Source organism: Myotis daubentonii, chromosome 2, assembly GCF_963259705.1.
Source record: "Myotis daubentonii chromosome 2, mMyoDau2.1, whole genome shotgun sequence".
In the NCBI taxonomy this organism is placed as follows: Eukaryota; Metazoa; Chordata; class Mammalia; order Chiroptera; family Vespertilionidae; genus Myotis; species Myotis daubentonii.
In genome coordinates, this window is record NC_081841.1 from 198,988,868 (window position 1) to 199,059,203 (window position 70,336).

Sequence of the window (70,336 nt, forward strand, 5' to 3'; positions counted from 1 at the left end):
AGAAGACCCCTGCCTCTTTAGCGCCACACTGGGATAAATGTGGGTGATAGCTTTAAAATAGCTCAGTGGGGTGGCAGGCCTGATATCCACCCCCCAAGTCTCTGAATGTTAAGCTAGAGCGTCCTTCAGGGCTCCCTGCCGGGTGCTGACTGCAGTGGCTCCGGTTAAGTCAGTCCACATTTAAGGGGCACCTACTAAGTGTCAGGCATTGTTCAGGGTTTTCGATGGATTATTTTTTTTACACCCACATGACCCCTATATATCCATTTTACAGTTGAGGAAATTGAGTCCCAGAGAGGCTGCTCAACTCGCCAAGGTGACAAAAGAAAAAATGCATAATGTGGACAGACCAGTGCTTACCTAGCCTCAGGGGCATACGGGAAAGGCAGGGAAGCAGAGAGCTAAGGAGGGCTCTGGTTATCCTGTATTTTTGATCAAGGCTAGAGAAAGTCTCACTGAGATCCTCCAAACGGCTTTAGAGTTTAAATAAAAGGCCACCTGAAGCAGAAACAGGAGAAGGAGGGCAGGAAGGGGGCATGACTGCTCACCAGTCGCAGCACAAAGCGCCTCCAGCCAGGGCCAGGGCAGCACAACCTATGGCTGGACCAAGTCGGGTGTGCAGTCATTGTCCCAATGTGTTCCCAGCTGTTCCCGACCTGCCAGCAACATTCTGTGTTTTGTTGTTGTTGTTGTTGTTGTGGGGTGTGTTTTTTTTGTGTGTTTTTTGCAGCCACCAACACACGGTAATCTAATCTGGAAGGTAAAAAGGGGAGTGGAGTAATCTGTAGAAATAAACATCATCAAATGCCTGGCTCCCTTCCCCAAGTTTCAATAAAAACCCAGGAAGGCAGAAGCCACGGAGTTGAGCCCGATCAGCAAGTCTTACCTGAGTCTCCATTTAGTCATGAAGAGAGGACTTTGTAGCCCCAGTGCCGATGGCCAGGGTGCTGCTGCGGAGGGTGGCCCCCCCGGGGGAGGGACAGGCCTGGTGACAGGCAGGGACACGAAGTATGAGTTGGGTTCTTGTCTTCCTGGGTTGTCTTCCTTCACCCCCATATTCAACTTTTTGCCATTACAAACTTTCTGCTTGTTTAAGTAGTGTTCACTGCCTTTGAAAACTTGGTTTGGAGTCACAGCATTAAGCACAGCTCCAATTAGGGCAACTAGTGAACCGAAATATACTCTTGGGAAGGGGCAGGCAGGGGCAGGGGCCTGCTTCCGGGATCTTTTATGGAGGCGAGGAAACACTCCAATCACACAGGAGTTTCTGGTGAAGTGAAGCTGGCCGTGACGTGAAACACCAAACCATGGCTCTAATCAGAATATTGCCTCTTGCTTCTCTCCTCGAAGCTTTGAAAGACAGAAGGAGATGGAATTATAAGCAGGCGAGGGTATGGGGCATGGAAAAAGATTAAAATGAAAAATAAACTTGAAACATACCTAGCAGAAAGCACATTTATTTGAAAGATTCTTTCCATCTCAAGTCTCTGTGGGCCTATTCATAACAGAGATATGGTTACTTAAAATACAGTTTGTGCACAGACTGGTTGAGTCTCCTTAAAAAATGCCTTCCATATTTTCACTAGCCCCTGCTTTGGCATTAACTCATAATTCCCGAACAACACCTCCAACAGGGCCAGTTGAACTTGAGCAGACAGAGTGATTCTAAAACTTACTGACACCCCTTAAGTGACACTGAGACTTGGGTCCACAGGTATCATATTTCAGCTCTTTTTTCCCTACAACCCCACTCCTTATCCCCAGCACACACAGACACACACACACACACACACACAGTCACAAGATCCCACAAGGCAGAACTATTTTAGAAAAATGGCACTGGTGTTGATTCAAGCAGATTAGTAACAAGTTCTCTTTCAAACACACACTCAAACTGTTACAATTCTGTTTGGTGTGGTTTAAACTTTTTTTTTTTAATGGTTGAATTTGTAAAGAAGGAGTGGTTTTAATTTCCCTTCTGTAGACACTGTTAATCAAGCAGCCTCTTTCCGAAGGTGGAAGAGCTGGCTCAAAAGCTCTGGAGTCAGACCGTCTGGACATATAGCCTTGCCTCCTTACCTAACCACTTGTGGGTCTATTGAGCCTCTCTAAGCCTCAGTCTTCTCACCTGTGAAATGGGAGCTAAAATAGTATAGGCATCCCTTATTTTATTGCACTTCACTGTATTGTGCTTCCTAGATGTTGTGGGGGTTTTTGTGTGTGTTTGGGTGTTTGTTTTTACAAATGGAACCAGCAAAGAGATTTTGACTCACTTTATTGCAATGCTTGCTTTGCTACAGTGGTCTGGAAGTGAACCTGCAATATCTCTAAGTTGTGCCTGTATCTATCTCATTGTTGATGTTTAAATGAGATGACCTGTATAAAAGGGTTGAGCAAGGTGCCTGCTCATGGTAAGCATTCATTAAATTATCAGCTAGTGTGGCCTCAAAACAAAACATTTTAAAAAAATGTTATTATTTTTTTTAATCCTTACCCGAGGATATTTTTCCATTGATTTTTTAAGAGAACATGGGAGAGAGAGGGAAAGACAGAGAGAAATAGCGAAACACATCAACTGGTTGCCCTCTGCATGAGCCCTGACCAGGGCCCGGGCCAGGGAGGAGCCCGCAACCGAGGTATGTGCCCTTGACCGGAATCGAACCCAGGACCCTTCAGTACATAGGCCAACACTCTATCCACTGAGCCAAACCAGCCAGGACACAAGACATTTTTTTAAAGCCTCAAGCAGAGAGATCAAATCTAACACTATTCGTATTTTCTGTACACTTCTTAGAAAATAAGCTCACATGATTGGAAACCTATCAGAGTGACACAAGTGGCTTTCGGAACACAGCAGTGAATTCTTAACCTCTATCTTGCCTTAGTAAGAAACTTCCTGGAAGACTTAAGAGGACCCAACACCCACCCAGATTGCTTTCTAGATAAGCCGCAGAAATCCACCCCCCTGACTCAGCAAAAGCCATGCCTGGAGAACCCACCCCATCAGCTGATGACCAAAGTCACGTATGAACAGCAGGCCTCTGACTCAGGCAGGCTCCACAGAGGGGCCTCGTGAGGGCTCTCCACTGGCTGGCGTGGAGGAAAGCCGGCTTCAGAGGCGTCTCCAGCCCTTGCTGAAGCCAAAGTACTGTCCAGTTAACTGAGATCCCAGATCAGCTTTCACATTCTCTTCTCTCTCTCTCTCTCTTTCTCTCTCATGAAGGGCCATTTTGCAGGGTGGTCGGGGTTGTGACACTATGAACGAGGGCTCAGAAGTGTCCTGTGAAGGCTTGAAAGGGGCCACTTCACTGTTGCCCAAACGCACTAGCATGTGGCAGGGTCTTTCTTCGTGATCTCTCTTCTTGCCGAAAGATAAAATCACACCACTCTGTATGCTTGCTTTTTGTAAATATGCAATTATTACTGTTTCACTAATCATAAAAGTAGTGCATGGTGGGGGCCAGGGTGACTCTGAGCAAGTCGAAAGAAGGTGTCACTTCCTCTGGGCAGGTGTAGCTCTGCAGGGGCACACAGAACTCCAGCCCCTGCCACACTCCTACACAACCCGCTAACCATCAGATGACCCTGTCAACATACTCCTTGCAAAAAACTCAAATGGTATAAAGGTATGTAAAAAAGAAAGTGTAAGACTGGTATGATCACATCCCAAAGAAAATCACTTTGGGCAGTTAGTTAAGAGACGTTTGTTTCATTTAAAGCAGAATAATGAAATTCAACTGTTTGGCAGGGGCAGGGGGGGAGGCAGAATATAGATAGCCACATGATGAAATTTTTAAATAGTGCCAGAGGGCATTGTCTAAAAGTCCCCTTTACATCCCTGAACTGCTGGTTGCTCAATTCACCAGCTGTGTATGTGTGAGTTTCCTTCCAGGAAATAAACATACATGTATATAGATATCTGTAAGTGTGTGTGTGTGTGTGTGTGTGTGCGTGCCCCTGTCTTTTTTACACAAGTGATCTCATATACAAGTACACAGCACAAAGTTTCTTGCTCTTTCCCCTTCATATTAGGACATACAGATCCATCTTATTCCTTGTAACAGATGGGCAATTTTGCATTTACAGATGAGCCATGATTTATTTCACCAAGTCCCCTGTGGACCAGTCAGATATTGGACATGTATACTGTTTTCTGTGTTTTTCAGCTACACACAATGCTGTCATGATTATCATTGTATGTATATTATATACATAGTGTTCCTATACATATGCAAGAACATCTATATATTAAATTCCTAGAAGAAGAATTACTGGGTCAGACAGTATGTAAAGTAGGTACTTATGAAATGTTGATCAACATTTATCAAAAAGGCTATCCGGTCACTATCCAAACATTATCAAAGAGGCACTCCTACCAACAATGGCTTTGAGCTTTCCCGTAATCTCACTAACACTTTTATCTTCCAGCCTTTTAAAATGCATATCTGTCCTTTTTAACTTATCTGGGAGAACACTGTCTATTTTTAAATTGTCTTCCTCTTCAACCCCACCCATTCCCATATCACCAAAAGTTCTTAACAACCCAGAAGATGTCATCTGCAACTTGTCATCTGCATATCCTTGGAAAGAATCCACTTCAAAGTTGAATCCTCAAGTACCCCAGTCTGACCCGAAACTTTGATCTTTGTCCCTAGGCTGGGCAGAAGCCTAAGGGACTAGGTCCTCTGCTCCTGGGGAGTCCTCAGAAATGCAAATTGTCCACTGTTCTGCTACTGCCACCTCTGTCACCTCTTCAGTCCCCAGCACAGTGCTTTGGATGAGTGGCTTTTACTGGGAAAGGGTTACAAGTGGGGGTCAGAAAGAGGGGAGAGTTTGGGGAGCTCTGAAGAAAAGCAGAAGACAGAGGCTAGCTTTGCAGCGAGCATTCTGAAGGGAGTCTGAAACCTAGACCAGGAACCATGGTTGCAAAGACCTGGCTGAGGTTTTATAAGCCTTGTTAGTTTCTCCATATGTAGTGTTGTTGTTTTCTTGATTCACAGTAAGACCTTTAACAAAAGTGGCTGCTTATCTTGAGGGGTCAGCAAGGAAAGGGAAGATTAGTGGAAAAAAAATATATCCTTTTCTGTAGCAAGTCTTGGGGGACGGAGAACCTAGAGGTGGTGGCAGTGAATAGATAGTAACACTGCGAAGATACCTGGAAAATAGGTTCCGAGAGAGGTGTCTTGGGCCAAGAAAAGTTCCTGAGCTAAATTGTAGCAACAGCAGCTACTAGTTATTGAGCATTTACTATGTGCCAGGCACTGAGTCCATCCCTTCAGAACAAGAGAACACAGAAGCTTCAACACCGCACAGTGATCCAGATGAGGTTGTGGATTCTCACATGCTCTTTGTCATCTTTCAAGACTCTGGGCATCAGTTCCCCTGACTCAACTCCTTTCCTGATCTCTCCTCCCCCCCCGCCCCGCCCCCAAATATTCTGCAGGTGCCCCTGATGTGGCATGATTTGCAATGCTTGGTTTCCCCCACCAGGCTGTGAGCTCCCCAAGACTGCAACCTTGTTTTTTCCATCTTTGGATTCACTGTGCCTAGCCCAGTGCCTGGCACACGAGAAGTGCGCTCCCCCCTCCCAATGTTCAGTAAATAAATGTTGTATTAGGGCCAGACAAACAGAGTTGTCACTACTATGAGCTCCCAGCTCCCTTTCCCACTCCCAGCTGGTAGGAGAGGGTGAAATGTTATTTACAAAAACACCAAGCCAATCAAGTCCCTCCCTTTCCTGATACGCTGAAGCTGTGCTGAAAACAGCCAGGGGTCACCAAATGGCAGCCAGATGGTAATTGACTGCTGCTCCCTAACTCCAGGGGCCTGGGGCAAAAGGCTTGGTCGCCCACCTGCTCCCAGGGACCTGTGAACATCCACTTTGTAGGGACAAACCCAGACAGGTCCCTCCTCCTGAATCCCTTCTGCAACTGCTCTCAAGCAGCTGTGCCTCTGTTGGTTCCCACCAGTCTGAGGGCCTCTCAGAGCTGGCTGGGGCAGCTCTGTGGCCCAGTCTCGCCCCAGCACAGGGATTGCTAGCCTCCCCCGACTTTTTCCGTAACAGGGAGCTGTTAGCTGTGTAGTACCAACCCAGTGTAGGGGGCTGGGAACAGCTCGGCAGTGAAATCAGTGAAATCGTTCAACGCAGAAGGAGCAGAGGAGCGCCCGAAGAGAGGAGGAACTCTGAGGACACCAGAGGCTGGAGGAAGAGGGAAGGGATTTTCTGCAGTGTTCCCAAACAAAGAGAACTGATCCGGCTTTGGGGAGAGCTCGGTTTCCCTCTGCTTCATTCAGCACAGGTCCCCTCCTCCCACAGACCCAGGAGGCAACAGGCCCCCAACTGGTTATCAGGTCCTCCAGCGTGAGGGCTTTTGTCTCCCCCTCAGACATCTAGCTGGCAGGGCAAGGGGCCTACAAATCCTCCCTGACCCTCCCAGCTCTTTGTTATCTCAGAGGGAAGATTACATTTCTGTGTGGGGAGGCAAGGTGCCAGGAGGCCTCAGAGCAGGACCGAGGCAGGCAGAGCGATCCTCTGACCCCCTCTGCCTGGAGCTGGTCAGGACCCTCCACTGGCCTGGGGCTGATCCCCAAGTGGAGGGTCTGCATTTCAGAAAGAGGAGGGGGAGAAGCAGCACACAAGGGGAGTGAGGCTAGAAGGATAAAAGCAGGCAGCTCTCAATTATTCAGGAGCCATGCCTGTGGTCTGTGGATGGCCCATGCATTCTCTGGGTTTCTCACCTTCTCCATTCTCCTGTCTTTGGCTGTTTTCCTGAGAACTGGGGGAGGGAGAGCTATCAAGTTGGCCACTCGCTTTCATTTCAGTTTCTTGCTAAATCTATAGGGAAATTTGTTCAGTATCAGGTCTAGGCCCCTTAACTTCAAACTGACAAACATTTAGAGCATTCTCTTTCTGTTTAAATCAAGGGTATATTCATCAACCTCCTCTTTTGGGTTCAAGATACTCCTAAGATGCTTGCAAATCAAAAGGAAAAAGAGCTGGTTTGAAAACCCCTGGTTTTAAAAGAATCATAGAGAGGAAGAGTCATATATTCTCTTTTAGTAATAAAGTGGGGAAATAGTAGTTAGGTGTTAATATTAAATGCTGCATTTTCCATGGCTTATCTTTCCAATCATATTCCCTCAACTTGTATTTTCTCCTCTGGTTGCCCTCATCAAACTCACCAACAACAAATATATATGATACACCTCCTGAGTAGTCCTGAGCTAGGTCAGATACAGAGATGGGATCCTTGCTCTAGTACAGTTTAGGAGAAAGAGTTAAAAAGACAACTAACCAAGTTATGTTTGGTATCAAATCAGTGAGACATACCAGATGGTCAGTAGGGGTTGGGTGGACTGAGATTGGCAGGGAAGGCCTCTCCAAAAGAGAGGGGCATTAGTTTGCCCTTCTTACAGACCTCGAAAGAGCTATTTTATTATTTAAAATAAAGGAGGCCTAATGGTTGGGCAGCTTAAATGGGAGGATATAAACAGGCTGATCAAGAGCCGAATGGTTGAAGGATGGAGAGAGAGGCCAGGCCTACGAGGGAGAATAACTCTAGAAACTCCAGCCGTTCATTTATTCCACAAATATGTGTGTTCCTGCTTTTTATTTAGTTTTAAACTTACTCATTTATTCAATAGGTATCTATTGAATATTTACTCTTCGGTCAGTCAATAAATATTTCTCGAGCTCCTACTATGTGAATGATGCTGTGTTGGTCGCTATTCTTTCACCTGCTGGTCAAATAGAGAAATAACTTAGAGACGCTGCTTAATTGTAGGGAGAAGGGAGTTGTTACCTTGTTCAGCATCCGAGATTCCACAACCTTATGAGTTTAGGCGGGTGAGGATGAGCTAACAGGCCCTCCATTCACGTACACAGTGACTTCTATTTGTGGGACATTTTTGGTGTGCTGGCATCTGTTATTTTATTTAATTTGATTCTCATGACAACCTTGTGAAGGAGTCCCAACCAACTGGGGGTAATATGTAAATAAAGTCTTGATTTTTTTTTTTTTTCAGATGCATGACTCGAACAAAATTAAAGAGTTCATAAGCAGGGGGCCAGAATGGAGGTGTCTTTCATACCTACTGTGACATACCTCTTACCCTACCAGTCGTCCCCAACCTGGCACCACGGAAGCTGTAGAAAAGATACCGACTCTTTGCTCCTTCCTGGGACAGTCCGCTTCCTCGATCTGAGCAGGTCCAAGAATTTCGTGTTTTTCGGAAGTTCCCCAAAGGACTCATGTCCATTAGAAAACCAGCAGATTACACATCACTCTGTGGAAGGATCCGGGGCAAAGGACGCGTTAGTCACTTTCCCTTCGGTTCCATAGAGTACTGGAGTGTGTTCTGGGTGGGCTCTGATTAACTTCCAAACCAACACCGCCCAACTCCCCCACTCACTCTTCGCTCCCGAATCATGAGCCGCAGGCTGGAGGCCATGAATGGCGCTGAGAATTTACAGGACCCCGCTTCCCAGGGAACACAAAACCCAGCCACTGTGGCTGGGGAACATGAGATGGGAGGGAAGGGTCGACCTTCGCCTGAATAAAAAATTTGCATTTATTCGCTGTATGCCAGGCCCTCAATCCTCAACTCTACATGGAAAGTACTGTTATCCTCCTTTTACAAATGAGAAACAGAGATGTAGAGCAAGGAAATTATATCCCCCCCCCCCACCCCCACCCCCACCCCAAGCACACAGACTCCCAAGCCCGCGCTGCCACGTACGACCTCACCCCCCAAACTGCTACTCTGTCCAGTGCCTGAAATTCGGGCGCCCTCCCGGGCGATGCTCGGGAGGAGGGGCCGGCGCGCACTCTGGGGCTGACCGGGCTGCAGGAGAGGAGTGGCCGCGCGGGCCGCTCCGCCGGCTCCCCCTTCTCCCGGCCGCGGCTCGGGAACTACAAAGCCCAGCAGGCAGCTGCCGGGGAGGGGAGGGGAGGGGAGGGGAGGGGAGGGGAGGGGAGGGGGTGGGACCAGCGCGGGTGGGAGTGAGAGAGCAGCCTCGCGCCTCGCCGGCGCACAGCGCTCGGAGCGCTCCTGCGGGCACTGGGACGGCGGCGAGCGGAGCCCGGACTCGGGTGCAGCCGCAGCGCGCGGAGAAGCCCGGCTGGTGCCCGGCGCTGGGCGGCGACGCCGGGACAGGACCGAACCTCCGCTTAGCGCATTGCGGCGACCTCGCCCGGCCCGGCCGTGAGCGCGCGCCGCCGCGGGAAAGCCGCGGAGACTGAGCACTTTTCTCGGGTCCGAGGGGCGCCCCGCGGGGCGCACGGTGCCAGGACCGCAGCCGGGCACGCCGCGGCGCCGGGGCCCCTCTCGGAGATGGAGCCCGGGCTGCCCGAAGCGTGAGGCGCCGCCGCCGGGTCTGGAGAGGGGGCCACAGGGTCTGGAGACCCCGGGCGCGGACGGAGCCCTCCCCCAGCCCCGCCTCCGGGGCACCCGCTTCGGCTCCATTGTTCCCGCCCGGACTGGAGGCACCGGGCGCCGGGCGCCGCCGGGAGTCGAGAGCCGGCCGCGGGGCTGTCGCGGCCCCGCCAGGAGCCCGGGGGCGGCGGCCGGAGCGAGGGACGCGGGCGCCCGCCCGCCCGATCGAGCCACGGCGGACTCTCCAGAGGCGGAACCGCAGCGCCGAGTGAGGTAGGAATCGCGGCGCCCCCAGATCCGGGGCGGGCTTGGCATCCCCCGCGCCCCCCGCGCCCGAGCCTCCGGGCTGCGCGCTGCCCCTGCCGCCGGCGGCTCGAGGCCGGCGCCTCCCTCCGCGGGCTGCCCGCCCCTCCACCCCGGCTCCCTCTCCAGCGCTCGGCGCCCCCCTTTTGTCTCCCCTCCCTTCCCTCCGCTCGCGTCGCCTTCTGCGCCCCCTGCCCGCGCCCGTCCCGCCGCCCAACTTTTCCGCCAACTCGCGCTGGGAGCTGGCGAGGCGGCGGCGGCTCCTGGGTGAGTCGGGGAGGGTCGGCCGGGACGAAGGCGGCGGCGGCCCTCGACGTCCTCGGACTGGGGAGGAGGGTGGGAGTGGGCAGCGAGGGTGTGTGTGTGTGTGTGTGTGTGTGTGTGTGTGTGTGTGTGTGTTTGCGCTCCACTTCTCTTCTCAGTCCACTCACGGGGACTCACCCCAATTCCGCAGGTAGCTTTGAATGGAAGGTTAAAAATCCGTGGCATTTCTAAGTCCTTGATCACCTCGGGAAAGTCTCGGGCAGGGGTTAGGGATGGGGTGGATGGGGCGGGGGGTGGGGGGGGGGCAAGAAGGAGGAAAGATGTGCTGGGCTAAGTTAGCTTCTCTCCGAATTGGTTTTGAGTCCTGTGTCGTCACCAAATGGCCGAATGTGCTTTTTCGGAGCGAGAAAGGAACTCCCTTTCCCAGAGGGGCTCATCTTCCACTTAAGCCCTGCTCCGAAAGGGTCAGGAGTGTGGGGAAGGGGCGGGCGCCCAGCGGGTGTGTGAAGTCCTCCGCTGGGGCCTGGGGGAGGGGGGCGTTCTATTCCAATCTGCTTCCAGGAGGTGGGGGAGGGGACGAGGGTTTCGTCCGGTGCGGTCCACTCGGCGACGATGCTTGTTGCTTCTCTGGCCCCAACCCTCCTGTCTCCCCCCCCCCCCACGCCACCCTCCCCCCCCCCCACCCCGGTCGTGTTTGGGGTTGGGGAAGAAGGGCTAGTAGTAGAACCCTCCTTTGCGGAGGAATTTATGGACGCTGTGATGGAGCTCATTTAGCACATAGCCTGTGAAGGCACCCAGACCTTTGGGAGACGGGGTGAAGCCTGCTTCTCCTTTCTGGGCCCAGGAGCGATTAGCCCATTTAAAACTTTCTGCGGTGTCTTTCTCCCCCAACACGCCCCCCACCCCCATTTTCCAGATGTAGCAGCCGCCTCTGGTGGTTTCACCCCACACGGGTACACCGCAGCCACGTTATTAACATCCTTCTTCTTCCCTTTCCCCCTCTCCCAAATTAAAACTGCCCTTTCCACCTCCCTCTTTAAAATGTCCTAAGACTTGGAGATGAGGCGTTGGGATTTGGGGAGCAGAAGAAGTTACCTGGATCCCAAGTTGTTTAGGATCTGATGGTGCTTTACAGAGTGTGCGGAAAAGAGGCATCCATCGTAGAACATGGGGCCAAGGTTTTAGGGGGGGGCACTTGCAAACGGTTCATCTGCTGGCGGGGGACTTTCGGTCATGGGTCGCCCCTGAACTGGCCCTGACGGAAGTTTCTGGAACTGAAGTATTGCTTCTTGTCCCTTCAGTTACAGCTGGGGCGGCAGGAGCATCTGACCCTGCCGGGGGTGGCGTCCCTGCGGGTCCCTTTTCCATCCTCCTGGGTGCAGTGGCTGGGGGCGTTGGGGAGGGGCTGTAGCTGCTGCTGCCAGAGGCGCTCCCTGTGTGTTTTAAAGGAGTTATTTGGGCTGCAGCCCTGGAAACTTCAGTGGGACATTTTACCATTTAAATAACAGCTACGGTTTTGTAAGCGGGGGTTGGATTGTTAAGGGTGTGTGTGTGTGTGTGTGTGTGTGTGTGTGTGTAATGTCCTTTGAGGTAGGAAAGCACCTTGTGGTCCAGAGTTGCGGGAGGGTGGAGAGAGTTGTTGGTCTCTCTCACCCTCTCCTTTCCAGTCTCTTTCAAATTGAAAACACTTCTCTGGTTTCTCCTTTGGGCGGTAGTTTTGGAGGCTGTAATGAAATCGCACTTTCTCTAGACATGGTAATTAAGGTGACTGTTTCCTCCGCAGATGTGCCCTGCCCTTTGCACCTCCGGACCAGTGCTTTTTTTGGAATGCCATCTAAATTGTAGAACCTTAGCCTTGAGACTGTTGAGCAGAAAGTGGCCATTTTCTCCCCTTGGCCCAGGCGCACAGTTTCCTCTCTGAGGCTTGTTGAAAAGCTAAGTAGTAGGACCCCATGGGACATGCCTCGGGTCTGGTTAATTACCCCCAAGCCTGGGTCATCTCCTTTCCTTTCAGTGACTGAGATGGAGAGGGAGAGCCATTGCCCAAGGAGGCAGTCCTGGTGGCCTGCTTATCTAATGACTTGTTTACATATCTCCCCACACCCCCCGCTTGGTTGGGAGAAGTTCCAGGGCGGCTGCTGACCCCAAAGGAGCACAGGGTGTTGGGGACAAGGAGGTTACTGGGGCCTGGCTCCAGCTGAGATGGTTGCATTCTGACTGCATCAGTGACCGGCTCCTTGAACTATTTGTTGCGTTGACTCTTCTTAGCCATAGCTGAGTGTCAGCTTTTTATTGGGGGCCATCCGGGTGGAGAGCCACTGGACACGTGTGCTTTCACTGCCTGCTCTTTTCATGCTCATAGAAATGCTCATCTTGGAGGCATTTTTTTTTCACAAATGGGATTTGGGCCGGAGTGGGCACGACTTCTTCTATTGGTTCTCAAGAAGACAGTCCTGGGTGCCTCTCGATCTTTGCCTCTGGCCACGGAGGATGTTAGGTTAGGCACCCTTAGAATGGTAAGGGAAGCAAAAGGCACAGGGAGAAATAGAGAAGGGGCCTCACAGATGCTATTGTTCCACCCCTCCGGAGGGAGAAGGTTAGAGTAAGTACCTCCAGGCACCGTAAGCCTGGGCTGGCTTTCTTCCTGGGAGACTGCCGAGGGCAGAGAGATTGAGTTGAGCCTTGAGCAGGCTGAGTCCAGCCATTGAGTCCAAGGCAAAGCCATGGGTTTTTGCTTTGAGTTGTCTGCTTTTTTTGTTTGTTTTGGATGTTGACCTGAAACAAGACTCCTTAAAATAGGCGGTTTGCTCCTGTGAGAGTGGGGTTTTAGCAGCCAGCTCCTCTGAACGCTTTCTTCTTGCCTCCATTTTTTAATCTCTTTCATCAAAATGGCTGTTAGTTAAGAGCTTCCTTGGAAAGTTGGAGCCTGTTGCTGATGCAGGAAAGGGCGGTAGAGAGAATTGATTCATAGGTCTTATTCACATCACCCGAGTTTAATTTCCTCTTGGGAAATTTGTCTTGCATTTGTTTTCCCAAGAGCTTTGTAAAAGGTCTGAAAGCGCCAGGGACTGGTGGGAGTCCAGATGTAGAGCTTTAGAGAAGATTCTGGTGCTTCCAGAGAGGATTAAATGCCAGATTCAGGCTAGGATGTTTGCCTCCCACCCCCACCCCCTACGCTTGCATCTACCTTAAACAGAAATCCTCTCCTTACCACCATTCCCCCTTGCAATTAAAGGAACTATGTTTAGTCCCCAAGTAAATAGCCCTCACCTGGGTGAACAACTCCCAGAATATGGTGGTGGTCCACTAGTCCATCCTGTCTTCAATAGCAAGGTTTCCTAGTTTATATACCTCACTCCCAAGGACCTTTGTTGTTAATCCTCACCTGAGGATATTTTTTTCCATTGATTTTTAGAGAGAGTGGAAGGGACGGGGAGAGACACAGAGAGAGAAACATTGATGTAAGGGAGACACATTGATAAGTTGCCTCCCACACGCACCCTGACCAGGGCCCGGGATCGAGACTGCAACCGAGGTATATGCCCTTGACGAGGAATCAAGCCTGAGACACTTCGGTCCAAGACCTAACACCCTCACCACTGAACAAACCGGCCAGGGCCCCAAGGACATTTAGATACTTTTTTACAGGAACTCAAAAATTTAAAATTCGTGTTTCCCTTGGACCAACTAAAATTCCGCAAGCTGAGCTGCATAACTTTTTTCAGATGTTTAATGAGTATTTGCCCTGCCACTCTCAACAGTGAGCAGAAAATGCTCACTTTTGGGAAAGGCAGCCATTCTGTTAAGAAGTAAGTCTTATTCCCGTCTAAAGGAATTAATGTTGTGGTGTTACTTCCTCAAGTCTGAGGAATTGAGAGGTTTACAAAACGTCCCAGTTGGTGTATTTTGAGCTTGGCTGGCTAACAAGGAGTACTTGACTATTGCTTTTCTCTGGCATTCTCAACCTCTGTTCTGCAAGAGTATCCATATCCGTCTCTTTTCAATCAGCCTTTCTTTTATTCATTTATTCATCCAGTTAATAAATGTGTCGGCATCTGCTGTGTACATGTTAGATGCTGAGGGTATTAACAAAGGCTAGTCAGGTCCAGACCCTGCTCTTAAGGAGTTTGCGGTCTCATGGTGCTTTTTGGAAATTCAGAGGGATGAGACCCTCCGTTAGAAGGCCCAAGAAAGAGTTGTAGCTCTTTGAGATGGGGCTCAGAATGTGAAAGCTAGGCGCATGGAAGATGGAGGAAAAGGCAAAGAAACACTTGGCAGGCTATGGAGTTGCCTAGAGCTGTACTGTCCCATAGAAATAAAACATAAGCTACTTGTAACCTTAGATTTTCTAGTAGCCAAGTTAGAAATCAAGTAAAAAGAACAGGCAGGCCCTGGGTGGTTTGGCTCAGTGGATAGAGTGCCGGCCTGTGGACTGAAGGGTCCCGGGTTCGAATCCGGTCAGGGGCACATGCCCAGGTTGTGGGCTTGATCCCCAGTGGGGGGCATGCAGGAGGCAGCCAGTCAATGATTCTCTCATCATTGATGTTTCTATCTCTCTCTTCCTCTCCCTTCCTCTCTGAAATCAATAAAAATTTTTAAAAAAAACAGGCAGAATTATTTTTTTTATTAATTGATTTGTTTAGCTTTTGATACTATACTTAGTTTAGGCCAATATAGCCAAAATATTATAATTTAAACATGTAATCAATAGAAAAATTATTGAGATACTTTACTTTTTTTCTATACCAAGTTTTCTTTTCATTTCTAGTACACCCCAATTCCCACTAGCCATGTTTCAGTTGCTCAGTAGCCACAAGTGGCTGGTGGCCATCCGATGGGACAGCTAGGTTTAGACCAGGGGTGGACAAACTTTTTGACTCGAGGGCCACAATGGGTTCTTAAATTGGACCGGAGGGCCGGAACAAAAACATGGATGGAGTGTTTGTGTGAACTAATATAAATTCAAAGTAAACATCATTACATAAAAGGGTACGGTCTTTTTTTTTTTTTTTTTTTAGTTTTATTCATTTCAAATGGGCTGGATCCGGCCCGCGGGCCGTAGTTTGCCCACAGCTGGTTTAGACTCTTAAACTTTAGAGTATGGGGCTTGAAGATGGCTAGTGAGAACTAGCTTTGTGTAAAGGTAGGAAGTTTGTCCTACTGCTGCCAACTACCAAAATATTCCAAGAGTGCCTTCTAGGAGTGACTCCAAGCACAGTGTTTATAATTCTTTACATTTGCTTAGAACTTCAGAGAGGAGAGAGCAGGTACTTTCACCCACGCTGCCCATTTGATCCTCATCACCTGTGATGTAGGCAAGGCAAATATTTTAGCCCCCATCCAACAAGTGGGAAACTGAGGCTCAGAACGGTTCAGTGACTCTCTCAGGCTGGCAGGGTCATAAATGGAAGGGCAGTAATTAGTTACTTTTTCCAGAGTAAAAAGAAAAAGCCTCGAACTCATAAGCTAGTTTTCCTTACATTCTTTTTGGACAAGGAGATCTGACGGTCATAGAATCTTTACTCTTAGAATGCAAGAGAAATGCAAGGTCATATATGCTAGCCCCTGCTTTCTCACCAGCCACTATCTCATTTTACACTGAATTAGTACTTAGAGAGGAGAGAGCAGGTACTTTCACCTGCACTGCCCATTTGATCCTCATAACCACCTGTGGTTTAGGCAAGACAAATAGTTTAGCCCGTCCAACAAGTGGGAAAACTCAGATGTATGTGTATGTGTGTCCCCTCCCCCCTTCGCTAGCGAGGAACTCTGCACCCAGGCAGAGTTGGCGGCCAGTCCCAGGAGACCTGACATATGGGAGAGACTGATGGTGGAGCCAGCTGTAGGGTCTCTGAGGAAGCTGCTGTGCACACCTTCACATCTGTCCAGCAGTGAAGGAAGGAGACTGTTTCTAAGGGATTTTAATAATTCACTAATTAGTAGAATGAGAATGAGCAGAAGGTGGGATGAAGGGGAAGGTGGCAGTACCTAGGGTCCCAGGCAGTGTGTGCATTAATGGTTTGCCTCACTGTTCAATGCAATGGGATGTGTGCCCATGTACCTTCTCATTCCAGGAGTTGGTGCCAGACAGAGACTGAGTTTCCTTAACATCCTTTGTTTTACAGATGTGGGATTTGAGGCCCAGAGGGGAAGCAGAAGAAGAGACTTTTGTAGGGAAGTTGCCAGATTAGTTTGCAGTACAGTGAATGCACGGCTGAAAGAGGACAGCCTACAGCCAACCCACACATGTGAGGAGGTGGGCAGGCTTTTCAGGGGACAGAGTGGTCAGGTTGTGGTGAAAACTGCCTGTCTGCTACGTTTGAAAACAAGTTTAATCATCTCAAGATGATACCACGCTTTCCCACTGGATACTAAAAATCCATTGATTACGCTGATGGTTCCTGGGGACTTAGGTTCTAGTTGGGTGTACCTTTTTGGGTGATAGGCCTGCATCACTTTGGTGTATCTTTGGGAGGTAATGAGATGTGGAAGTGGTTTAGGGATAAGTGGTTTAGGGATGTCCTCTGGCAAGCATCCCCTCTGTCCCAGGCCAGGGATCATGCCCCATCCTATGTCCTAGGTGGCACATCTGTGAACTGTTTCCAAGGGTCTTTCAACCAATGGAATTGAAAATGAAGGCTCTCTCATTTCCAGAGTTACCTGGAATCTGTCCTTACCTACTTGGTTTCTCCGTGCACAGGGATACTCTTTGGAGAAAGTGAGTTTGCATCAGATAGAGCCAGATATGATCAACCTCTGATTTGCTTCCGCCCCACCTTGTTCTCCAGCATCTGAAAACCTGGGTGATGAAAGTTTTGGTGCTGTTGCTTACCAGCTGCACGTCCTTGGGCAAAATACTTAACCTCTTTGAGTCTCAGTTTCCCCATGGCTAAAAGGGAATAATAATTCCTACCCCCCATAAGTTTATAGTGAAGAAGCAAGGAAGTTGTTTTTTGTTTGTTTGTTTTCTTATTGATTTCAGAGAGGAAGGGAGAGGGAGAGATAGAAACATCAATGATGAGAGAGAATCATTAATTGGCTGCCTCCTGCATGCCCCCAACTGGGGATTGAGCCAGAAACCCAGGCATGTGCCCTTGAATGGAATCGAACCTGAGACCCTTCAGTCTGCAAGCTGATGCTCTATCCCAGTGATGGCGAACCTATGACATGCGTGTCAGAGGTGACACGTGAACTCATTTTTTTGGTTGATTTTTCTTTGTTAAATGGCATTTAAATATATAAATAAATATCAAAAATATAAGTCTTTTTTTAAAAATATATTTTATTGATTTTTTACAGAGAGGAAGGGAGAAGGATAGAAACTTAGAAACTTTGTTTTTCTTTTTTTTTCTTTTTTTTTAATATATTTTATTGATTTTTTACAGAGAGAAAGGGAGAGAGATAGAGAGTCAGAAACATCGATGAGAGAGAAACATCAATCAGCTGCCTCCTGCACATCTCCTACTGGGGATGTGCCCGCAACCCAGGTACATGCCCTCGACCGGAATCGAACCTGGGACCCTTCAGTCCGCAGGCCAATGCTCTATCCACTGAGCCAAACCGGTTCCGGCTAAAAATATAAGTCTTTGTTTTACTGTGGTTGCAAATAGCAAAAAATTTCTATATGTGACACGGCACCAGAGTTAAGTTAGGGTTTTTTTCAAAATGCTGACACGCCGAGCTCAAAAGGTTCGCCATCACCGCTCTATCCACTGAGCAAAACCGGCTAGGGCTGAAGTTTTATACTTACAGATTTTACCTAGTACATGCTTGACATGTAGTGGGTGTTCAGTAAACATTTGTTCCGATCTCTCTCTTCTGGTCCCTTTCCTAAATTTAGAAAAATAAAAAAGTTCACTACTCCTTTGATTTGAAATCATTAAGAAATTTTAGGGAAGCCTTCGGAGGGAGGTGGTGGTAGTGTATTTGTACTCCCACTGGCAAGTACATGTGAACGAAGCCAAGAATCCGGGGGGTTTCTGCCAGCCGAGACTGACTCACTCACAGGGGCCCCGTCTGGCTGAGAGGAGGCAGGGCTGAAGCACCACATTAGGGCATGTTCCGGGGAAGTGGATTCTCTGAATAACTTGGATGGTTCCCTAGAGTATTTAGGACAAAAGCCACCTGGAAGATGGAGATGGTCACCCCGATATAGCCCAAACAGTGCCCAGAAAGTCTTATCACTCGGTAAATGTTTAGCAGCAACAATCCCTTGTTCCTTAAGACCCTGGGGGGTTGTCTTAAATTTTACCACTCCAGACCTGAGAAAGGTAAAGGGCTGTAGACTATGCTTTTAACCAGGGCTGACATGAGCAAGAGCCCTTTGACTCTTCAGCACAACCCTTTGTTTCCCACTTCTGGATTCATTTCTATCAGACACCAGCTGTCACCTTTCAGCGTCAGGGAAGAGAACTGGACCCACCTCGCGGTTCCGCACTCTAAGGCTCTGTTTAAGGAGTTGGTGAGAGTTGTGTTCTCTCCCTGAGGGAAGCTGATAGAACCTGAGATCTCTGCGATGCGTATAGTTCTCAAGACAAAAAGCACCTTGAGCTCTTTTTTTTTTTTTTCAGCTTCCTGGTCACATAGGTCGAGAGAGGGTCAGTATCTTACTTGGCTCCCATTTCCTAGTCCTTGCCGAGGGAGAGAGAGAGAGAGAGAGAGAGAGAGAGAGAGAGAGAGATGGATGTGAGAGCCGAACATCAATTGGCTGCCTCCTGCACGCCCCCTACAGGCCAGGCTCTTCATCTCTCTTTACCCACACCAAACCCTCGTTTTGCCCTGGAGGGAGTGAAGTCTTAGACTAGAGTCATCAGCATACTGAAGGCTCCAGCATACTCTGAGATGCCATTGCCCATGAGGCGGCAGACCTGTTTGGGATTTTCATAAAGTCATTTGCTTTCCCAGCACAAGTGATCTTGGTGCTTATGCCTTAGAGAACTTCATGACGACGATTTTCTCAGCAAAGCTTGTACACAGTCTACACTCAATAGATAATTGTAGAGCTGGATGAAAACACTCCTTTCTCTGAGTAAGGCCTTTAACCTTGAACTCTGCATTGGGGCAGACCACAGTTCTCTGTGCTTAAAGGAGTAAGTTATTACTTCAAGCACCCTCGGGACAGGGTGACTGTGCCTGCTTTACCTTCTTTTGCCCCTTGCTCTCCCCCCCACCAATGCAGACCCTCCTAATTTGTTGTTGGTTTTTTTTCTTTTCTCAGAGTCAGCTTGAAAAGGAGGTTCAAGCTCAGGGCGGAGTCTCCATGGAGGTGTGGAGCTTGGTCACCAACCTCTAACTGCAGAACTGGGATGTGGAGCTGGAAGTGCCTCCTCTTCTGGGCTGTGCTGGTCACAGCCACACTCTGCACTGCCAGGCCAGCCCCGACCTTGCCTGAACACGGTAAGGCACTGGCTGAGGGTCAGCCCGGACTTCTGGCCCTCGGAAACAGGGCAGGCTGGTACGGAGGTGATGTGTTTGGAGGTGATGTGGAAGGCTCATCCCCGGTGGAGCAAAGGGCTCTTTTCCTGTAGGAAAGACTCCCAAGATACCTGGGCTGGTTCGGGCCTAATTATAAACATAACCAACCTCACGAAAAGTTGGTCCATGAAGGCTGGTGACATCATTTGTCAGAGGTGACATGCTCTAGGTGGTTCTATGCTTTTCTCTTCTGAAAAAAAGAACTCTTGACTGGGATCCAAGAGCCAGCTCTCTAACTTAGACCATTAATGAAGTGGGGTTGGGTGATGCAATGGGGAGTGAATGACCTATGAATTTGGGGTTAGAACTTACATCAGGCTACAGGGGATGTTGAGGGATGTGGGAGTTTGATAAAGACCCCTGGCTTCTAAAATTGCCCCAGAGACACATCTTCTGTGAAGGTTGGCAGCTATGGCCACGGGCTTGCCATTTACCTTTCTTGACCACATCTCACAGGCCCTGTTTGGAGGTCGGCTGAGGGTATGTGCTGTTGGAGAGATTTGGAAGAGATTGAGAACCGGGGAGCATAATGGGGCCTGGGAGCCGGGAGAGATCTACAGCTTGTTGGAAGAGCAGAGAGCTTATTATATTAGTCATGGGAAGGACTTGCCCTGCGGCTCATGGGATTTGCTGGAGTTATAAAAATACTTCGTGGAGATTACAGGTACAACATACCTGGGGACTTTCATGGATCTCTAAGAATTAATATTTGAGCTTTTCTGCAGCCAAAGGGTGTGTGGCTTGTGATTCAGTGGCTGATTACATAAATAGAGAAGGTTGGCAGGCGGTGGGTAAAAGGCTCAGTGTGCCCATGGCATGGTGACTGCATTTAAAGGGGTTGTCAGTCTCAGCTGTCAGGACCTGTTTGAATCATAAATGATGAGTGAGAATATTTGTCCACTTGCGTAGTGATGGGGAAGGAGGAGGGAAGGGTGCGTGAGACTTTCTAGAGTGTGCACTGGCTGGAGCAGGCAGATTAATGTTGCATTCAGTAACAGAACTAAAGACAAGACCCGAGCTAGCGCATGACAAAGACCCAAAGCAGGAGAGACCTTCTCCACCATCTGGTAGTAGGGAGATACCAGTAAGTACAGAGATTATCTAAATACAAGGTAGACCATGTTTAAACCACATAATGGAGTTACAACAAAATGCAGTGGGCATGCAGAGGACGAGGGGAGCAGAGAACATTTGAGATGGGTCCAGAGGGATGGGAAAGGGTTTGTGAGGCGAACGTGATAACCACTACACTACGGAAACCGCTGCTGGGAAAGGGTTTGGAAGAGGGAGCTGATAGGCATTCCAGGTGTGACAGCATGAGTGACGGTTCTGAGGCAGGAGGTAGAAGGTGTACAGAGAATGATTTACCTGGTAAGTAGGTAGGTAGTCGTGGGAAGTAACACCCAGAAAAATTAGATTGAGTTATGAGCATATGGAAGGCCTTAATGCCTTGCTATACTTAAGTGGCAGATACTGGGAATCTTGAAAAGTTTTACACTTTTAGAAAACTAACCTGGTAGCTGAATTTGGATGGATGGGAAGAAGAAGATGGACTTGTTTGAATTCTGCTCCACCACTTAATAGCTGCATTACTTGCTTTGACAAATTAGTCAAACACACTAAGCCTTGGTTTGCTCATCTTTTTTTTTTAAAATCTTATTTATTGATTTTTAGAGAGACACATTGATTTGTTGTTCCACTTATTTATGCATTCATCTGTTGATTCTTTTTTAAAAAAATATATTTTATTGATTTTTCACAGAGAGGAAAGGAGAGGGACAGAGAGTTAGAAATATCAATGAGAGAGAAACATCAATCAGCTGCCTCCTGCACACCCCCCACCGGGGATGTGCCCGCAACCAAGGTACATGTCCTTGGCCAGAATCGAACCTGGGACCTTCCAGTCCGCAGGCCGACACTCTATCCACTGAGCCAAACCGGTTAGGGCCATCTATTGATTCTTGTATGTGCCCTGACCAGGGATTGAACACACAACCTTGGTGTTTTGGGACAACATGCTAACCAACTCAGCCAGGACAGTTCGCTCATCTTTAACATGGGGACAACAATAAAGGATTAAGTGAGCTGATCCAGACAAAGCATCTAAATGTAAAATGTTAGGAGCTCCGGAAAGAGAGTTAGAAGTTTGTTTTTAATGTTTAGCTAAATAAAGGGAGGGTATAAACTAGGTTGGGGGCCCTGAGGTTGTAAAGGAAGGAAAAAATATCAGCAACACTATAGAAATAGAATCTATGGGTTGGTTTAAGTAGGTTGGATGGCAACTCCAGTAACTAGAGACACAGACAAGGTGAGGTGAGGGGAGTAAGTTAGGTGGGGAGGTTTGTGAGGCGTAGAGACGATTTGGATCTGCCACAGTGAAGATGGTGATAAGAGAGTCCAAAAGCAAGGAGGGCTTGGCTGAGGTGTCAGAATGTGAGTTTATGATGGACCCTAACGTACTTTTAAACAAAAAAACACCTTTCTCTAAGAAACTCTTGTGCAGCCCCAAAATGGAGGGTAGCCTGGGCCCTTATAAGCAGAAAGGGGGTGTCTAAGGGTACAAGCATTGGAATTTTAGGGGTGGTGGTAGAAGTGGTGGAGGGGGTAATGAAGCTGCTGGCTGTGGGTCCAAGCAGGGAAAGGAAGCCGGGGCAGTGATGGAGGATGGAGCCAGAGTGCTGAAGATCCTGATGAGGACGAAGTGCAGGCCCCTGAACAGGAAGGAGGGAACGGGAGAGGTGGAGGGGGCATTCGGAGGCTGTGCAGCAGTAAAGAGTTAAGTCAGATGGCCACTTAAAAAAAATCAACTTGATTGAGGTATAATTTACATTCTGTAAAATAGACCATTTTAACTGTATAGTTCGATGTGTTTTGATAAACGTAGCTACCAGCCCCATCAAGATATAGAACATTTCCACCCCCCTCAAAACTTCCCTCAGGCCCCTTTGTAGCACAGACCCCTGGCAACCACTAATCCACTTCATTTTTTTTCGTTTTCTTTTTTAAAATATATTTTTATTGATTTCAGAGAGGAAGGGAGAGAGAGATAGAAACATCAATAATGAAAGAGAATCATTGATCAGCTCTCTCCTGCACATCCCCTCCTGGAGATCGAGCCCAAAACCCCTGCATGTTCCCCAACTGGGAATTGAACCCTGACCTCCTGGTTCGTAGGTCAATGCTCAACCACTGAACCACACCGGCTGAGCCTGATCCACTTTCTGTCACTACAGCTTACCTTTGCCTCTTCTAGAATCATATATAATGGAATTATATGGTGAATGTGTATTCACTCATCTGTTGATGGTCCTTTAGGTCAGCGGTCGCCAACCTTTCGGACCTCACAGACCACCAGTGGTCCACAGACTACCGGTTGGCGACCGCTGCTTTAGGTTGTTAGCAGTTTTGGCTTTATTACTAAAATTCCTGTGAACATTTGTGTACAAGTCTTTGTGTGAGCATAAGTTTTCTCTGGACTGCCTTGGTTTTGATTTTGGCTCTACTTCTTCCTGACTGTTGGCTCTAGGGAAAGTTCTTCTTTGCACCTCAATAACTTATATTGATAATAAACATCTACTCCTAACGTCATTGTGAATATGAAATGAAACTGTATGCAAAGCTCCTAGAACAATAAACGGCAGTTGTGGGTGCCATTTCCTGGGACTCCTCCCCCCAGGAGACAGCCCATGATGAGGCGCTTGTGTCATGGGTGGACTTGGAATGCCTGAGGACACAGAAGTAGAAGTCCACTGGACCTGGAGAACAGTTCCCTGTTTGATTGCATAAGTCCCTCTCCTAGTGCAGCCCTTTCACATAACTTATCCCTCTTGAGCGTTGTGATAACAGGACACATGCCCCATCGTCTTTGGAGAACTGTTTCGAAGTCACAAGGGACAGTCTATCTTCATGCTTTGTAAACTATAGGGTGTCTCACAAATAAATGTAAAATATTGTTATGTAATCTTGGCCCTGCTGATTGCTAAATAATAATCCTGCCGTTGTCCTCAGAAAAAGAGTGTAATCTGTGTATAAAATGTTTGTGCAAAGGTTTAAAGCAAACTACCCAAAACCTTGCTCACACTGAGAGCTTTTCCTCTTCAGAAAGGCTTTGCTGTGAGTGTGAAGGTGTGTGTGTGTGTGTGTGTGTGTGTGTGTGTGTTGAAAACCCCTCCCCCAGTCTGCAAATGCTCCTGAGGGAGTGGGGAGGGCCTGGAGTTTCTGGCTGTCTTTGGAAAGTTGATTTAATAAGGGTTCCAGGAAAACCAGCCTCCCTCCCTCCCTCCCTCCCTCTCCTTTTTCTTCTCGGGTTTAGGAACTTAAAGAGACTCAGCTTGTTTCAGATCAGGCTTTGAGGGCGGGGGCGTTGTGTGGATAGACTAAAGCTGGGTCGTGGGCAGAACACCCCTTTAGAAAGATAAACACCAACTTGAAGACATCCTGAGCTGGAGGAGGGTTGTGTTTGTGTCTTTTTCTCTTTTTTGGAGTAAGACTTGGGGAAAGCAAGTAAGACGTTTGCAAGGTCACTTCTTGCAATTGGGAATGGGGGTCCTGCCCCCTTTTCTGCATAACGTGGTTAAATACCCCAGACTCTGTGGTTGAGGGGACAGTATGAGACGATGCAGTCTCAAAATACTTGCCTACATGCTTGGAAATCTGCAACTAATAAGCAATTTAATGGGCAGGGGTTTACAGCTCCTCCCACCTCTCCAGATTTGAAGGAGTCTGGTGGCCGGTTGAAGGGGGAGAGGTTACACTTAATGGAAAAGCTGCAGTTTCCAATTCTGGCTGCAAGCCCCCTGGATGCCGTGCGCTACAAAGCAAGGCTTTGTCTTTGTGTTCCACAGAAACCTGTGACCATGGGGGAGAGGCTGCAAGTGGTACCAGAGACATGGCTCCAGCCTCAAGTTTATGCCCTGGCCACCCCAGGCAACCCCCTCCCCACGGGTCCCATGGCTGCCTGTGGCCCAAAGGGATATTCATCTCAGCCTATCTGCAGAGGAGCCTTCAAATAGGTGCTTGAGGCTGTCCCACTACCAGCCTCCGACAGGCGCTATCCCGCTGGCTGCATGCAGCCCATTGGTGTGGCTCGAGGACCCGTGTCCAGTGGCTGCCCTGGGACACATGCAGGAACGCTGCTCCACCCCACCGCACCCCAATATAATTTCTTCTTGCGAAAAGAACCTGTTTACTTCTGATTCGCACACTGTATGTATGGGAGGAGTTTCTTCACCCTCTGCCAAAAGACAAGTGGAATTACATGGAGCAAAAGGTGATGGTGGCTGACCCACTTGAGAACAGGGACAGTGGATTCAGGACTGTAGAAATCTGCAGGGTGCTGAGTCTCCAGGTTTTCCCAGAGGATCTGCTCTGTCCCACATCCTTCTCCCCAGAGTGGGGTGTCTGGAGTGCTTTTGAAAGAGTGTGTTTGCCAGTGTTTTGCTGAGCTGAGCAGGGTGGGGGTAGGGAGGCCAGCGCTCTGCATGTGAGGGAATGTGAGGGAGGAGTGCTTGACCAGGCCGGCGAGTGCAGCAAAGCCACTCCAGAGCTGTGTTCTTGGCTCTCGCTTCTGCATTGCTACACCATTAGCTCCACTGATTTTCCACTCTGGCTTTGCCAGCCAGCTCCCCGAAGTCTGGGAGGAGGAATTTCTCAGGGAAGAACAAATGGCTGTCCAGAGCCCTTGCCTTTGGTGGGGGAGGGGAGGGAGCCCAAACAAAGAACCAGGCCGGGATTCTGTCACCCGGATTCTGTGACTACCTGGAGTCTGGAGAGGCAGACAGGAACCTGAGCGTGTCCTCCTTTTGGCATGGCCCTAGCACAAAGGTGGGTCATCGGGGCTCGGCCAGGCAGAAGCAGTGAATGACGGCTTGTGTCTGGGGTGCTGACGGATGGCCTTGGGAGAAGTGAGTCCTATGGAGTCATTATCCCGGGAGGGCGAGGTCCAGGGTCAGAGAGCCTGACCAGCAGCTGTGCCCTGTTTTTACAGTGCCTGGTTCCTCTGGGGCCGCTGGGGACTCCAGCTCACCCTGTAGACACCACCTATGCCTCTTCCTTCCTTCCCCAAAGCCTGGAAATGAGACAACTGTTTCCCTGCTGACTGGGGAAAGTCCAGCTGCTCTGAAGCTCCTGGCCTCCCAGTCCAGCTGCCCAGGCCTCCCTGTTCACTCTGGAGTGTGACTGTGCAAACATTCTCTTCTCTCTACCTCCTACCTCCCATGCCAGGCCCCAAGTGATTGAGCTGAAAGTTAACTGCTCTACCTGGGTTCCTAAGGACCCGGAGTGAATCCCAACCTGTCCTCTTAGAAGAAGCCTTAGGCTGCTCCCGAACTTGGGAGGAGGGGAGTGCTCTGACTTCCAGCTGGTGATGGCCAAGTAGAGGAGCAATTGCCTGAAGCCCCCCAGGGTAGGTTTGTTGCCTCTTAGACATTGCGCTCCTGCCCTCAGAGTTCCGCTCTTGATTCTTGGTTCATGAAGACCCTTCTTACCTTTCCACTGGCCAAATGAGGTGGCCACTGCCTGTATTTAAAGGGTTTGTGGCGCTAACCGGTTTGGCTTGGTGGATAGAGTGTCGTCCTGTGGACTGAAGGGTCCCGGGCTGAATTCCAGTCAAAGGGTACATGCCCAGGTTGCAGGCTTGATCCCCAGTAGGAGGTGTGCAGGAGGCAGCAGATCAATGATTATCTCTCATCATTGATGTTTCTCTCTCTCTCTCTCTCTCTCTCTCTCTCTCCCCCTCTCCCTTCATCTCTGAAATAAATAAAAATATAGTTTTTAAAAATAAAGTGTTTGTGCCCTGCTCTACCTAGTGTGCCTCAGTTGTTTGGAGCATCTTCCCATGTACCAAAAGGTGGCAGGTTTGATTCCCAGTCAGGGCATATACCCAGGTTGTGTATTCGATTCACGTTCAGGGCACATACAGGAGGCAACCGATCTATGTTGATTTCTCTCTCTCTCTCTCTCTCTCTCTCTCTCTCTCTCTCTCTCTCTCTCTCATCAATAAAAATCTATCCTCAGATGAGGATTATTAAAAATAATAATAAAAATAAAGGGTTTGCGCCCTGTAAGCTGGGGAATGCCGGGGTGAGGTGTCTGTCCAGTGAGATCAGGCACAGAGAAAGATTGGCTCCTGCAGAGCTTGAAACTCAATGCTCCTTCCTCATCCCACATGTTGTGGCATGGCTGAGTCTCCTGGGATGGGTTGTGTAAAAGGAGGTGAATGTTGGGGCAGCAGACCCTGCCATTTGACTGAATGCCACTGTGTATCCCAGGCCTTGGATGTGTAGGCACATTGAACCTCAAAGGTCAAGGAGTTCAGCAAAGTGTGGACTTCAGTGGTTGTGAGCTGGACAAGGAAAGAGGTTAAAAACCAGCAACACTGAAGTTTCAATTCTTAATCAACAAAGAAAGTTGAATTTTAAGCGAGACCTAGCCCCTGGCTAATGGTCCTTTCTTTTTTCATTCACTGATTTCCCCTCCCTCTCGGTTCTTCCCCACCTCTCCATTAGGCAAACCCAACTCTTCCTTTTTCCGTTTTGAATGCAACATACACATTCCTACCTAACCATTATTTATCCTGGTCCCTTGCTGGAAATGGCCATCCCTATCCTTTGATCCTTTCACTTTTTTTGGTAATTCCCATTCTTGGCTTAAGGTTTAACTTGGGTTTAGCCTAAGGCATAGTTTAGGGCCATCTCCTGAAGCCTTCCTTTGTCTCCAAACTAATCATTTCTTTTTCCCCCTTTCTGTTTAACTTTACTCTGCCTTACAGTATATGTAGTTTTTAACAGAGCTGTTTCCTCCACTTAGAGCAATCAGAAAGAATACTTTTATAGCTGTTAAAACATGGACATTTTGGTATGTAATCTAGGGTCATCAGAGAAAATTCAGAAAATACAGATTTAAAAAGCAAAACTCATTCCTATCATCCAAAAATAATCACTGCTATGAATATACCTTTAGACCAGGGATGGGGAATGTCTGGCCTGAGGGCCGTATAAGGCCCATGAAATCATTTGGTCTGGCCCTACCTAGGCATTAGGGATGAGTTGGTTAAATATCTGACCAAAAACAGCAGGCTAATTTTTAAGTTGATAATTTTGTAGGGCCTGGGAATGATGTTATAAAATATCTAAATGGCCCTTGGCAGAAAAAAGGTTCCCCACCCCTGCTTTAGACTATTTTTCTTGCATTTATACAAATGCAACTTCTCAACAATGGATTTATATGCTATATACTTGTTTGTGACTTAAGCACATATTTATTGCAGAGAAAAATTTTTCACCATGCTTAATAACCACAGATAACTCCATTGTATGGGTGTGCAATTTTCAATATTTCCACTTAAGTGAATAGACTTTTACGAATAAAAGTTGTTCATGTATCCAAGAGTACTTACATTTCGAAACTGTTGATTACATAGTGCCAAGTTGCCGTTAAAAGCCCTGCCCTTGTTGCTCAGGGGTTAGAGTGTTGCCCATGCATCCAGGAGTCTCGATTCGATTCCTAGTCAAGGGTACATACCTGGGTTGCAGGTTTGATCCCTGGCGCCAGGCTAGGAGTATTAGGAGGCAAGCAATCAATGTGTCTCTCTTTTAGATCAACGTTGCTCTCTCTCCCTCTCCCCCTGCTCCCCTGACCCCCACCTCTCTGTCTCCCTCCCTTCCACTCTAAATAATCAGTGGAAACATATCCTCGGGGCCCTAGCTGGTTTGGCTCAGTAGATAGAGCGTCGGCCTGTGGGCTGATGGGTCCCGGGTTTGATTCCAGTCTAGGGCCCATGCCTGGGTTTCAGGGTTGATCCCCAGTAGCTGGTGTGCAGGAGGCAGCCGATCAATGATTCTCTCTCATCATTGATGTTTCTATCTCTCTCTCCCTCTCCTTTCCTCTCTGAAGTCAATAAAAATATTTTTTTAAAAAACGAAAAAAAGAAAAATAACCTCGGGTGAGGACCAACGGCAACAAAAAATTGCCCTAAAAAAGTTATACAGTAAAGAAAGGTATTTTACAATAATAATAAGTACTATTTATTGCATCTTTACACCCTGCATGCTTTGCATTTTTGTATCTTCACACCGATCCCATAACCATAGGTTTATTCCTACATCAGACTGGGTTTTCCTCAAAACTTTGGGCAGACCAGCGCTTCAGTTTAAACATTGCTAGGTCAGGCCCCTTTACCTCACAGGCCCCAGGCTTCACCTCCCTTTCTGGGGCGATATGTGCCTGTGTGAGAGGCTGGGGAAAGGGCCGCTGGAGATGCTCGCCTTGTGCCATTTCTTGCGTGATGTTCTGCTGTTAACTTCAAAGTGATGCATCGGTCATAGGTCTGTGGGCTGCCCTAATGAAAAGTGGTTTCCTAGCCCAGAATCATCTATAGAAGAAAAACCCCATTGAGGGAGGCCGCCTTTTCCACTGCAGCCAAGACCTCCTACAACATGGAGAAGATCTAGGGTCAGAGGTCCCCAACGTGTCAGATGCTACAGCCAGGTTTTCTTGGCAGGTCGCACTTATTCTAGAATGCAGTGGGGCTGCCGGGACACATAGCCACCTAGATTGCTTCTGAAATGGCTGTGGTCCCACGATGTCTGATGGATGGAGGTTCAGAGAGGCTGCACCATTGGCGTTGTTTTGAGGTTGCCAGTTATTTTTTTAAAAACTGGAAGAGATGTAAAAAAAAAAGGGGGAGCAAGAAAAATTTTGTTTTTCTTAGGCCTTACATTTAACAAATGAATGGTTTTAAAGATATATATTACAGTGTAGTTGGCCTAGTCACCAAATAATTACAGGATTTTTAAAGTACATATTAACTTATGGTATACTATCTGAAGTGTATGCTCAGGAATAAAACAAGGATTTACAGAAGTTGGTAAATGTCTTCTTCCAGTTCTGTCAGCAACTATCTGGGTAAACTTTTGGGGGAGAAACATCAAGAGTCTTGGAGGCCCCTCTTGTGGGAAGCCCAGAACAAATGCCATCATCCCTCCCCCTAGCCACACCATGGGTTAGGCCCAGCCCTCCCAGCGTTACTCTCAGGAGACTTGCGCAAATACAATAAGTGACTCATATAAGAATTGTCATCCAAAGACTACATCAAATAAGGACATAAACCCAGGTTATGAGAACATCTGAAAACACAGAGAGGGCCTCTTTCCTTAAGGGAAAGGACAAATTAACCATTACTTGTGGGCTCTGATGAGGTGTGTGTGTGTCTGTGTGTGTATGTGTATGGGTGTACGTGTGTGTAAGCCATAAAGGAAAGGTTTGGTTTTGTCTTTTGTTCACTACAGCACCTTAGAATAATTTATTGTGTGATACGTATTAACTAATACTTTTTGAATAAATGAATTCATGCATGAACACAGTTAAGTGATCATTTTTCTTGTTTAAAAAGTACCTAAACTTTCTAGCTGTAAAAAGGAAAAGATAGGAATAAAATCCTTTTCAACAGGAAGGTACAGAAAATAGGTGATAACTAGTTATTGCTACCACATATTGAGCTCATATTATCCAGTGCAGTGATTCTCAGATTTTCACTGCACAGACCTCACCAGGCTGGCTTGTTAAAACCCATGGCTGCATTCCCTCCCAGAGCTCTTGAATCTAAAGCAGGACCCCGAGCTTGAGGGTTTTAAAAAGTTCCTAGAGAATGTGTATGCTACCCATCCAGGGGCCACACTTGGAGAATCTCTGATGCAATTAATTCTCCCCGGAAAAACATCTATAAGGTAGGTGTTATTTCCACTTAACAGTTTTGGGAAACTGACTCAGAGTTCTCAGACAAAAACTTGCCGAGGTTAAGCAGCAAATAAGTGGTGGAGCTAGAGTTCAGACTCAGGGCTATCTGATATCAGTGCTTTCAGTGCTGGGGAGAGATGAGGAAGGTGGAAAGCCTGAGAGTTGAGGAAGAGAAATTAACAATAGATAGGGAGGGAGAAGGGAAAGGTAGTAGAGGACTAAGTCCTAAGTCCGTTAGCCTGTGGGTATTGAGGGAGGAAGGACAGAAAGGGAAGGTGGTCTGAAGCTTTCCTTGGAAAGTAGGAGACCTTCTTCCCGGAGCTTTAAGTCAATTATCAGAGCCTTTGGGATGCTGATCAGCTCTCCAGCCGGTTGCATCCAGAAATCTCTGCTCATTTATTGTCAACCTTCAGAGTTTACATTTGGAATTAAGGTTTATTTTCCTTAGGTTTTAGGAATTAGCTTTTGAACCTTAGAAGAGTCAGGTTCCTTGACTAACTACTGGGTGAAGTTCTCCCTTCGGCCTTCAAAGCGTTTATCCATGGTATCTGAGCAACCAAGGCCGTGCCACTGCCTGAAGGGTACATTTGGAGGCTGCATTTATTTTATGCCTGCCCTTCACTACCCTCAGACTCCAAATCCATTTTGAACATTTATTTACTTTGCCAGGCCTCCGTGAAATAAATCCTTCTAGAATAACTGGGCTCCAGCATTCTGCCAGGCACAGCCTCTTGGCCACTCCATATTTTCCATTCTAAGGCTTCTGGTAAGAACGGGCCAGAGAAAAGAGATGAAGAGAAATACTTATTGAAGGTTGCTGATGTCTGGAGCTCTGTGACCAAAACAGAACCCCCTCTTGCCTTCCTTCACACCCAGGGGAGCTTTGTGCTAGTTGGGGGTAGGAGGGGACAGCGGCGAGTTACACTCAACTCCGAAGGCCCAGCTGAAACTTGGAATGTTGGCTAGAGCTGGAGCTTGTCAAGTCCATCATCAGCCTTTCCATGTCACACTCGAGGCCTGAGTGTGGAGGGGACTTGCCCGGAGTCACACAGGTAGTGATGGCACCTGTCCTCTCAGTGATTTCTACTCAAATGCCCTTTCTGCTGCACCCAGCCCACCTGTGGTCAAGCAGAGTTTGGAACTAAGGATTTCAAACTAGGTTCTCATTCTCATCCCTTAGGACAGCGATGGCGAACCTATGACATGCGTGTCAGAGGTGACACGCGAACTCATTTTTTTGGTTGATTTTTCTTTGTTAAATGGCATTTAAATATATAAAATAAATGTCAAAAATATAAGTCTTTATTTTACTATGGTTGTTTTACTATGGTTGCAAATATCAAAAAATTTCTATATGTGACACGGCACCAGAGTTAAGTTAGGGTTTTTCAAAATGCTGACACGCTGAGCTCAAAAGGTTCGCCATCACTGCCTTCGGACATCTGGAATATTGACACAGCTCCGAGTAGGAATCTCTCCCCCAAGATCCTGATTATTCAAGTTGTCTGAGCAAAGGCTTCCCCAGTGGAGATATTGGCCCGTACCCTCCCCCAAACCTTTGGTCCTGCTGCTTCTACCTGCTCTCTACCTGACAGCCATACCCTCTCAGGTAGAAAGATCCCTAAACCAAGTTCCTCTAATTTCATAAAATACTAAGTACTAAATGCTCCATCTTCATGAAGTGTGTGAAGGAGAAAGAGAGAAGAATGAATGGGTGGTACCTGAGTGGACCCTCTAAGTCCTTGCCATCCTGCAATTCTTTGTGACAGACCAGTCATCCCAGATGTTTAAATTTCATGGGCCAAACTGTCCCTCCTCCTATATTTTAGAAACTACATAGGGTTGACAACTTATTTTGCCAAGTAAAAACCTTTTTTAAAAAAACCAACACTACTCTTGCCATTTTTTATTGTGATAAAATAAACATCCCATAAAATCGACCCTTTTCAAGTGTACAGATCTGTGGGGTGAGCACATCACATTGCTGTGCAGCCATCACTCCAGATGGCTTGTTCACCTTCCCAACCAACTCTTCCCACTTCCCCTTCCCCAATCCTGGCCACCACCGGTCCACACCTTTCATTTTAAAAGGATGTTTAGCACCTTTATTCTCAAAATGTGAAAAACAAAGGGCATTTCTTTAACATTGAGCCCACTCCCTTCCCCGCTGCAGGGGGCAGTGACCCTTCTTATGCAGAGCTCTGTGACCAGACCCTTCATGGCCTCGATGGGGATCAGATGGGGAGAGAAGACGGCAGACGCCTTAGGGTGCTGAGAGCCCCGGGTGAATTGTGTGAGCCCCATTTTTGTTTTGGGGGGCTAAAAGGCAAATTCTGACACAGCTGAAACCTCTACTAATTCATCAGCAAGTTTAGGGAGCAGCAACTTTTTCCTGCCCAGCTGCTTAGTGGTGTTTCCTTCCCCAAACTAGCTCTGCTGGGCGTGGGGGAGGGGAGGCCCTCCATCAGAGAGGCCCTCGGAGGGGGTGGGGTGGGGTGGGGGGAGGGCAATACATTCCTTTTCTTTGAGGAACCTGACCGGACTTTAAGGTTAGAGCACTGCGGAGTGCGAGCTGCAGGGTTACCTTTTCCTCATTGATTCATCTCACTCTCCTCCCTCCCCCACGCTTAATGATCTTTCCATTACAGAACCCAGACCAGGAAGTGCATGACAGGTCGCAGCTGCAGACACATGGCTGGGAGGCCTGGGCTCTGGGCCAGTGGTGGGAGGGTCTGCGGAGGGTCTGCACTCCCCTCTAGCAGCAGGACCGTACACACACACACATACACACACACACAGCATGCACACATGCGCGTGCACACAATACACACACACGCATGCACACCCTTCAGCTACTTGTCCAGCTTTTCCCTTACAACTTAGTGGAAGGTGTTTTTACTTCTGTGTTGTAACAGCTGGTGGCCAGTTGTGCTTTTGATTTGACTTTAGGATGTGATTTTTAATAAAGGCAGAAGAAGACCCCCTAAATTTCAGCCTATACAAGTGTCCCTTACTGGGCTTGGGGTTCTTTTGGGGGAGTTTTCCATTGTTGAACAGAGGTGCTCTGGCTTCCTTTTCCAAAATAGGACCTGCCTACGTGGCTGTAGAAGCTCACAAGTATCCAGGGGAGTAGTTGGGCACAGTTTTAATGCCTCCAAAATGACCCATTTTCCTCATCACGATTCTATTTATAAATGCCAGGTTCACTACATGTTTGGGGGGGGGGGGGTCTAGATGCAAGGGCATGGACTTTGCAAACACGAAGACCTGGGTTCAAATCACAGTGAATGAGTAGAGCCACCTCCATTCTTGGGTTGATTGGGGACAGCTCCTTCCACACACAAGTTTGCTCAGGAAATGTTAATTTACCCTAAACTGTGTCCTGGGGGGCAGTTGTCACACCGGAGTTTCTGTCTCCACCACCAGCTGTGTTGCTGGCTTTCTTCCCTGAATCTGCCAGGCCCGATTCCTCTGGTGCCAACTGTGAGATGGTGACACAAACTTCTAGGAACTGTGAGCCCAGGCCCTTCCCCTAACTGTAGGGCACCCACCTTTGCCTCTACCTTTGCTCTCCCTGGGCAAGAGGGTTCTACGCCTCCTGCACGTCTCCAGTGGACTTGCCTCTCCCCAGAGCACCTCTTTCTTCCTGGGAATCCTTTCGGGAAATGGATTAGAAGAGGTTTTTATTCCGGATCTGCGGGTAGTGCATCAGTAAATAGTTGGGGTGAAAGCTTTTGCTGGGGAGAAAGGAAGAAGGAGGATTTCTTTTAAAACAACTCCTGGGCACATTCCTTTGTTAATCACTTAATTACAGTCTTTGTCCCCAGCGTGAGAGCGCTCTCCCCGCAGTGGGAGGTAGGGAGAGGTGGGGGACACCACCCCTCGTTGGGAAAGCAGTATGCTATGCAGGCATGAAGGAGGAGGCCTCAGGTGGAACCCAGCACAGGAACTTGAACCCAGGCTCCATCTGACGCTATGTTACCCCCTCGCGACATCTGTTTGAAGGTTCCCACAAAACTCTCTGGGCCCCGGCTACTTTCCGCCTGGGGCTCCTGAGTGGGGTTCTGCGTGTCTGGGCCTCCTCTTGCCCAACTACTGGGGAGCTGTATCTGGGGGGCCGTGCAGTGGGCACAGGGCCCCGGCTGCAGCGTTGGCCCTCGCAGGTGGCTCTGTACTAAATTACAGTGATGAGGTGGGACACACAAAAGGCTGAAATCTTTTTTTAATAAAAACAAAACAAAACGCCGGCCCCAAGCCTCTGGGCTGCTGAATGGCGATGGCTTCCTGTCAGGATTAGCCGGGCTGCCTGGGCATGTGTGCACTGCTTTCTCCTCAGGAAATACCTTTAGTAAGCCCCGGTGGGGTCCCCATGGCAACACGTGAGGGGACCTGCTGGCAGAGCCCATTCAGCCCGCCATTGTCCTCAGCCCCTTTGTCGGGAGCTGTATCGCTGCCCCTCTGGCAAACACAGCAGTTTGCAGTGTTGTGGGGCTGAATGTGGAGTTTTTACATTTTAATGGGCTCTTCTGGCTGTGGCCCATTTGCATGCAGAAAGGTCTTACTCCCCCCCCCCCTTTTTTTCCATTAAAGAAAACAACACACCCTACACTCCAAATCCCCTGGGTGGGGACGGGTGCAGGCTGCTGGATCAGGGTGTCAGGTCCCGCTAATTGATTTGGTGTTCCTGTCTCCTTCCCACGCATGCCTGCACTCCCCATGTCCCCAGCTTTCCCTGCATCTTGGGGACCTCATGAGTTCGGGGCATCCTGTATCTTTAGGGCTTCCTCTCTGTACCCCAAGCCTTGTAAGATAATAGTTGTTCCCGGGATTTGGGTGAGATCCCCCCTCTGGCCTGGCCTTGTCAGACCAAAGTAAGTTTTCAGTTCCATTTCAAAGCCAAAATAACATAATAAAAAACCTTCGCAGAGGTCTCGCAGAGCCCTGCTGGGTTGTTCTGTGTTTCTTTTAAGTTTGCTTTCAAAGCCACCCCTAGTTCCTCCCCCACCCACAATTGCCCCCTCATTTATCTCTGGGGAGTTTGTGCCAAGACTGTAAACATTCCTGGACCACCAGTACCCCCCCCCCCATGTTACTTGAAGAGGATGGCGTTCTCTCTTAATTTTCTTAACCCAGAAATCCTAAATCAAAAGGATTTCAAAGGGATGACAGAAATTGCGGCCCTGAAACATCGTGCCTGGATTTTGCTGGGGGCTGGATATTCAGGCCCTGCCAACTTTGGAGTGTAGAATGCAGAGACACGCTCCTGACTTGGAGTGTAGATAAGACACACACTGTCCATGGACCAACCCACAGCCAAGCGGAATGAATAAGCACAAGATAAAGCCATGAAAATGTGTAAATCCTATTAAAAATGAGATGTGTGTAGTTGGGGAAGTCTTAGGGAAGTGATGGCGCAATAGGAGGAGAAAGACGTTCTAGTAGAAGCAAAGTCCTTTGGGTGGGAGAAAGCAAAATAAAAGGGGCAGTGAAGGCATTGGCTTGGCTGGAGAGGTGGGGCCTGGAGACTGGACAGCTGAGGTGGGGGAAGGGAGGCAGTCAGAGGCTCCGGAGTGTGAGGGGATGCGATGCAGAGTGCTGTGCTGAGCTGAGGGCATGCGATGCAGAGTGCTGTGCTGAGGATGTGTGATCAGGAGAGCTGGCCCCAGGGGACGGTTGATGAGCCCCTTTGCCTAATGTTCTTAATCTTCTCAGTGGAGTCAGGCAGGGGTCATCGGAGGTCATCAACTCAGCTGTAAACTAATCAAGGGTGAGGGGCTTGGGACATGGCAAGGTATCAGGTGACTGATCCAAGATTGAGCCAGGGACACAGGAAGGGAGGGAGGAGCTGTGCTGTCTACCTGTGGCCAAGGCAGAGCTGTAAGTCCTGAGTGGTCACCTTACTTTCCCGTGTGCTGCATGAGAGTGAGGTGCTATGGGAGGGGGGGGGGGGGGCGGAACCAGCATCTAGAGCCAATGCTGACCCCTTTTGTGGCTTTGGGAGAAGTTCCTCACACCCTCCATTGTCTCATGTTTGAATGAGAATGAACAGGAATAACAGGAACATGAGTTAACATGCCTTGTAAAAGTACCAAGTGCCATACCAAACAGGGCATGGTTACTAGTCTGCCACTGTCACACTGCGCTCCCTCTCCCCCTATTTCCTCACCTGCCAGGTGTGCACAGACACATCTGCTCAACTTTAAAGGCCCAGAGTGTGGACAGGAGCGTGCTTTTGTAAGTTAAAAGCCCTAAGTTGTAAGGTCATAGTTGTGGGGCTGAGGAAATTGAGGGAAAGAAAAAGGGAGGGTCAGGCCAAAGCAGCCAACTTGAGAATCCCGTGTGTGAGCTAAGAGACATCGGTGCCATAGACAGGATCAGACGATCGAACAGAAAGGTTTTCAATCATTTTTCTGAAGTCAAGGATTGCAAAAGACACGGTGAAGGTAGAGGCTGTCTTTCAAAGCGGTGGCCTTGGGATCTAGATTTGTGTGGATTCTGAGAGCCAGGCCAGCTGGGTTTGAATCGCAGCTTGGCCACTGGCTGGTGACCAAGCTAGGTGGTTTTGTGCCTCAGTGTCCACTGTGTAAAATGAGGGTAATAAATGTCTACTTCACCTGGTTGGTGTGAGGCTTAAATGAGAACTGTGCTCAGCACATAGTAAGTAAGTGGACACATCCAGAGGGTAGAGATAATATAGTATCACCATCATAGGAGTGCTGTGTGGGTTAAATGGTAGTCTGTGTTAAGAGCCATCACAGTATATGGGTTATAGTAAGCATGCTATAAATTATTGGCCAATATTAGTTTTACCGTTTTCAGAGTTATTTCAGGATCCCAAACCAATATATGGGAAGACACATGCTAAATTGCAGAGTGCCATGCAAATATATTGTTATTTGTGACTGGTTTCAGGTTAAGTTGTGGGGTTTTGGGGGTGGGTAATTTCCAGACCAAACTGGCTGTTATGGGACCAGGGCTGGTGAAGTGGTATTTCAAAATACATGTTCAGGTATATTTGTCCATGTGACATGAATGCCCTGCATTCATAGTCTACAGAGAATGTGTTCCCTGGGACTTTTTTAGTGGTTTTATTTGTTTGTTGTTGTTTTTTGCTATTTTCTACCGTGAACCTTCAGTTCCTTGCTGGCCATAGAGTCTGACCTCGTGTCCCACCCCGCCTCATCCCAAGGCATTACCCTGCTCCTAAGCACCTTACCTTTTCTGTTTCCCTCCAAGTTTTCATCCTCACTCTAAATCCTTATTTAATTCCCCCCCACCCCCCGCCCCGTTCCTTACCATTATGTCCAACCTCTGCTGTGAATACCGCTGTCTGCCATGACCACCAATATTTAAGTTCTGTAACCTCAGAGCCTCTACTGGGTTCTTAACATTCTTCAGTTGTCTCATGTTGCAGATAAAGTGCCTTACACATATCAAGGTGTAATGTAAATCTGATCACTCTGGGTAGGGCCAGACATAGGTCTGCTGTTCCTTTGCTTGATCTGTTTCTTCTCCTTACAAGGGCTCACAGAGGCACCTAAGTAATGAGAGCTATGTTGGAGAAAGTTCCCATCTTCTTGGATTTGGGGAAACTGGGATCTCAGCTCCCATAAGAATAACAGGTTTGGGCCTCCTGTGACTTCATCCTCCCGCCCCGCATGACACCCGTGGCTAGTAGGAGACACAAAGATTTAGAATCAAGAACTCGGATCTGATCTAATGTACCCAAGGCAAAACTGCCTGCTCGATGACTGTGGCAGGTTTCTGGTGAGTCCTGTCATAAGCAGAATGCTGCATCCTGATGGCTAGTTAGGGATGACAAAGCTGTGGTATTTGGGAGGAAACTAGGAAGGGAAAGGGACTTGTGGGGCCCTATTAACATTAGTCATGTTCTTAGACTTGAGAACACCATCCCCACCTCCCTGTCTTGCTAGATGCTTCCTTGAGGATTATTAAAAAGTGTGGGCCCCCGATCTCCTAGATTCCTTTGAGGGGATAGAGAGACTTCATTAGAGAAGCACATGGGCTTGGTGATTGCTGTATGACTCCCTTTCACTCACACTGAAGGGGTACCCATCCAGCCTGCACAGCTTTCCATGGGCAAATTGCCACCTGCACTGTCCCAGGAACCTGCCTCAGGGCCAGAGGCCCCCTCAGCCTCAGATTCACGCAGCTAAGCAGGAGTCTTTGTTTTCTCCTGTTTTCTGGAGAGTTCTCTAAGGCATTGGCAGCCTTCATCCTCTAAGGATGTTCAAGTCAAGCCCTAGCCCTAACCCTCAACTCCCTGCTGCCAGTGAAGATAATAGTGACTCTCTGTTGTGCGCCTCAAAGCACAATGCACCTTTTTTCCGCAGTGCACTTTGAGCACATGGCACCTAGAGCCTGTGAGAGCGAATTTGACTCACGCCAAACATTTTCAGCCTCCTACTAGGTCACCATGGAATCCAGATACCAATTGTCCTCCAGCTTCCATTCCCCATCTCGTCTCTCAGGAAACAAGACGCACAATGCTAGTGCTTTGGTCTGCACTTTCCTCCCAGTATCCCTGTTGCAATTAATCAGGTTCTCTAAGATTTGGAACGCTGGTTTCAAGTGGCTGAGCAATAAACTGCTTTCTTTCCTTCATCTTTCATGGCCAGCCTAATAAAGGTGTCAATTAGCTCCTTTCTTGTTAGCTAATATATAACAATAGGATAACCCTGGACCATCGGTCTTGACCAGAGAAAGGCCAGCTCAGAGGAGATGGAGCCACAGATGAAGGGCCTTTCAATGAGGGCATAATTGGGGAGACTGGAAAGACCAAAAGAGAATAGAGAGTAGTGACCAGATTGCTGTGGCTACCAGTGAGCAGTGATGCCCTCACATCTGCCACCTTACAGAGGGACTCCCCAAGGTCAGGACCTCAGCTCTGGGTGGTGACACAGGTGGGTGAGGCCTGGTAAACCAGTGGTTGGTTACCTTTCCATCTCCTCCCAGAAGAAAGTGCATTATCCTTGCTTTGTAAATGGAGACTTTGACATCTAAGAGCACTGTTAGCCATGAAAAAATCCACTGTAGCCCAAAAGCCATAGGCTGATCTTTTAGTTCCTCTAAAAATTAGCCTTTGCCAGATGCTCAATTCAATTCAAGACCCATTAGGCATTTCCTGTTCCTGACTTTGTTGGGCACCGTGGGAAAATTATAATAGTCAATTCTGCTCCGAGTTGCTTACGCTGTTTCTTCAGAGGGGTGAGACATGGACACTTTTCACAGGAAACAATACACCCAACTATCCATCAACCAGTGAATGAATAAACAAAATGTGGCATCTCCACATAATGAAATATTATTCAGCCATTAAAAACAATGAAATAGCCGAAACCGGTTTGGCTCAGTGGATAGAGCGTCGGCCTGCGGACTGAGGGGTCCCGGGTTCGATTCCGGTCAGAGGCATGTACCTGGGTTGCGGGCACACCCCCAGTGGGAGATGTGCGGGGGGCACCTGATCGATGTTTCTCTCCCATCGATGTTTCTAACTCTCTATCTCTCTCCCTTCCTCTCTGTAAAAAATCAATAAAATATATTTAAAAAAAAACAAAACAAAAAAAAACAATGAAATACTGAGCCATGTAATAGCACAGAAGAACCTTCAAAACATGCTAAATGAAAGAAGCTATCACAAAAGACCATACACTGTATGATTTCATTGACATGTAATATCCAGTATAGGCACATCTATAGAGCATATCAGTGGTTGCTTAAACTGAGGGAGAGATAGTGACTGCTAACGAGTATAGGGTTTCTTTTTGGGATGATAAAAATGTTCTAAAATTAATTTAGTATATCCATAACTATGGATATACTAAAAAGCATTGAATTATACAGGGGTGGGCAGAAGTAGGTTTACAGTTGTGAGTGTGAAAAAGTTTATTCTTATATTATTATTTATTTATTATTGTATTATTTGTCATACGAGCAACTGTAAACCTACTTTTTCCCACCCCTGTATGATTTAAATGCGTGAATTTTATGGTATATGGATTATATCTCAATAAAGGTGTTTACAAAAGAAACCATATAAGATGATATGCAATTGAGTGCAATTTTGTTCGGTTCAGGGAGTACCTGTTTTACAGAAAATTAGGGTTGAGACACTAGTGCCAACAGAAGGCTTCCTGGATGTCTTTGATGATGCGCTTTGAGTAGGGTAGAGTAGGAGGACTCTAGAGAGATGGCTGACAGGCTTGAGCAGAAGTAAGTTTTGTTGTGGGGGGAGAATGCATTTGGTGAAGAGAACAGCCAGACCTGGAGTGGAAGGTAGGGAAAAGAAGGTTGCATGGAGAGGTGGGAATAGATTGTGAGGAACCTTGGATATCAAGCAGGGCTTTAGATTTTATCCTCTATACACAGTGTAAACTTTAAAAAAAAAATCATTTATTGATTTTAGAGAGAGAAGGAATGGGAGAGAGAGAGAGAGAGAGAGAGAGAGAGAGAGAGAGAGAGAAACATTGATTTGTCATTCCCCTTATTTATGCATTCATTGGTTGCTTCTTATTTGTCCCCTGACCCACAACCTTGGCATATGGAGACAATGCTCTAACCCCGTGGTCGGCAAACTGTGGCTCATGAGCCACATGCGGCTCTTTGGCCCCTCGAGTGTGGCTCTTCCTAAGCCTTAGGAGTACCCTAATTAAGTTAATAACAATGTACCTACCTATATAGTTTAAGTTTAAAAAATTTGGCTCTCAAAAGAAATTTCAATCGTTGTACTGTTCATATTTGGCTCTGTTGACTAACGAGTTTGCCAACCACTGCTCTAACCCACTGAGCTACCAGCCAGGGCCCCACAATGTAGGATCTTAATTAGGAGCATAATAGACATAGCGCACCACGGCCTGGAGCATCAGGGTGAGTTTGAACTCCGGGGGCAAGAAAAAGAAAGCAGGTTTAGAGGCTTTTTGTAGATCATGCAGAAGAGGTTTGTTTGCACATCCTGGTTGGGATGAGTGGGAAGTTAGGAATCCAAGCTGGAATCAGCCAGAGCCAGTCCCAGCAGGGCCAGGTCCCTTTCCTGCTTCCTCCTGGGGACATGCCCATGTTCTCCTTGCTACCTTTTTGTCTCTGGGGCCTGTCAAAATAGGCTGTGATGCCAGCGACGAAGAATTTGAGTTGACTGAGTTTACTGTTTGACCAACGGCTGGTACAGATCACGAGCTGCAAAATGTTTAATCTGTGAGGTCACTGAAGGGAAATGAGATTGGATCAATAGGAGTGTCTGCTGTTTCCTTAAGGGTCAAGTCTGAACTCCTTTTCTTCTACTTTCTTTTGGCAAAACCACAAACCGTTAAAAATGGAAAGAATCACATTTTTTTTTTTAGGAGCCACAAAAGCTTATTTTTAATCAGTTGTGTGGTCTGCTCACCTTTGTGGTTGGTGTTCTTCTTGACCCGATTCACAAAAATAAATGTGAATGCTAACCTAGTGGTTTCCAAACCCTTTCAAAGCAACACCCCCCTTTTGATGACTCAGTATTTACCCAATATTTAAGATAGAGCCCTTGGGTTGCAGCCTTGGCACCAAAGCCTGCTTTGAGGCCCCACTGAGGAAAATTGCTCCCTGGTGCCACCTGTCTTCTTCATTCGCAAGGTTTCTAGTGGACACCTGTTTAGCACTTCAGGATGAGTTCTGTAAAATGAGGGTGGTGAAGGAGGAAAGGGAACTTACAAAGGAAGGCAATGAAGGGACAGTGTGGCTGTGAATGTGTCATTCTTGCATTATCCAGCAAGCATTTATTGGGCAATTCTTGTGTGCCGGGCGCCATACTGGGTGTTGGGGATTTAAAGGTACATATGTCACGTCCCTACCCTCACAACTCAGTTGAGAAAGGGGCTTTTCTTCAGTGTGACAGATGTGATGGGAGGGCCCCTGACCCCAACAGAGTCGGAAGAGGCTTTGGGACAGAGCTACCAGCTGGGCTGAGACCTGGAGGGTGAGTGAACAGAACTAGGTAGAGACATGAGGCCTGCAGGGGGCGGGGTATGTGAAGAGTCCCCGGTGTGAGCCTCTGATGGTGAACCGGGGTGAGAAATAAGGCTTCCCCAGACAGTGGAGACTAAGTCAGGTGGTAGATCTGAGCTGCCACCAGCACTTCTTTGGTGGGGTGGACACTTGCAGAAGACGCCAAGAGCACACCTGCAGCTCTTAAAGGGAAATAGAATCTGCATTTCCCCCTGGTTAGTGAAGAGGGGGGTGCTCAGGAGATGGGGAACTGCCCGGCATGGTGGACTCCTGGGTGTGTCTAGCTTTAGGCTCTCTTGTCAGTGTGAGTGTGGAGCTGTTGGTGAGAGGGATGGGTATATGGACAGGATCCCATCAGATCTTGGGAGTTGTGAACCACATGGGCTCCAGGGAAAGGGAGGTGAGGGAGACTGGACATGTGTGTCGTGGGAGGGGAGCAGGAGGGGAAGGTGGGGGGCGGTTAGGGGGGGAGCCCGGCAGTGGGGAGGAGAAAAGAGCTTTGTGTGCACCGGCTTAGGCTGCCAGCACAAGTGTGGGTTTGGTGGCAGCTGCAGGCCTCCATTCCTAATATAGGCAAAAGCTCCGAGTCTTCTAGCCTGACACCTGTTAGCTAGGGGCTCCCCTGAGCTGACCTCTGCTGGGCTTTCTCTCCCCCATATTCTTCTTATGCATCTGACTCATTGGGGGACCAGAACCCCACCCCGCCATCACTTGAACCAAGAGCTGCCTGGTTGACACATTGCCTTCTCTCACCTTGGGTAGGGGCTGCTAGATTTTTGAGGGTTTGGGGTTTGTTCAGCTGTTACTCGGGGAAAGGGGAAAGGCTGACCTAGCCAAAAGGAAATGGGGTGTTTCTCTGGAAAGTGGCCATTCTTGGCAGGGAACTGAGTGTGTGGGGAGGGGCCACTCTGGACACAGAGAAGTCCTGGGAAGGGCTGGCCGTGTCCCCCTAGGATGGAGGGAAATGAAATGTGAACCGCTTAATGCTGCTGCAGCTGCTTCCTAACTTTTCCTCTTTCTACCTTTGACTTTTGGAAGAGGGGGGTAGAGAAGAAGAGATGGGGGTTCCCAGGTAGCCAGCCATTTCCTGACTGACCCATATTCCAGTCCCCACCTCCCCAGCTCTGTGGCCCCTGGGATGTGGCAGCTCAGTGCCTCTAGCGTAATTCCCTTTGTCTCTCCCTCCTCCCCTCTCCCTCTCTTCCTCTCCGGTCCCTTGGTTCCTCTTCCCGGCCCCTGTGGTGGCTGCAGCCCAGCCCTGGGGAGCCCCTGTGGAAGTGGAGTCCTTCCTGGTCCACCCTGGTGACCTGCTGCAGCTCCGCTGTCGGCTGCGGGACGATGTCCAGAGCATCAACTGGCTGCGGGACGGGGTGCAGCTGGTGGAAAGCAACCGTACCCGCATCACAGGGGAGGAGGTGGAGGTGCGGGATTCTGTGCCCGCTGACTCCGGCCTCTACGCTTGCGTGACCAGCAGCCCCTCGGGCAGCGACACCACCTACTTCTCCGTCAATGTCTCAGGTTGGTAGCCATGCCCTGCCCTCACCTTCTTCCTGGTTCCCCCCTCCCACCCCTCTCTGCTAGTCTCAGGGGGAGGTGAATCTCCTCCCCTTCCATGACCTGCCCCCCATTCTGCTTCAGAAACTGCTGCCCACTAACACTGCTCCCTGCCCGCCGCGGCTTAGCTCTCAGAGGGGTGGCCAGGGGGTGTGGGCCCCAGGCTTCTCAGGTCTACCTGGGAGGTGATTGCTGATACTCTTGGGGCAGTCGACCACTGGTTTCTCCACCACAGCTGGCCCAGATTCCAGGGTGCTGCATAGGGCTCAGCCAGCTTCCACCCTGTCATTCCCTTGCCATTTGGGCTTGGTGCTTGGTTTAGTGATTAGAGCCCCAGAAAACGTTGTGAGGTCCCCGCTGTGATGGGGAAGGATCCAGATGCACCGCCATATCCACAGGGGTTACAGAAAAGATCTGTCCCCCAGCTTCTGGAGCAATTAGGGCAGCCAGGGAACCCTAGAGCTCTGTGACTTTGGGAATCTGCCACGTTTAGAATGCAACTTTCACAAAAGCAGGATGAAACAGAATAGAATTGAAATTTCCTTTATGCCATTTGTGAATCTCCGGGTGCACGCTTGGCACCTGCCCCACTTGGGCGTCCTCTAGAACCTGCCCCTAACAGGGACTTGACACCTCTGTTTCCCTCCAGACACCAAAAGCGCTAGCAAGGACTAGGGAAAGATCTGGCATAAGCCCCGATTGGTGGTCACATGTGTGTCGAACCTCTTAAAAGGGATGGATACTTGTTGGGGAGAGGTGATGGCAGCTGTGGACTGTGTATTAGGCTCCCTATCTGCTCTGGCAAAAAGAGCAGCTTCCAAACCTTAGCAGATGCATGCTAGAAAAGTTCCAACTGTAAGTTGTTCATGGCTTTGGACATAGCTTCTGGCCTCAGTGTGTCTAGATCTGTCTGATTTCCCAATGGTTAGCAGGCCAAGGAGGATACAGGTTTCCTGGGTGCTAGTTCCGAAACCCAGCACATCCAGTGGTACCATGAGCAGGGAGAGCCTCTGAATGCGGGGTGGTATTAAATTAAAGAGGCCCGCTGCCCCTGATGAAGTGTAAAGAGCTCTGGGCAGAGAGGGGCAGTGAGTTAGGTTGGGGAAGGAAAGGGACAAGCATAGAGCGTGCAGTTCTTAGTGAACCGTTTCTCTCCCACTGACAGAGAGAGATCGCTGAGGGCCTGGGGGTCGGTATGGGGAAGGTGTCTGCGTTCATCTATCACTGGACTGGCCTGTACTAGTATGTGGAGGGGCTGTTGGTATGGATGGAAATCTAGAGGAACCTCTCCCTCTGGAGGGACCTCAGAGCCCCTTCTCCTTCTCGTAGATGCTCTCCCCTCCTCGGAGGACGACGATGACGATGACGACTCCTCTTCAGAGGAGAAAGAGACAGACAACACCAAACCAAACCGTATGCGTGAGACACTGTTTCGTACCTTCCTGCCCTTTGGGTCTGGCTGTTGGGTTGGGTGGGAAGGGGGAGTTCAGGTGATTGGAGCACGGGAGGAGGAGCGGGCACATGGAGTGACGATGCTTGGCCGTGGGATCCCTTGGGCATCCTGATCAGTGCAGGCATTGTTCACAAGTGTTGGGCGGTAGGCAGGGTGTCTCCAGGTCCTGGCCTGGGCCCTTGCTCCTGAGCCTGACCAGCCCCGCCTGTCTCTCTTGGCTTTTCCTGGGCAGCCGTGGCTCCGTACTGGACGTCTCCAGAAAAAATGGAAAAGAAACTGCATGCAGTACCAGCTGCCAAAACAGTAAAGTTCAAATGCCCTTCCAGTGGGACTCCTAACCCCACCCTGCGCTGGTTGAAAAATGGCAAAGAATTCAAACCTGACCACAGGATTGGAGGCTACAAGGTATGTGTGTCTGTATGGGCGTTGGAGCAGAGACGGCAGAAGCTGGTTAAAGAAATCCTTATTCTATGCCTTTATGTGTTTCAAATAATGCTTTCTAACTATAGAAGTAACACATTTTATAAACATTTCAAATACAAAAATGTGCCAATGGAGTGGAATTTTTCAGTCTTTTTTCTCTGTATATGGTTTTTAGTTAGTTAATTTCACCGTGTATGTACTTTCTTACCTTGTCACATGTTAACATTGTAGAAAGAGTCTCTTGCCATGCATTTTAAAGATAACTTTTCACAAGTGCGTAATATTCCATTATTAAAATGTCCAGTAATTTGATGAACTATTTTGTGCTACTAGTTGTTTTCTAGTTTTTCAATATTATAATTAATATCACAGTTAGGATCTTTGTACTTAAATGTTTGTCGGCATTTTTAAATGTTTTTCCTTAGGATTGCTAGAAGTGAAATTACTAATTCAAAGTGCTAGCATTTTCTTTAAGCCCTTAATGCATATTACTCAGTTACCTTTTTCCTGGTAATTAGATTTTTTTTTTATTTATTCACATTCATTTATTACATGAACATTTCTTTGAACACATGTCTTTCCAGAGAGTATACTAGGCAAGAGAGAGTTCAAAATACAATGGGAAGATATAACATTTTTATTGTGACATTTGCTCTAATGGAGGATGATATGGGTAATGAGTTGAGTATAGCCTTATTTTATTTTTAAATTTTATTTTATTGTGGTAACAATTACTTTTTTAAAAAGAGAAATTAATTCGCCTTCCCATAACAAAGCATGAGAATAAGCTCACTAGACCTTTGCCCCCAGATTTGATAAGTGAAAATATCTTGTTTTCTTGTGTGTTATTTTGCTTGTCAACAGACTTAGAATTTTCTTATGTTAATGAACAATTTCCATTTCCTGTTGTGTAAATTGTCCATGTTCTCTGCCCATCTACATTGTAGGGAGAACATCTTCATTGGAACCTCTTTTTTAGAGTCTCTGATCCTCCTCATAGTCGCTGTTTCTCTCCCATCCCCACCTCGCTGCTCTTTTCTCATTAATCCTATTAAGAAAAGAACTGGAGAGCAGGAAAAATAGGGACCGTTTTAAATGTTGCTATGTATAAGACACTGTGCTGTGAATGGTACAAGACAGCGCTCCTGCCGTAAAGCATTTCAGTCTCAGGAGGGCAGGTGTCCATGAGCACTGTCATGAAAAGCAGGCTGTGACCAGTGTTTCATTAGAGGGACAGTGAGAACAATGCTGACCCCTGATCAGGCTGGAGGAGCCGGCTTTTGAAGTGAGACATCAAGGGCAGACAGGGCCAGGCTCTTCCCAGGGAGCCAGACCCGCACAGGAACAGCCTGGATAGAGCACAGCATTTGGGAAAGTTCCCGGTGTATTTGGGGGAGTGCAGAAGGCACATTTGTCCAGGTTATGATGGCCTTGGCTGTTGTGGACAGACATCCAGAGTTTGAGTGTGAATGGGCTGGGGTGGGCAGACCTGCCTTGTCCTGTCTCCCCGCGCTGCATGGGCCCTGTGCTCTGCTCAGATTGGAGGGTGAGTGCCAGGGGGCGCCCATGCCGCCATGCGGCTTCTGCCTGCATTTTCCTCCGCACCCTCAGTGGAGCCCTTCGGCATGTCTCCCCTCAGGTCCGTTATGCCACCTGGAGCATCATCATGGACTCCGTGGTGCCTTCTGATAAGGGCAACTACACCTGCATTGTGGAAAACGAGTATGGCAGCATTAACCACACCTACCAGCTTGACGTTGTGGGTAAGAATGCCAATGGCGGCAGGAGGGAGCTTAGAGGAGAGAGAGCAGGGGCGTTGAGAAACCAGCCATGAGATCCAGCTTTAGTTAGGGATAGAGCCAGGATGGTGAAGGCACTTTATAGCTCTGTCACTGTAAGCAGGTCACTTTCCTCTTTGTGCCTCACGTATCTGTAAATAGAGTCAAGAGGATCGGATAGTGCTATGACTCACTACACAAAGGGAAAGGTGCTGTTGAGAGTCTCTCCTGAAAGAGGTGACTGGAGTAGGGATGTGAAATTCAGCCTAACAGTGGCTCTTGCTTCGTGAATGTCAGCAGTGTGCTACACACTTAAACACGCCACCTGCAATTCTCCTGGCACCCCCGCAAGGCAGGCACTGTTATTCCTGCTGGACAGAACAAACGGGCTCAGGGAGGTCCATGCTGACACCAGGGCATCGCCTGAGACCTGAGGGGCTGTTCTGACTGCCTGTTCCCTGTAGACGGTCTGAATCTCATTCTAGGAATCCTAAGGTAAAGAGTTTCACAACCAGCATTCTGTCTTGGTTTTGAGGAGATGGTCTAAAAAGAAGCTTCTGGGCCACCCAGCATTTCCAACAAGCTTGTAGGCTGCTTCTCTGGGACCACACTCGTAACAGCAAGAGGCTAAGTGACTTCCCTTTGTGGTCTTTGGGATGCTGTCAGCATTCCTGACAAGCCTGTCCTCTCCCTTCCTCCACAGAGCGGTCCCCTCACCGGCCCATCCTGCAGGCAGGGTTGCCTGCCAACAAGACCGTGGCCCTGGGCAGTAATGTGGAGTTCATGTGTAAGGTGTACAGTGACCCACAGCCCCACATCCAGTGGCTAAAGCACATCGAGGTGAATGGGAGTAAGATTGGTCCGGACAACCTGCCTTATGTCCAGATCTTGAAGGTAACCTTGACCCCAGTCTCCGCGGGCTGGCTGCTGGGAAGGAGACCAGTATTTCCTGGGACCCAAGTGGCTGTGGCCTGGCTCCATGCCCACGACTGGGACTCATCCCTTACCCTTTTGGCGCACATGCTCCATCTTAAATAGGGACCTAGCCGCGTTCCCCAGGACTAGTGACAGGTCACAGAATGGAGGTGTGATGGGAGGTGGTTGGGCATTGCTGGTTCCTGAAGACCTTTGAGAGTGACTTCTGGGTCAGCTACTCAAGGAAGGCCTTCGGAGGCCCGCTTCCCCGTTGCTCAGGACCATAGCCCTTCCAGCAAGCATTTCCCCGTCTCGGTCCTCTTTTCCAAGTCACGTTCTTTCTGGCAAGTAGGGTGACTGATAAGGGCACGGCTTAATTAGAGTTGAAACAGCAAATGCCACAGGTAAATTCTAAGCAGCATGAGGAGTAATGGCATTTTCTTCCTTTTTCCTGTCACTCCCAGACATTTGATTGTCCCTGAATGCTCCATTAATCCAGGGAAGGTAATTGCCTAATTCTCCAGTGGATCTTGCAACAGGAAGTAACCAGAAGCTGGGAAAGTGGTTTACCTCCTGGTCCCAGAGTTAGACCTCATCCTCCCCTCACTCGGCTGTCCCAGAGATTTACTGGCCATCCCTTCTCTTCACTACCGGTGCTGAACTGCGGTGTGGGAAACGGACTGTCCCTGGCCATTCATAGTCCCTGCCGTGGTCTTGTTCAGTATAAACAGCATTTGATTGGGGGCAGTGCTTTTTTTTTTTAAGTTTATTTTGCAGTCAAATGCTTCAGACCTCTTTTGTCCTCCTAAAAAGGGGAAGATGATAAATCTCAGTGTCTCCGTTGCCTTAGCTCCCTGTCTTCACATCACATGGGAGCAAAGTATGGCCACATCTCAGTGTTTGCCCAACTGACTGGCGTGTCGTTGGTTTGTTCCAGCATTCGGGGATTAATAGCTCGGATGCGGAAGTGCTGACCCTGTTCAATGTGACAGAGGCCCAAAGCGGGGAGTATGTGTGTAAGGTTTCCAATTATATTGGTGAAGCTAACCAGTCTGCGTGGCTCACTGTCACCAGACCTGTGGCAAAAGGTAATGGGGAGATGGATGGGGCCCTGTGCTGGGAATTTGACTTCGGGCCCAAGCTGCTGGGGCCGGTGGGGAAGCCAGCACCCAGCTCTCCCTGTTATCCTGCTGTGTTTCTAGTGCCCAGAGCCATGGAAAAATACCCGGCCTGGGAGGCTGGTTTGGTTTGGTACTGTGTTGGTGTCTGCTCCCTCTGTGCCTCCTGTGTGTCCCTTGGCTATGTGTGCATTCACAGGACAGTCTTGCTGCACTACATTCGTGCAGCCTGGAGGTCTGAGTGGTGGGTATGAGAAGGGACCAGGCATTCCGTAGAGAACCACCACCCTCAGGCCGTGTGTGTGTGTGTGTGTGTGTGTGTGTGTGTGCGTGTGTGCGCGCGCGCGCGTGTGTGTGTGTGACTGCAGCACCCTTTCCATCCCTCCTGTGTGTGCCCTTTGACTTTCTTTACCTGAAACCAAACAGCCCCCCCACCCGCCGGGCCCCATTTCTCCATGCTGCCCACCGCCCGCATGCTTGGATGGGCCAGGGGCTGCCAGCGTCTGGTGAAGGGTCGTAACCAGCCCGCGGCGTCGCAGGTCTGCCAGAGTTCCTCCTCAGGGTCTCACTCTCTTCCTCTAACAGGTCTCGCTGCCTGGTGGTTTTGTTTGTTCGTTGTCGCAAAGGAGACGCTGGGGAGCATCTCTTCCTCTGGTTATCCACCCCCTCTTTCTTCCTCCCTCTCTCTGTGTCTCTTAGAGGTCTCACGTCCGGTGCTTGTCCATTTTGCTTCCGTTGTCTCTTCTAGACTGCCGGAGTTAATACCACCGACAAAGAGATGGAAGTGCTTCACTTAAGGAATGTCTCCTTTGAGGACGCGGGGGAGTATACGTGCTTGGCGGGTAACTCTATCGGACTCTCCCATCACTCTGCATGGTTGACCGTTCTGGAAGGTATACACTGTACTTCTCCTCTCGATGTCCTGCCCTCGCCACGGGCACGGGGGGACCATGCATTGCGGGGCTGGGGGAGACACAGAGGCAGGAGAGGTCGAGGAATGGGCTCCAGGGGGCCGGTAGGCGGCTCCAGCCATTTGTCCAACCATGAGAGCCGATTCCTCAGGCTCCCACAGGAGCTTTCCTCGTTTGCAAGAACACGGAGGCCTCCCACCTGTACACCTGCATCTGGCTCTCCCCTGGGCCCACGTAATGCATGCATGAGATCTGGATTTAACCTTGACTGGGCTCTCCTCCAGGGCAGGCTCCTTCCATCCTTCAGTCCAGCGACTGTCCCTGACTTGTCTGGCCCATTTTGTCCAGCCCCCCAAAGTCTCAGAGAGGGCCCCACTTCTCCTTTAACTGAGTGTAGGCACTCTAAAGAGGGGCTTGCTAGCAGTGCTAGCCCAGCCTCCTGTACGGCTGCCCTCTGATCTCGGGAGAGGTTCCACCCAGTTGAGTCGACTTGAGCTGAGTGAGGCCTAGTCACGGGGCTGCTGGTGCCTGTGTATCCTCTTTGAGTCTGTGTGTTGGGCCAGGAAGGAAGGAGCCCGCAGCCCGTTCCGGGTGGTGGGCTGGTGACTGCAGGGCTGGAGTTGGTTGTCGCTGCCTCTCTGAGGGTCCTGCATGTGGGTCTGGGCTCTGTGCTGTTCTTGTTGCTGCTCACACTGCCCTCTCTTCTCCCTCCTCCTCTGCCCTGCTTGCCCTCCAGGGTCTGATAACGCCCCTGCTCGAGGCAGAGAAGTGTTCTGTTTTTGTCGTTGTCACTGTCTTTGTCAGCGTGTGCTCCCACTCACTTGTCTTCGTTTCTCAATGCTGGGGAAAGAGAAAAACAGAAACACTTCTTGGTATCAGCTCTGCAGTCTCCTTGTCAGGCCTGAAGTTCTCTTGGGGCTCAGTCAGGGTCACACCAGTGCCTCTTGGGGGAGGTCCCCAGTGGGCTTGCCTCTGGGCTGGCTGGAGTGTTTTAAAGGGGAGGGTTGGGGGAAGGCTGTGGAAGGAAACGGGATGTGCACACTGGTGAGGATGGTGTGTTCTCCGCAGCCAGCGCTGTGGGTGCTGGATGTAACCCATTCTCATGTGGGAGGGAACAGTGCATTGAATGGATGGGTCTCTGTGGGAACGGGGTGAATTCTAAGTGGAAGATGGAAGAACAGAATAGAGCATGCCCCCTCAGTTTGAGGAGTTAGGGGCTGTGGGTAGTATTCCCAAGAACTGCAGAAACATTTACACTTCTCATCTCGAGCAGTGCAGACACATTGGGAAATTAGTCAGTTTTGCCTGTGGTTTGGCTAGGTGTAAATATTTACACATCTGACCTGAGACACGACAGAAGTGAAAGGTGAGATATTAAGTGAGGACATAGGCACACTCTTTCCTCCCACCCTCATTTGTCCTCCTGCAAGTGCCACTATAAGCCAGGCGCTGTGGACTACAGAAAAATAACCAAGGTGCCATCCCCACCCTCAGACCGTCAGAGACAAGATGGTCAGTCTGCCCCAGGTGATAGGTGTGTGCACACCGAGCTGAGGCGCTGCAGAGAAGGGCCACGTGCTTTCATGAGGAGGCTGAGAGGGATGTCATCCGCCCTTTGCAGGGTACCTGGTTCCCATGTAGCCCAGCAGTCCAGCTGAGCAAAGGGCTCCTGAATTAATGAGGATGGGCCACGTGTAGCAAGATGGTTCTAGCTCATCCCTCCTGGAGGATTCGGGTCAGGATCAGCAAGCTCCAAGGAGCACGAGATATCTGATCTGCTCCATGCCAGAGCCCCAATCCTAGCTAGGATTCTTCTCTGCCCTCAAGATCCCCAGAGGAAAGGAGATGGGTGTTGTTTGTTCTATGGAGCTAGGAGCTAGGAGCTAGTGGCTGGGCCCCCGGAGCTTGCTAACACCCTATTCACACTGACTCAGCCCTGGAAGAGAGACCCGCAGTGATGACCTCGCCCCTGTACCTGGAGATCATCATCTACTGCACGGGGGCCTTCCTCATCTCCTGCATGGTGGGGTCTGTCATCATCTACAAGATGAAGAGTGGCACCAAGAAGAGCGACTTCCATAGCCAGATGGCCGTGCATAAGCTTGCCAAGAGCATTCCTCTGCGCAGACAGGTAACAGAAAGTAGATAGGGGATTTGCACGCTCTGCCTCCCTTCTCTCCCTGTGCCCCCAGGGGCTTCTCGAGGAACCCCTAACTGCCTGCCTCCCCACTGTCCCCAGCCTGCTGCTTCCAGCTTTGCTTTCTGGCTGTGGGCCAGGGGCAGGGGAATGTCCTGACCCAGGTGCTCCCTTGTCGGGTGCCCAGCCCATGAATTCCAGATGCCCACCATACCCCAGCTGCAAGTCCCCTGCCCACCTGGCACATGGATCGGGAGAAAGTCCTAGCTGGGGCAAATGTGCATTGGCTACTGCACGTTGGAACTATCCTCAAAGGCCAGTTAGAGGTGCAAGGATACAGAATAGAAAGGAAGACCTGAATTGGGTCCCAAGATGCCCTCTCCTGTGTGCCCACCCTCCCCTCCTCCAAGGAACTGGAACAGAAGGTGAAGGCCGTAAGAGGAGGGAACGTTCATGCAGAACTATGCTAATTATGGGAGGCGCTTTGAAAGTTAGAAATCCATGATCAGAGGCAGGGTTTTCACAGAGTCAGGACAGGGTAGAGCTGTTGTTGCAGTGACCATTTCTGTCCGTTTGGGAGAGGTATGTAAGGTCTGTTCATGTTAAAGGTGAGTTAACTGAAGCCCAGTAAGGCTAGTTGGTGGCAAAAGAAGTCCGATTTAGACCTTCGGCCTTCTGACCTCTTGTGGTCTCTCTGCCGCTCTGCCTGGGAAGGGACATCAGGTAACAGATTATCCCTTTGCCACTGGTGAAAAGCCCTGACTAGCAGTTGGAAGAATCTGCGTCACTCCCCGCCTCCTCGCTAGAAGGGTGACCTAACGCTTCCCTGTAGGTGTCGGCTGACTCCAGCGCATCCATGAACTCTGGGGTTCTGCTCGTGCGGCCCTCACGCCTCTCCTCCAGCGGAACCCCCATGCTGGCTGGGGTCTCTGAGTATGAGCTTCCCGAAGACCCTCGCTGGGAGCTGCCTCGAGACAGGTAATTCTCTCAGCTTGTGAGGAAGTCCCCTGCATGTAATTCTGATGGCGGGAGTTGTATGTACAGAGACCTTCTAGGGAGTGAAGGTGCACCAGGTGTACCCAGAAGTAATTTCCGCCCAGTTGGGTGAAATATGGAGAAGTAGTGATGGGAGGCCCTTGAACTTCACCAGCCCCATCTTACACCACCCTTTGTTTCCCCCAAAGACTGGTTCTAGGCAAACCCCTGGGAGAGGGCTGCTTTGGGCAGGTGGTGTTGGCAGAGGCCATTGGCCTGGACAAGGACAAACCCAACCGTGTGACCAAAGTGGCTGTGAAGATGTTGAAGTGTAAGTGATGCTTCCGTCCTGGTAAAAACGGCGCCTTCCCTTGCCAAGCGAACTGTGGGCCTTGGGCCAAGTGGAACACCCTCTCTGGTGCTCTTTCCTTGCCCACGCCTGCTACACGCCTATCTAGGGTGGCCTGGGAGTGGAGGGGGCACTCTGCCCCCGGGGAGTGCCATGACCTGAGGCCAGCCTGGGTAGTGGTCAGGTGTTCATTCTAAATTCCATTGCTAGCTAATTGTCCTTACCATATCCGCTGCCCCACTCAGCGCCGCATATTTCCACAATGGCTGTCATGAGAGGGAAGGGGAAGGGGAGGAGAGAAGCCACTCGAAGAGAAAAGGGAGTCCTTGGGCATACACCTCACCTCATCCCCGTCCCTTAGCTTTTCTCCTGTCGCCCTCCCTCCCAAAGTAAATGAGTCTCCTCCCCTTCTCTTGTTTGTGTGCAAAGCGGATGCAACAGAGAAAGACCTGTCTGACCTGATCTCAGAAATGGAGATGATGAAGATGATCGGGAAGCACAAGAACATCATCAACCTGCTGGGGGCCTGCACGCAGGATGGTAGGCACTGAGCCAGGCCGCGCTCCCACCCGCTCTGGGGGAGGGTCTCAGATGGGAACCTGGGCCTGCTGCTCCCATACAGTATCTGCCAGGGAGAAGATACTGAGCTGGGGTATCGGTGACCAGGCATCTGTTAGCCACGTAGGGAAGCGGCATAAGGAGAGAGGCAGGGTCAGCAGTAGTTGGAATGTATGGGGTCTGAGCTGATTCCCCTTTGTATTCATCTGAGAATACAGGTACCTAGATTCAAAGACACTGTGTGGATAGGAACAGGTGAGTAGTAATAGTGGTCTAGATTAGGGCTATTAATCCCAGTTTTGTTTGGTAGCTTTCTGGACTATGCCGGGAAGAATTAGTTCCCTGACTCTGTCTGAGCAGTGGAATGAATTTCCCTGGTTCCCTAGAGGGGCGCTTAGGTCAGGGTGTGCCATTGGACGTGGGGTTTTCTCCAGGTGAAGTGAAACCTGCGTACTGGCCTGATGGCCTCTCCATCCACACTCACCCGCCCCCTTCCCCCAGGTCCTTTGTACGTCATCGTGGAGTATGCCTCCAAGGGCAACCTCCGCGAGTATCTGCAGGCCCGGAGGCCTCCTGGGCTGGAATACTGTTACAACCCCAGCCACAACCCCGAGGAGCAGCTCTCCTCCAAGGACCTGGTATCCTGCGCCTACCAGGTGGCCCGAGGCATGGAGTATCTCGCCTCCAAGAAGGTATGGCACCTGCCGGCTCCCCTGGGTGATGTCGGGGTAGGAACAGATGTCCAGTTTATGACTCTCTGTCCTTGGTGGAATGGTAGACTGAGCACTGACTGACCCTATGTGCTGTCTTAGGCTCAGGAGACACCAAAGTCTGGAGAGCCAGTGTAACCTGTGTGGCCTGGGCTAGGTTCAGATCTGTGCACTGCCACTTTCTGAGCAGCCTCGGGCAGCTACTTAACATTTTATGTTTCTTCAAATATAAAGTAACGATTATGGGAGAAATATGAAGAGTGCGAGTGTTAAGGACCAGTTTTGGGTGCTCAGTAAATGCTGCCTTTGGGCCCCAGCCCCGTGCAGTTATGCTGGGCCTGGGGAGATGGGGCTTGTGAGCACACTTCCGTATAGATTGGATAGAAGCATCAAGGTTCAGCCTTTCCGGGTACAGATCCAAAGCTAAGAGTTGGAAAGACCAGGAGAGGAGGCAAATACGGGGGGGGGGGGGGGGGCCTTGCTAAAGTGACCGAGAAGCCGGGAGCTGGGGTGTTTGAATGGCTGAGTCTGAAGTGGAGAAGAGGGACCTTGTAGCAGGGAACGGGCATGTTTAGGAGGTGAGCAGTGCAGCAGGAGAAAGCCTGGGAGTAGCTGGGCCTGCCTGCCAGCTGCAAAGTGAGTGCTGGAGTGCAGTGTGACTCAGACAGCTGGATGCGGATACGTGTCTACAGTTTTATGGCCTCACCTGCATCCCACCCTCCTCTCTCCCATCTCTTCCTCTCCCGCCTTCCCCTCCTGTCTCCACAGTGCATACACCGAGACCTGGCTGCCAGGAATGTCCTGGTGACGGAGGACAATGTGATGAAGATCGCGGACTTTGGCCTCGCTCGGGACATTCACCACATCGACTACTATAAAAAGACAACCAATGTAAGTGCTGACGAGGCCACTAGGTGCATGTCCTCTGCCCCAAGACTCTGCTGTGCCAGGCTTTCTCCCATGTGCACTTCTCTGCTGTAGCCCAGTGCAGGTGGCTTTGCCTGAGAAACTGGGGTGGGATGAGCTGAATGTGTGCATTCCTTCCCACGTCCAGTCCCTCACGTACCCGCCTCCCTCCCTCCCTACTCCCTCATTGCTCTGCCCTGGGCCACCCCAACTTCCCCATGCTGCTTGCAGGGCCGACTGCCTGTGAAGTGGATGGCACCCGAGGCATTGTTTGACCGGATCTACACCCACCAGAGTGATGTGTGAGTTTGACATGGGCAATTGCCAGGGATACTTGGGATAGAAAATGTCTGGTACAATAGAGTCCTGTCCTCCCCCTCTGAATTGAAGAGGGTCTCCTCCTATTTTGAGGAGAAAACAAAACAATATGTGGTATATAACCATTTACTTTGTTCCTGGCGGTGGAAAGGCCTGTTTTCTGCTCCCCCCTGGTATTCCCCTGGGAATTAAGGGTTTTCATTGGAGAGGGTGGTTTTGGGATGAGTAGCTGACATGCTGGGGAAGGAGAGATGGAAAGGATTTTAGGTTGGCCCATTCCTGTGCCCACAACACCCATGGGCTCTGTGCTCATCCACAGGTGGTCTTTTGGGGTGCTCCTGTGGGAAATCTTCACTCTGGGAGGCTCCCCATATCCTGGCGTGCCTGTGGAGGAGCTGTTCAAGCTGCTGAAGGAGGGTCATCGTATGGACAAGCCCAGCAACTGCACCAACGAGCTGTAAGCATGAGAAGATGCCCAGGTCCTGAGCTAGGCCCTGGAGGCCGAGCGGGTTTGCCGGGAAGAGGAAGAAAAGGGGTGTTTGGCCAGAGAAAACAGCCACTCCTGGTCACTCCTCCCACAGTTCCTCCTCCGTAAGCTACTTCATCTCTCCACTTACGTGTTTCCTCCCCCGACCTTACAATCCTGCCGCAGGTACATGATGATGCGGGATTGTTGGCACGCGGTACCCTCTCAGAGGCCTACCTTCAAGCAGCTGGTAGAAGACCTGGACCGCATTGTGGCCTTGACCTCCAACCAGGTGAGGCTGTCCCGTGCTAGCCCTTCAGTCGTCACCACTTAGGTGCGTCTCTGTGAATTAACTGCCTTAGGGAGGAGAGTGCTGATCCGTCGCTCTTCTGTTTCTCCCGTCACAGGAGTATCTGGACCTGTCCATGCCCCTGGACCAATACTCTCCCAGCTTTCCCGACACCCGAAGCTCTACCTGCTCCTCGGGGGAAGATTCTGTCTTCTCTCATGAGCCGTTGCCTGAGGAGCCCTGTCTGCCCCGACACCCAGCCCAGCTTGCCAATGGCGGACTCAAACGACGCTGACTAGCACCCCAGCACTGCCCTCCCCAAACTCCATCATCAGCTGTAACTCACCCATCACTCCCCACAGGATTCACTGCCTCCCCTTTGCCCCTTCCCTGCTGGCGGGAGCCAGCTGCCTACCTGAGGCCTTCACCCCACTGAGTTCGCCTCTCTTCCTCCTCCTCCTCTCAACCTGCTTATGAGAGAGAGGAGTAGGGAGGCTGGTACTTGCTGATGGCCACTCCGTTCCCTCCCCAATGGTGGACCAAGACCCCTCCCCGCCACCTGGCACTGCCTAGAGGGGTGGGGGTGGGAGGTAAGCGTGCTGAGCAGGCAGGTTGGCGAGAGCTGACGGAGCTTTCTCGTGTTGGTTTTGTCTGCTTCACCGCCACCCATAAGCCCTTGTGTTCCGGTAGCAGGTGCCTCGGCCTCAAGGCTACAGTAGTAGGGAGGGGAAGTCTCTGCTTCGGGCCTCGGTTGAAGGCAACCTCTGCTCCAGAGAGATGGTGCCATTGGCTTATTAATTCTGATACTAATTTGCTTTGCTGACCAAACACTTGGTACCAGAGGACAGGGAGGCGAAGGCTGGGAGCAGTGCCGTGGCCCTGGGGCCCAGCCCCAACTGGGGGCTTTGTACATAGCTATGAAGAAAACACAAAGTGTATAAATCTGAGTATATATTTACATGTCTTTTTAAAAGGGTTGTTACCAGAGATTTACCCACTGGGTAAGATGCTCCTGGTGGCTGGGAGACATCAGTTGCTATATATTAAAAACAAAGAAAAAAGAAAAAAAAAGGAAAATGTTTTTTAAAAGGTCATATATTTTTTGCTACTTTTGCTGTTTTATTTTTTTAAATTATGTTCTAAACCTATTTTCAGTTTAGGTCCCTTAAATAAAAATTGCTGCTGCTTCATTTTTATATGGGCTGTGTGACAAGGGAGAGAATGTCAACCGAAAAGGAGCAAAAATGATGGGCCCTGGTCTGTGTCTGTCCGGAAGGCCCTGCACATTCCCTGCAGTTTCCCCCTAACCTCTTCCTTTTAGGTCCCGGCCTGAGACCTCCAGACAGAACGCCCACCTCTTGGATGCTTTTGGAAAGGCAGGAAAAGAAGACATCTGCGTAGTGAGCAGGAACCTCCTGCCAGTGCACCAGAGGTGCCTGGGCCAAAGCCAAGACCACCCCCCCTGCAGCCCTCAACCACAAATTGTTTCCTCAGGGGAAACTGGTGGGGTCGGGCAGGTCAGAGGGTCAGAGAGGGAGCTGGGAGCCTCTCTCAGAATAGCCAAGGCGTAGAACTAAAGAGGTGGAGGAAAGCTAAGGATGATTCCGACAGGGGCGTGCAGAAACTCAGACCCAGATTTGCATCTACGCCCTCTGTGTGCGTGTGGTTTTGCTTGTGCTGCTGTGGAAGGAGAAGCTTGTCACCTAGGACGAGGTCTACATTAAAGTCCCTTGCTTCATGTTTTCCAGCCTGCTCTGTGTTTGTGATCCTCCCCCACACCAGTCCCCACGTGATCAAACTGCATGCGTTGGGACTATCACAGATCTTGGCTTCCTATAGTTCTTCCTGTACAAACCCCACCCCCTCCCTCAGGAAGGAAAAAATGCTCTAAATGTTTATGACAGCTTGGAAATTCACGTCCTCTGCCACCTGCTGGTCGTCTCTGCACTTGCCAAGTGTGTCCTGGCTCCTCCGAGCTCCGTGCTCAACCTGCTCCTGTGGAGTCTAGCCAGCGGTTCTCAACCTGTGGGTCGCGACCCCTTTGGCGGTCGAACGGCCCTTTCACGAGGGTCTCCTAAGACCATCCTGCATATCAGATATTTACATTATGATTCATAACAGTAGCAACATTACAGTTATGAAGTAGCAACGAAAATAACTTTATGGTTGGGTCACAACATGAGGAACTGTATTTAAAGGGCCAGAAGGTTGAGAACCACTGCGTCTAGACCGAAAGCTTGCTTTTTTTGCCGTACGGCTGAATACAGAAGAAAGTTCACTGTGCTTTCATTTCTGTAGAGAAAATGGGATTGCTGCCCTATGTTCCTTTCTGAGCTAGCTGGGGGTTTTTTGGCAGCTGCAATGTTGGCTACAATTGTAAATTAGTTCTCTTTCCTTGTGTCTCTGTAAATATGCAACTGTCAATCTATTACAGTTTGTGTTTATGTTTAATGAAGGCATAATTTGGTGAACAGAGCCAGGAAATGAATTTTAGCTCTTAAAAACATTTGCTTTCAGACCTTCTAGTGGTATCTTTCCTTGTAAAATAGGGATGATCATTTCTGCCTTGGTCCTTGAAGCAATGTTGTGAGAATGGATGATCTATGAAGGGCTTTATATCCCTTTGGGAGAGGTGCTAGAGAAATATATAAGGCACTATTATAAGTGATGTCTTTGTTGTTACTACTCAAATCACCCACGGATTTCCCCAGAGACTGAGCCTGGCTGTCTAATAAAAGATAGTGAAATTGACCTGAGAGAAAATGAAATGACCATTTTACTTAGATGACCAGATTGGGTCTCCTGAGAAAAGGAATCTAGTTTATCTAGTGAAGGCGACGTGCTGTCAAGGCACTGAACTTGTCTGGTTTCCTGAGAGTGAAAAGATTAGGGCCTGGGATTACCACAATATTAATCAATACTGCCTTTCTGCCTTTTCTAATTGCCATAGACTGGGGATCAGTCCCTTGGTACTGCTAATGTAACGTAATGTAATTGATCTCAGGTAAGTAAGATGGAACTTCATGAAACAAATGTATCTCAATGACAATGAAGTCGCTGTGTATCGGCGGCCACTGGGAGGAGCCAGCAGGCCATTATCTCAGTCAAATTAGGTAATAGGCCAGCCTGCTTTGAAGTTCCATTAGGTGTGTATTGGTGGTGACTGGGAGGTCTTTAGCCTAGATTTTAGCATTATGGGGCATTTATTGGATATCACCAACATGACATGCAACAATCGAAGGACAGAATTAGACACAGCACAAGTGTAGGTCCGAGGATGTCAAGTGCCACCAATACCTACCTGGAATAGAATTCTCAATGTCTAAGATACAGGCCATGGCTGATAACCACCACTCAGATTGGGTTTCAGAAAGTTCCTAAAATTATACTCAATGGGTTTATTAGCAGCTGATACACTGAGGTATATGCATCTGCAGGGAAGAGTAGAGAACAAGGAAGGGAGAGAGCTTTGCAGCAACCTGGCACAGCCTTCCACTCCTTTGGTTGAGAGCCAGGAAAAGGGAAGGTCAGCAAGAACCCAAGTGTTCAGGAAGACACAGTTTTCGGCAAGTTCTCTCTAGGTTGGCAAGTAACTGAATTTAGAACCATTTATACTTCTGGTGCACAAAAGTGGTGCATTTAGTGAGCATGACAACTAGAAGCTTGTTTCTTGTTACTCCAGTAGGCACTAAAGTCAGTATTGTGCCGGGACTGGTTCTTGAGCCAATTGTGTAGATCTTTTCCCAGCTGGTGTTCAGTGACCTGTTGGTAGCTTGAAATCAACCGTGTGGGAGTATTTACACCACTGGAATTGGCAAGTGCTACAAATCAGCCCCTCTCCCCCTCCAGGTTGGTTAACCATTTCTCTGAACACCGCTAACTCCAACTCAGCATGGGGCTAGGTCTAACAATCATGGAACCAAACAGCCACGCCCTCTAAGTGATGAGAACAAAAGGAACTATCTCAACTTCTCTGAGCTACTATCATAAGAAGGGGAAGGGAGGTGTACCATGTGTCTTAGATGCCTGTTTAAGAAGCAAAAATGGGTGAAGGCCAACTGGGGCCAAAAGTGACCAGGAGCCCCTTGACCTACTCATTCTCATTCTGCTAATAATCCCGCTGACCAGGGGCCCCTTGACTTAATCATTCTTACTCTGCTCATAGGGAAAGCCAGAAAGATTGTAGTCCAACAGCAGATATGAATCATTCAGCCAGAACAGGATTCGACAAGTTAAGTAGCTAATCCCTTTCCCACACTCAACACTTGAAATTGGAACTCATTAAAATAAACACCCAACATTTTAAAAGTGGGGACATTTATTATGAATCACCTTGTTAGTCCAATGGGGAGATCCATGGAATGCTGCATAGTAGGGATTCATTCTTCGCAAGGAATAGGACGGAGTTCAGTAGCAGAACATGGTGGGGCTTGTCGTCTCGTGGAGAGGATGTTTAGGAAGCTTATAAAAGCACACATCCTTGCCATGAAATGCTGATGACGGTCCTCATTTAGGTGATCCCAGACAAGGATATTTGCATTTTATTTGGTTTGACTGATTCCCATCCAACTGCTCTCAATTTCACAGCAAGTAAAGCGATCTAATTTCATCACCCACAGGCTGAAATACCTTTTCCCTCCTAAGCGCTCCCCAAGGGAAAAAGGCTGTGGGTCAGCTGCACAGCAACCTATTATGTTGTGTGTTTTTTTCCCATTTTGACAATACAGAAAACACCAAACAAATATCTGAACATAATATTTGTTACAGGGTAGCATAGGGATTATATCAGACTTTAACCACCCCTATGACTAATAAATAGTCTTGTTTGTGAAAGACAAACAGACCAGAAAAACACACACCCAGCAAAAACAAATGGTTAAGTCTTAAACCCTTAATTATGCTTCCTAGCAAAATGGTGACTAATGAAAGCCATATGTGCTAGAATCATGGCCGCCTCCTGGATTCCTGCAGACCCAGAGGGGAAGTCTCAGAACAGCCAAGCAGCAGCCAAACCTCTTTTGATTGCCAGTCTAATTCCCCATTTTATTCTCCAGGAAGTTTTTCCTTTATATCCAGAAAGACCTCACTGAGGAATGTCCATTCCATCTCATAAGCACTTTGTTTCCAGAGCACTGTTCCTACTGGCGGATCACTCTGAACGAGTTGGTGAGGTGCTCTCACAATGGTGGTTGGAGTTTCTAAGTTCTTACTCAGACTGCCAAGTCATAGGAGGCAGAGTTATCTAAGGACTAAGCTGATTCCATTATGCAAAAAAAAATTTCCTCCCCTAAAGGGAGGACATGGGCACAAATACGAAGCTGTTACAAATAACATGGGGTGGGGGGTGCTTTACACAAAGTTTAGTGGGATGACATAATGACATCAAGGAAATGGGCTTTGCAATTATAGTTTTCTAAATGGTCTGAACTGGGTCTGACTGCTGACATCATCAGGAGTGTTTACAAGGTCTCAAAGGACTGCCCCTGATCCTCTACTCAAACGAGACACAGTCTTAGCTGGGAGGTCCTTTACGGATGCCACTGCTGAGGGCAGGAAGCTGAGAGCATGCGCTTCATCCTCCAGGGCTCCTTTGGAACTAGTGGTGCTGCTCTGAGTTGTCTTGTGATTTGGCCTGGAGAGTCTAGGTACAAAACATAAGGATGTTAGCCCCTGGTCACAATTAGATGTGTAAGTTCTTCAGGAGTTACTTTTTTTGTTTTCTTAAAATGACAGACCACAAGGTCAAATCTGAGTCTGTAATTTATCTTGGTAATAAAAATAAAGACTTGCAAACCAGGCCTCAATGCAATTTGCCCCATCTACCTGTTCCCTGGTGCTCTGGTCCTCAGGAGCCAGGAGAGCTGCTCACTGCACAGTTCAACTCTCCCATGACCCCTGTACTGTTTACTCATATTATGCTTTTTTCTCTTGCCCCAAATTCCTTTATCCAAATGGAAAAATAGGTAAGTAATTTGTTATTTACAAGCATTTCTCCTAAGATTTAAATTGCTTTCCTGCTAGTATTTCCTGACATGAATCCTGTGTGAAATATACAACATATGGGAACTATTTCCATCTGGCACAAAGGAAAATAAGAATCTGCCTATATTGTAATTAGCTTCTAGACTTAACATGTTTAGGTCTGATCCACGGTTGCATTGATTGATTTTTTTTTTTCACTTTTGGATAATTGAGTTTAAAAAATGTAGTGGTTATAAGATGACTAAAATTCAGCCTACAGCTTCCTGTTTGAATGACAGGAAGAGCTGTGCAGTGTTTTACAATAATTAAGATTCTAGATTTTCACCGCCCTTAAAAAGAACTAGAGGGAAAGGGGTTTTCTTTTTTTAGGTCATACTTACAGCTTCTTTAGCAGAAGTTACGGATCCTTTAGGTAATGAAATAGGTGTTGATGGTGTTATGGGTGATGATGTAATTGGTGGCAGTTTCATAAATTTTTCATCCTTAAACATCAGAATTGAGAGGTGGGTTACTAGTTTTAAAATAATGTGCATGAGATAGATAGTCCTACTGCCATGACTACCAGGAACCTGCAACAACTACTTCAGATTCTGGCACAGGACTCAAGAGGCAAAGTCTGGAACCTAATTACATATAACCAAATGTTGAACTTTCTTAGAAACAGCAAATAATACAACAAATATTACTTATTAAAGAACACCATTGAAGTTCAGTTTCATTAAGGGGTTACAGATAGAGAAATGAACTTATTTTCATGTTTAACCTAATTAATCATATGAAAAGTAATGGTGTAACCTTAGTTCCCTTCAGTTGAGGTGCTAAGTCCACCAAGTTCTCTTTAGACTCAGGTGAAGTAGGTGATTCCACAGGACTATGTGTCTTCGGAGCCTAGGGAGAGAGATGTTATGTAAGCATGAAGTTTATGGTCTTCCTGAAACTCAGAAGCACTTCCACAGTAAGTAGTCAATGCTTTCTAGAACAATTCACTTTCCACTAAATCCCTAACTTGCTCCAACTATATACCCTTTATGAGTAACATGAAATATGTCCCTGAAATAACAACTTAGTATTATTTATCCTGCAATTTTGAACACAAGTTGCACTCTAATTAGATTCCATTATTTAAAATCTTCAATCGTTAACAAGCAACTGGTTTGCCAATTCTGGTGGTATTCTAGTCTCAAAAAAGGTTCCATTTCTCAATTACCATCTATTTCTAATGGCATGGATATAACTTGGTCAAGATTGACATTTATCATTGCTGGCTCCTAATGATAGAAGTTATTTAAATGGTAGGTGCTGCTTAACAGAAGCTCCTATAAAACGAGGGAGAGGGTGGCATTTTAGAATAGTTAACTTGTCTTTAAGAATTAATTAGATTTAAAAATATATCACTGCTCTTTGGAAATAAGTAATTTCTTTGTGTACTTTGGAGGGAAAAGGGCTACATATATCCAAAATTATAAAATATTCTATTTGTTGTCTCTAAATTTTTATAGAGCCTAGCATACTACTTGTTTTTATTTTGTACATATGGAGAATAGGAGTTTTAAAATTGGATATTTTTTTTAAAGCAAAGCAATAAAATGGCTAGGAGGTTGTCATTTTGTCCTTAATTCCTAGGTCTTGCTCAACCATTCCAGAAAACAACATCTGGATAAAGAGTTTCTGCCCATCTACAGTAAGTCTGAGAACCCAAATTTAGCTCTGAGACATTGTGCTATTCCAAGATTTCCTTGCTCCTGACAGCAGTCAATGAATGACAGATAACTTTGATCTGACTTGAAGACCAAAGATAGAGTAAGAAGAAGAACCCAATAGCCTGCCTTTTTTGAACATGGTCTGTGCTCCAAAATTGCTCCTACCTAGTCTCCCTAGAATCCTTCCTGGACAGAGCCCAAATCCAGATTAGTCTCTGGAACTCTGCAAAAGGAAAGCAAGATGGGGTCTCCTGAAGTGTATTTTTCATGCTGAATTCATACCATTTTCCTTGGCTTGTCCAAGGAGTCAACAGCATAACTAAGATTTAAAATGGTTGGTCCTCACTCCAGAATATTTCATCTAATCTACTAAAACACATGTGCAGCATGCTCAATAGGTCTTTTCCTTGCTCACCCATGCAGGTTCTCATTAGACAAGAAGCCACAAAGTAGAACAGTGAGAGGCCCTTTCTGGTGGACCCAGAGCAAGATGCTAGTGATTGGGCCAGTCCTGGGTTCTTCAGTAAAATACAAGGAGAAAAAAAGGCTACTGAGTTAAAGACAACAACAACAAAGATTAAGACAATAAGTTGTAGAAAGACCAAAAGTTTAGATTCTAAATTGGCCATTCACTGCTTAAAAATTAATAGGAATCTGGACAAATTAAACAGATGTAATAGAACAAGAACCATTCAGTCTCAAAGGAGAAAGTAGTGAAAACAGTCTGAAGACTAGATTGTTAATAAGAAGGGATAATCTGGACACCTATTAGTAAAACCAAATCAAGCTGGGATCAAAGGCAGTAACATCCCTAGAGCTAGAGATAGTTTTCGTGATTTTAATATTTTTAGTAATTTAAAAAGGATTTTAAGGCCAGTTGGCCAAAATTCCAAAAGATATGCCAAAAGAAATGCCTACTCTGACTGCAGTAGGAAATAAGAGATTTTGGGGAGGGGGCCCCTGAGCCCAGCTACTCACCTCTCCACTTAGTGGGATCTCAATTGGCTTTGGCTTCACATCTATCAAATAGAAGGTTCGTGACAGGAGCAAAAGAGAAGGAGGGACGTTCTCCTTCAGGTGGAGGTCCTGCCACTGGGGAATAAAACATGACAGAGTCACAGAATGGGAGGCCTGGATGTGACCCAGGATCATCTACTGCTTTCCCCCTTAAGATGGGAAGATTATCCGGGAGGCCTCACCTAATCACATGAGACCTTTAAATCTGGAACTAGAGATCAAAACCAGAGGAACTCCGAGATTTAAAGCATGTGGGAGGTTGGCATATGAGAAGTTCTTTGCAGATAGAGGCGACCTAGAGGTAAGGAATGCTGGTGGTGGCCTCCAGGAGTGAGTAGCCCAGGGCTGACAGCCAGTGAGGAAACGAGCACCTCAGTCCCGCAGCTAAATTCAGAACTAAATTCAGCCAACAAGTGGAATGAGCTTGGAAGTGGGGTCTCCCCCACAGCCTCCAGAAAGGAATGCAGCCTGCACCTCTGACCTACAGGACAGGGAACAAATAAATGGGCGTTGTTTTAAGCCAGTAAATGTGGTCATTGGTTATGCAGCCATAGAAAACTAATACAGTACTTTGTCTCTGTCCAAAAAATCTAGCTGCTTTGGTATCCCACCGCTCAATTAAATAAAGCAAATTAGGTAAGATGGCTCACTTGCAAAATAGAAATCACAAAAGAAGTCTGCAATGTGTAGGGAAGAGAGCCAGTGAAAAGGCCCCGGAAAGCTGCTACTTGCCTCTGTGAGCTGTTGCACCAGCTGCTCCTCAGTGAGACCCAGTGATCGCATCCCTCGGGCCCTACATGCGGACTGTAGTTCTGGCACACTCAAAGCACTCACCCCTTCTTCGGCAATTACCTGGAAGAAATGTAAGGAATGGTGTTGGATCTTTGGTTCCAATTTCACCTAACTCCACCGAGTCAGGGGAAACACAGGCTCTGATGCTTCCAATACTTAGTGCCCATACTGACTGCTGCACAGGTCAGCCACCTATAAAAACAAGGTGACTTAGGAAGGTGTGGCAGTTGAGATGAAGGGCCTCCTGCCAAAAGGTATCTTATATAATAAAAGCCTAATATGCAAATTGTCCCCTCGACCAGGAGTTTGACCAGGGGGCGGGGCTGGCCGGCCAACCTCCTGCAGCCCTTTCCCCCAGCCGGTCCCACCCCGGGGTTGCCCACCCCCCACCCTGATCAGGGGCAGGGCTGGCCAGACCCTACCCATGCAGGAATTCATGCCTCTAGTTAATAACATCAGAGATATTTACATAACTTCTCCTCAACACTCTTTCACCAAAGTAATTATTTTCCCTCTTGATTTGCATTTACCTACTTGTGACGTCTCTACTCCTTCCTGTCATGGCAGCTTTCAGTTTCATTTAGAAAATACTTCACTTGAAAAGCTTTGTACCATCTGTTGTCTGTTCCGGTGGTATTCTTTCCCCCATTGTCCCCCACCAACACCCCAGGAATGGCCTTAACTCTCTGGTCCACAAAACTCCCTCAGTAAATAACACATTTTCTGCTTGGTGTGACACAAAACCATGATACTCTTGGGACCAGTATTGTTTATTCCAAAGTTCTGAAAACAACAACTGAAATCTAAATGGGGCCGGTGGGATCGTGAGTCTCAGTTCTGAGAATCCTGCTTCCCGCAGGCAGAATGCCTTTTTTTTTTTTTTTAACATATTTTCTTTATTGATTTCAGCGAGGAAGGGAGAGAGAGAGGGAGATAGAAACATCAATTATGAGAATCACTGATTGGCTGCCTCCTGCACGCTCCCTACTGGGCATCAAGCCCCTAACCCAGGCATGTGCTCTTGACCAGAACCCAAACCCGATGCTCTATCCACGGAGCCAAACCAGACAGAATGCTTTGAAGCAGCTGATACAGATTCAAGGAAGATTCTTTCCATTTTTTAAAGGAGTCTAATTAGTAGTTATAGTCCAAATTGTGCCTTTCTTTCGCAGATGTCTAGGCACTGCTTTCCCTCCCTGTCTTGCCACCCCTTCTTACCAAGCCAGCTCACCCAGCAGAACATTTACTTTGGCACCAGCTCTGCGGGAAGGGAGCAGAGGTGTGGGGGTGGAGTCCTGTCCTTGGCGGAAGAGTCAGGAATCTACCGGGCTGCCGCTCCTCCCCAGTGGGTCCTAACTTCCTTCAGATAAGTCCCAGCTAAGACTTCCAAATTACTAATTGCTTATAATGGCCTTCTCAAGAAAATGGGTCAAGCCTACAGCAACTCCTAAAATGAGAAATCAAGGTTCAGGCTGTCATGGTAACAGTGGTTAAAACCACTCCTTTTCCTAGAACCAGTCCATGAGCAGACCTAACAGAAGACACTGCACTTTATCACAAGGCCATTCTAAGGTATCTCCCGAAGCCTTGCGAATTCCCTGGAGACAGAGTTAAGCTCTTACTTCATCATCTGCTTTTATAGACTTCAGTTTCATCCGAAGCTGAAAGCGGAGCAAATTGTTGGTTCCAAAATACGGCAGTTCTAGCAGTTTGCAAAGGGCGACCAGCTGTGCGCGATCTAAGTGGTTCAGGGTGAGCTCATCTTCAAACAGTTTGGAAAAGCGAACTATCTCCTTTGTGCTGGGCTTGTGGCCTATTTGGACCTAGGCAGCGGGACAAACGGGCTCAATTAAACAATTAAAATGTGCTTCCTACTTAATTTAACGTTCCCAGTAGACTATTTGAAAGACAGATCAAAGCATTTATGGATTCTGTCTTAGGTCTAGAAGTGGGTACAAAGAGGAGTAAAGAAATCTGAAGTCGGCCTAAATCAACTGAAAAATCAGGAATAGTTCAAACATTTGCCTAATTCTGTTCTTTCCAAGAAGTTATCATTGTCTTCAGCACATTGGCTGCTTTAAGATAAACATTTCTGCAAAAAAACCCAAAAAACCCACAAAACTATAAACATTTGGAATATCATATCTATATAACTTAGATTGGCAAATTCAAAGATTGTAAACAACTTGGAAGATCCATGATAACATGCATATTTCATAAGATTCCCAGCCCAGAAGCTGTTTGGTATTATATCAAAGACTGACACCTGTTCGACATAGGATGAGAACTGTGTAGAGGCCTCTCCCAGCCTGGTCCTCTTCCTCTTTGCCATTTCTGTCATTGTTTCTTGAAGAAATCTTGCTAGTTTCAACTTTGCAGCCATTTTCTTTTTCTGTTTTTCTTCCTTAATAATAGAAGAGGAAAAGTTCATCAGTCCTTCATGATTACAACTTGGTAGATAAGGATGCAAGAAAAAGAACTGTTACCTTGTTCTTGTTCATCCCTAGTTCATGTATCAATATTATTCTCAAACCTAAATGAATGGTTTCTGTGAGAACCAGAGCAAATAAAAAGTAGTCTCTGTTTGCAACTTATCTCCTTAATTTTGTCACAAAGCCATCCTCTTTATTTATTGCTAATACAATGGTCATAAATATTTGATAGATCCAAAATATCCCAATGATAGGCTTTGTCATTATTTAGAATGAGATACTATTTCCTTTTTTACATTTTATTTTTCAACTACAGTTTACAGTCAACACTATTTTGTATTCATTTCAGGTGTACAGTATAGTGGTTAGACAATCATATACTTTACACCAGCGGTTCTCAACCTGTGGGTCGCGACCCTTTGTGGGTCGAACGACCCTTTCACAGGGGTTGCCTAAGACCATTGGAAAACACATATATAATTACATATTTTTTTGTGATTAATCACTATGCTTTAATTATGTTCAATTTGTAACAATGAAATTGGGGGTCACCACAACATGAGGAACTGTATTAAAGGGTCACGGCATTAGGAAGGTTGAGAACCACTGCTTTACACAATCTTCCCGATATTTCAAACACCCACCTGGCACCAAAATAGTTGTTACAATATTATTGATTATATTTCCTATGCTATACTTTACATCCCATGATTATTTTGTAACCACCAATTAGTAATACTTACTCCTTTCACCTTTTTCACCCAACCCCCAACCCCTCTCCCCTCTGGCAACCAGCAATCTGTTCTCCACATCTATGGGTCTGTTTTTGTTTTGTTTAATCATTTATTTTGCTCTTTAGATTTTACATGTAAGTGAAATCATATGGTACTTGTCATTTTCTGACTGACTTATTTCACTTAGCTTAATACCCTCAAGGTCCACTCATGCTGTCACAAATAGTAACGTTGCATTCTTTTTTACGGCCGAGTAATATTCCATTGTATATATGTACCAGTACTACAGGTTTTTAACCCATTTGTCTACTGATAGACACTTGCATTGTCTGAGTTATTTATAAATGAGATACTATTTCTTGCCCTAGCTGGTTTGGCTCAGTAGATAGAGCCTTGGCCTGAAGAGTCAGTCAAGGACACTTGCCCGGGTTGTGGGCTCGATCCCCAGGAGGGGCATTCAGGAGGCATCCAACCAATATTTCTCTCTCATCATTGATGTTTATATCTCTCTCTCCCTTCATCTCTGAAATTAATAAAAATATATTTTAAAATAATAAAACACATACATAAGTAAATGAGATACTATTTCTAAATCTGGTATAAACAATCTAGACTTCTAGTTGAACAAACCCCTAGTCTGAGTGGCCCTGGATTTTGCTTGAGCCATAAACA

General features: G+C 48.1%; 2 protein-coding genes across 8 annotated transcripts in view; one reads left to right on the forward strand and one right to left on the reverse strand.

Moving 5' to 3' along the window:
• Positions 1 to 9,208: 9,208 nt before the first annotated feature.
• FGFR1 (fibroblast growth factor receptor 1) lies at positions 9,209 to 59,671 on the forward strand. 7 transcript variants are annotated; one of them, XM_059685358.1, is made up of 18 exons: positions 9,209 to 9,648; positions 19,160 to 19,338; positions 43,399 to 43,665; positions 45,031 to 45,120; positions 45,387 to 45,559; positions 47,217 to 47,340; positions 48,059 to 48,249; positions 50,137 to 50,281; positions 52,234 to 52,436; positions 53,269 to 53,414; positions 53,621 to 53,742; positions 54,190 to 54,300; positions 54,820 to 55,010; positions 55,797 to 55,919; positions 56,166 to 56,236; positions 56,572 to 56,709; positions 56,905 to 57,010; positions 57,126 to 59,671. In XM_059685358.1, the coding sequence occupies exons 2-18, from the start codon at positions 19,248 to 19,250 to the stop codon at positions 57,300 to 57,302; spliced, it is 2,469 nt and encodes an 822-aa protein (XP_059541341.1). In that variant the 5' UTR covers positions 9,209 to 9,648; positions 19,160 to 19,247; the 3' UTR covers positions 57,303 to 59,671. The 7 variants fall into 7 exon arrangements, with proteins under 7 accessions (XP_059541341.1, XP_059541342.1, XP_059541339.1 ...); XM_059685359.1 differs by having other exon boundaries at positions 45,031 to 45,114; XM_059685356.1 differs by lacking the exon at positions 9,209 to 9,648 and having other exon boundaries at positions 52,234 to 52,430.
• A 1,290-nt stretch (positions 59,672 to 60,961) lies between these two features.
• The window catches only part of LETM2 (leucine zipper and EF-hand containing transmembrane protein 2), a 24,026-nt gene continuing 14,651 nt past the window's right edge, over positions 60,962 to 70,336 (reverse strand). The window contains 8 exon segments of the mRNA XM_059685364.1: positions 60,962 to 62,627; positions 62,629 to 62,648; positions 63,370 to 63,471; positions 63,785 to 63,877; positions 65,668 to 65,781; positions 66,439 to 66,558; positions 68,121 to 68,321; positions 68,765 to 68,902. Of these exon segments, the coding sequence (XP_059541347.1) occupies positions 62,477 to 62,627; positions 62,629 to 62,648; positions 63,370 to 63,471; positions 63,785 to 63,877; positions 65,668 to 65,781; positions 66,439 to 66,558; positions 68,121 to 68,321; positions 68,765 to 68,902 (939 nt within the window). The 3' untranslated portion in view covers positions 60,962 to 62,476.

Bases quoted from the DNA above. Each gene is read 5' to 3' on its own strand.
- FGFR1 (XM_059685358.1), top strand. From the start codon at position 19,248: ATGTGGAGCTGGAAGTGCCTCCTCTTCTGGGCTGTGCTGGTCACAGCC. The intron at 48,250-50,136 runs GTAACCTTGACC...TGTCTCTTCTAG, and splicing joins CTTATGTCCAGATCTTGAAG to ACTGCCGGAGTTAATACCAC. The intron at 55,920-56,165 runs GTAAGTGCTGAC...TGCTGCTTGCAG, and splicing joins ACTATAAAAAGACAACCAAT to GGCCGACTGCCTGTGAAGTG.